At 37.9% G+C, this 72,089-nt stretch overlaps 2 pseudogenes; both read right to left on the reverse strand.

Annotated features, from left to right (window-relative positions):
* Positions 1-10,052: 10,052 nt before the first annotated feature.
* LOC101720483 (rho-related BTB domain-containing protein 3-like) lies at positions 10,053-12,061 on the reverse strand (annotated as a pseudogene).
* A 19,977-nt stretch (positions 12,062-32,038) lies between these two features.
* On the reverse strand, positions 32,039-38,316 carry LOC101720835 (proteasome subunit alpha type-1-like; annotated as a pseudogene).
* Positions 38,317-72,089: the final 33,773 nt, after the last annotated feature.

Below are 72,089 nucleotides of genomic sequence, written 5' to 3' on the forward strand. Positions count from 1 at the left end.
ATTTTTCCACCTGGCTAAATCTTAATAGAGTTGAGCAAAATAGTCTTTTCTAATTCTTTGTTATTTAATGTTATGGCTTGTGTTTGGATGTCTCCCCAAAGCTTCATGCTTTTTTGGAGGTGACTGTGTCTAGTGTGTGATTGATTCATGATGGGGCTAGGCCAAGGGCACTAGGATTAAGGGCATGAGTACCACCCACCCCAATAGCCTGGATGGGACGAAAGGGGCAGAAAGACTAGGTTAAGGTCTCTTGTTGCTTTTACTACCTTCTGGCCACCATGAACTGTTTTTCCTGTGGAAGTCCTGTCTGCTGTGCCACCCTGTCTTGGAGCCAGCTGATTATGGACTGAAACCTCTATGAACTGTGAGCTAATAAACCTCCCCCCTTTAACTATTGGGTCTTCTGTCTCAGCAATGAGAGAAAAGTAATTAACACATTCAATGTGTGTGTTAAACAGTGATTATTTTTAATCTTTATGTTTTTGCTTTCTCAGACTTTATATTTTTTTCTGGTTCATTGTTACTTTCCTCCTAATGAACTAAGATTTTAAATTGATTAATCCTATTGTTTTAAAAAGTTTTCTATTTTATTAATTTAGCTTTGTTAATTTCCTTATTTCCTTCAGTTAATTTGTTATTATATAACTTTTCCAGATGAATGCTTAATTTACATAGGCATTTTCTTAGTAATGCAATTATTTATTAATTTTTCATCCAACTGTTGCTGTGGTCAGATCTCATAAGTTTATACATTTTGATTTTCATAATTTTCCAGTCACTAATTTTTTCTTTTTGATTTATAATTGCTCTAGTTTAAAATTTTTGATGTATAAAATTTTTACATAATTTTGATATTGATTTAAAACTTTATTGCTCTATTACAGATTTTTTTGTGTACTCTTACTTTTGAAATTTATTGAAATTTTCTTGCACTCTAAAATATTATCAAATTTTGTTTTCCATAGGCTGTCGGAGGAAAACGTTTTCTCTTTAAAGTGTATTATGCTAGTTATAAACATACAGCTCTAGATCAATTATTTTGTTACTTAGATCTATACCCTCCTTACCTCTTTACCTATTGATCTAAGAGGAGGTGAATTAAAGTACTTACACATTATCATATTCCTACCTTACTTTCTCCTCCATATTTTCTTTTTAATTTTTACTTTATGAATATGGATATTATGCAATTTGGCTTCTTAGACACATTTATATATTCAGTAATAATTCTTTATAATAATTTTTTTAAAACTACAAGGCATTGAACCCAGACTCTTCACACTTAGACCCATCCCCAGTATTTTTAAAATTTTATTAGGAATGTTTTCTCTGCATTAAGAGGATTATATTGTTCAATCATAAAAAATAATGCTGATTTTTCAGAAGGCTTACAAATGTATTCCCAAAAGAGGGCTTTGGGGGTTCTAGTCCTACATTTTCACCAACAGGACATTGTGAGAAGTTTTAAATGTTAGTCATTGTGTTGAAATGAGATTGTGTCTATTTTCAATCTTAATTTGTTTTTCTGTGATTTTTAATGAGATTAAGCATACTTTTATTTACCATTTCAATGTATATTTTTTGAAATGCTTATCAAATTTTTAAATTGCATTCTACAAAGTTATTTGCATTTTTATGATTGATTTGTAGGAATTCATTTTGTAATCTGAATGTGAGCCCTTCACTAGTTACATAAATATTATCTTTCCCAGTCTTTGGCTTGCCTTTTAATCTAACAGTAGTATCCTCTGAGGTTCAGAAGTATTTTTATTGTTGTTAATGTAAATACAGTCAATATTTGCTACAGTTTTTTTCTATAGTTAAAGATGTCCTCATGTCCTATTTTAAAAACTCATTAGAGACAAATGAAACCCAGAAAAGCAAACTCTAACCAGCCAAATGGTTGGGCTCAATTTCCTGAAAACTAGAGACCACAGGAATAAAGAGAAGACATAATACAAGAAAATCTGGGGAAGGAGGGCATCTCCTGCTCATCAGGCACAGAGGAAAAATTTTGATAATTGAGCACTATAATCTCATGTTGATGGACCATGATGCTCAAAATCAAACTCTATCAGTGGAGAGCCTCCCTGAGTTAGGTACCTGAAACAACAACAACAACAAAACAAAACTTGTACCCAATTTCCTTCTGCCCAACTCATAGGAGGATTATAAGGAGATAGTTTAAGTTAATATATGTCAAAATAATGTAGACAGTGCAGAGCAAAATAAAAATTAAGCTTTGTATTTTTCAAGTCAGCAAGTGACAAAGGAAAAACAGAGACTCTAAAATTAGTGGATGCCATGAGTTAACTCCAGTGGTGATGTCACTGTTGAATTATGTCAGAGGCAAATTAGCATTTGACAGCCCTGTCTGTGAAGCCAGGCAGCTATAACTCCTCCTCCTCAAGAGAAAATACATATATGTCCCTTTCTAAACTGTTAAGCTTTGCATAAATATTTGGTGATTCTGTCAGTTTTCTACATTCATGGTTTTTTTCCTTAAGGCTATAAAATATAAAGATAAATTAGATACACTTTCAAGTGGGTTACAGAATCTGACTAATGTGTATTGGGTGAATATTTCAATCTTATGTATATTCATGAAAACAAGTGAGGAGAAAATTGCTTCCTGCCCAACATATTCCAATTAGAATTTTGATAAGCAGAACAATCATTTAATTGGTACATTTTTATTTCTACTAGTGTCAGGCTGGGACAAGAGGCTCCTTATGCAAATCAGAGGACTGCGGAAATGGATGCTGATTTATGGATTACCCAATGATAATTTAAAATATTTTTGGACCCTGGGAATTCAGCTTAATAAGCAAGGTCAAAGACACCAGCTCCCACATGAGACAGCATAGAAGGGAGTGAGATGAGGCAAAATTGATAATATTCTAACCTATTTATTACTGTTATTCCTTATTATAGCAGAATATACTGCTATGCATTTCTATTGAATGAATATATTTCCCCAAAATTCATATGCTGAAAGCCCTAAGACCCAAAATCCTATTTGGAGATAGAATTTTTAGGCAATAAATAAGATTAATATGGTCTGGGTACTAATTTAATATCATTTGTGGCTTTTATAGAAGAGGAAGAGACTGCTCTCTGTCTCTGTATCTCTCTCTCTCTCTCTCTCCATGTGCAAGCACCAAAGAAAATTCAGGTGAACACCTAGCAAGAAGGCAGCTCTGCAACCAGGAAGCGCATCCTCACTAAAACCTGACCATGTGGGCCCCTGATCTTAGATTTCCAAATTCCACAGCTGTAAGAAAACACATTTCTGTTGTTATAGTCACCCAGTGCAGCTTATTTTTGTTATGGAGACTAAAGCATACATGAATAATACCCTGTTATTCATTTATTTAGCTAACATTTATTTTAGTGAAAATAACCTGTGCAAAACATGTAACATTAATAATTAATGAATTATTAAATAATGTTAATAAAGGTTAATAAACATGATTTTTGCTATCCAGTGGTTCAGAGTCCTATAATATGGAAAAACATGATTAATTACAAATCAGACTTAAAATAGAAGTAAAAGCAAAGAAGTGGGTACATGTAAGAGACCATAGTTTGGTGTTTTTGAAAGTGTGGGAAGATGTTTAAGAGTTGATATTTGAGTTATGACTTGAAGGATGTCTTTTAAGAAAATTAGGGCATTGCACACAGAAGCAAGAGCAAGTGGAAAAACTCTAGGGAAAATAGAAACTTTGAAGAAATCTAAAATAGCTTGTATGTCTGGAGTCCAGGATGGTAAAGGAAGTAGCAGGGGAAAAGACTAGAAATTTAAACATAGAAAAGCATGCCATGAATTATGGAATGTTCTTGGGAGAGGAGTTTGGATTTTTAAGATTCATCCTGAATGTAGAAATGGTCTTAGGTGATTTTTTCTTTATGTATTTTGGAGCTCCACTGTTAGACCAATACATATTTTAATTTTTACATTTTTCTGATAATTTGGCACTTTTGTCATTATAAAATAGCCTTTATTTCTAGTAACAATCTAGGCCTTAAAGCATATTTTGTTTGATATTATTTTAGTAATTTAAGATCTCTTCTGGGACCTATTCCTGAGCTATGTTTCCCCAGCCTATTACCTTCAACCTTCTTGTATCTAAAGTGTGTGTCTTGTAAATAGCATAAAGTTGAATAATGTTTTGGGGTTCTTTTTTTTCATTCTGTCAATTTCTGCACTCTGATGTGTTTAATTAATTTTCATATTCAATTACTGATAAGGTAAGATTTATGCCTGCTATTTTACTATTTGTTTTCTATGTACTATGTCTATTTTGCCTTTCTCTTCCTCAATATTGCCTTATATTTATTAAATAAAAATTTTACTGTGCTACTTTAATTCCTTTTGAAGTATTTCTTTCACTATATTTATTGAGCTATTTTCTTAGTGGTTGCTCTGGAGCTTAAAATTAATACTTTAACAAAGTAATATACTTCAGATTAACACAATTTTTACAATACATAACACTTTGCTCCTATATTACTCTATTTCCTTCTCTCTCTTTTGCGCTATTACTATCATAAAATTCTATTGTTTTACAGCTCAATTCACTTAACACTTTTAGATAATTATTGCTTTGTGCAGTTAACTTTTAAATCAGACAAAAGAGATTGTCCTTCATAATCACATATGAAGTTGCATTTACTGATATTTTTCTTCACCTGATTATAACTACTGTCTACTGTCCTTTTATTTCACTGTGCAAGAGTACCTTTAGTCTTTCTCTTGTAGCAGGTCTTTTAAGGATATATTCTCTAAGTTTTCATTCATTTTGGAATGTCTTTAATGTTCCTTTATTTTTTGAAGGATCGTTTTTCTGGAAATAGAATTTTCAGTTGACCCTTTTCCTCTAGCAAAGTGAGCATGCATCCTATTGTCTTTTGGTTATCATGGATCTTCCTAGCATGGTTTTTAAAAGTTCTTTAAACATATTTAAAATAGATGATTTAAGGTTTTTATCTAGTAAGAAAGTTCCTGAGGCACTCTATTTATTGGGTTTTTGTTTTGCTTTTTAAAAAGTTTGTTACAAAATGTTAAATACTAAAGCTAAAAACATAATTTAAGGTTGGGCTCTATTAAAATATACACATGCCCTTCTTTGTAAATCATTAAAGATAGATCTCTTTGAGGGTATTTTTGTCCAATTAGCTACAGCAATGTAGTGCGGTTTGTGCTTACAGAAATAGCTCCTTCTGGTTTCACCCAGAAGTCAATTGTTTCCACGGGGTGTCAAGTGCAGTCTCCCGAGGAAGACTGTTGCCCAGAGCACTAAGTGGGAACATCGTGTTCATGTGCTCTCCTGGATGGACAAAACCTTGATGTCTCATCTAACCCAGAGATGGGACATGTTTCCCGATCTAAAATGACTTCCCTATCTTTGGCGCTGGCAAGAACGCTCATTTTCTAAGGACTTAACTTAAAGGTTATTAGGAGAAAGACATTGAGTACTTCAGAGATCCTGTCTGACTGACTTTACATCCCACTATAAAGGAGAGTATAAGATTGGCAGGAGAGACTGGAAGTGAGACCAGGAAAGGAGGTCTTTTCTTCTCATGCCCTTGGTGAGTTATTGAGACAACTTGCCCCTGAGTCGTCACTCTCAGCCTGGAATGGCGAGAGTGGGGAATCTCAAGAGCTAAGACTGCCTGCCCACCAGTGGAAGATCAGACCAGAAAGGAAACTGAGGCAGAGAAGGCTCAATATTTTCTCTAGCGTATAGAGAAAGATTAGGCCAGACTGCTCAAGGAAACCTGTCCCCCAAGTCTTAAGAGCAGCTGCCAGCCTAGTGCCTTATTAGTTGACAGCTGGGGTCTCACATTTTATCAATAGGCATGCACATTTTTCAACTATAAGCTAGATTTTACAGAGACCTATTTTTACTACATTTTCTAATTTACTTGTAATTATTGGTAAAGGCCGTTAGATGACAATCTAACATTACTTTTCCTCAACATTGTCTAACAAGTCAATCAAGCAATCAATATAGAACAGAAACATAAAACCTTGTCTAAAAAAGTAAAATAGCCTTTTAAAGAAACATCATCATTTTGTTTGATGATGTATGAGAACTTAAAGTGCAAACCATTTACAAGAGGCACAGACAATGACAAAAAAGAACGACTATTTTGGTTACTTAATATAGTTTAACAATGAATAACAGTAAATTCTTACCTACTATTAATTATTATCTCAGTGGGACCTCCAATAATGTCATGGGAAATATGAAATATGAAATGCTGTATCTCCCAACCTATTAACTGTATGATATGCCAAGTTCTTATTCTCTAGAAATCAAAGAATGGTTGCATAGACTGTGGAAAAAAACTCAAATTTTTTATATTTCAGTGATTCCAAAGAACATTCCAGTTTTTTCTAACTGCAAAAAATTGGTGGTATTTTCACATTCATGGTGTTTCTATCCAATTTCAGTACCCACATTTTGTGAGGAAAAAATGTTTTACCAATGCAGGAGGAATTCTTAAATTAATTGCAATGTTAGACTGGTATTTAGGGTATTTTTAAGGTACCATCAAATCAGGGTTTTTGTTTTTTGTTAAAATTTTTTTAATCAGTATTGTTTTTGGAAGTAATATACTTTGAAACTCTTGAACTAATAGTCTCAAAAACTCCAGAGGACAGTCTGAGAATACGTATTCCTATTGTTTTAAATAAATACATGTTTTTTAATATTAAATTCAATCATGGATTGTTAACTATGTCTTCATCAAAAGTGTTTATTCCTCTCAGGGTCTCTGGTGAAGACCTCTGAGAGTTCAGTTTTTCCTCCCAGAGAATTGGAAGGTAGAATTGTAAATTCATAGACTTATTTTATAATGGTGTACCTCAGCAGCTGCCTTTCAATTTATGCCAAGTCCTTACTGAGTTTATACTTGAATAGTAAATATGTCTTCTGAGTTTTACAGTGTCTTAAACTCAATGCACATTTTTTTTCTTCCTTTACCACTCTTTCTTGTTTGTAGCTCATTAAACTTGTCCTATTGCAAAAAAAAAAAAAAAAAAGAAAGAAAGAAAGAAATCGAAGAATGAGTCCTAGGAAAGACGAAGGTTAAAAGTAGGAGGATATTGGGCCCGGAATTTAACTCAGTGGTTTCGCAGCCTGCCTTGCAAGCACAAGTACCAGAGTTCGATCCCCGGTACCAAAAAAAAAAAAAGTTGGAAGATATTTATCGATAGGAAAGCTCCTGAGAGACAGAAGGGTCCCGAGCGGGCAGCCCAATGTAGTGTAGTTTGTAAAATTATAGTTGGAAAGTTTAGCTACTGTGGAAATAATATCTATCCAATTTTTCTGTCTTTTTCTACTACCCAATGAGAAACCACTGTGCCAGTGTGGATGGGGTGAACTTCAAGTACAACACCACAGGTTCTGTATTACAAATCTAGGCTCCTGTAATAGGAACAAGTTAAACAGCATGAAAACCTGGCCCAGAAAGAAAGGCTTTTAGTTCGGATATACAGTATCTTCTGTAGGTAAAATGACTGGGAAATATATTAAAGCAGAGATCAGCAGAAAGCACACATCCATCTAAAAATAAGTTCTCCACTGAAAAACTCTCCTGGAAACCAGCACTCATTTCTCCAAGATAGTTTATAAGCCTTTACAATTTCTTGTTATTTTAAATTGAGTGAATTCAAAATTTTTAAAGAGTCTATATTCAGTGAGTTGTAAAAACGAATTTGATTATATTTTAAGTAACTCTGGAGGGTTGTGACATCCACCTGAATCACCACATAGGTGGTAAAGAACTTTCAAAATAAAACCCACATAGCCACACCCGGGAGGACCAGCTTCCAAACTCAATTCCCACTCAGGCCAAACAACCAAAGAACTAGCTACTATCCATTTAAATATTAAATAGTATTTTCAGAAAAATATTTTAATTGGTTTTGCAATTTGTATTTTTCCATTTTGTCATTTTAAGTGCTATAAATAATATGGGGATGAGAATGTGCTATGAAGGACAAAATGCTACCATTGCATTTTAGAAGTTCATAAATGGGAAGGCATTTCTAGAAATCTGCTGTATTAGCTAGTCTTTACCATGCTAATCCTAGCCAAATGGGATTAACTCATAGTTGATTACATAGGTGATTAAAATACAAAAAACACAACATGGATTCCAGTAATCTTCATTGACACAGTCCATTTGGAAGCAGGTTTCCTGGAATATATTTATAAAGAATATTTTACTCTTTCTGCTGGCAGTATCGACACATACAAGGCCTATCTGCATAGAATCTGAATACCACAGCATAGGGTTATTTAATTAAACATTTGGAAAGTTGGAAAAATATGTGCATTCTAAAGTCACTGGAATTTAAAAGAAAAACATATCTCAATATTAAATCACAGATGACAATGGTGTGAACAATAAATACTAAGTAATCTGTTTTTTATCTTCAGACTTGTGAGCTTCTAATAATCATTTCTATACACATGAGAGATACTAATTCTGTCCTCTATCCCAGTATCATTTTCTCTGCACCTAACAAGTCTTTGATTTATATCCTTGCTTTAACTTACTGGGTAACCATGAACGATAAGACTTAAGGCACTGCACATTAAATAGCCTTGCAGTCTTCGGAAAGAATTCAAAAACTCAAGCCACTGACACCCTAATCTTAGCAAATACACTTAAAAATGTTATTAACCCTTCATAGAAAATTCCTCAAAAAGCATCTTTTCCTGTGTGCACCTTTATAAGTGTGTATTAGAATCAAGCTAGTGAGTCACTCTTCCCAATATCCTGGGCTTATAGAATGATCAAGAAAGTATTTGCTCATCAGCAACAGAGCCAGGACTGGGTTTTAAAACTAAACCAGCACAAGGCAATTCTCATGTGCCAAGGGCAGTGGCTGCAGAGGCCCTGAGTGGTGCAGACACCCCAAGAGCAGGAACCCCACGATCCTCTCTCCCCTCTGACAAGCTGCCCTAGATCTCCTCGACAACAGTGCCCCACTCCCACTTTGCGAGAGAACGATGTTTAAGCATAAATATGGTATTTTTCCTGCCAAGAAACACACATAATTTTAGGGGCTGAATGCAAAGGGCAAACACAGAGCCCTTCTTCAAACATTATTAAGAATTTCACAACAGCCATACCCAAGTACTGACTGCAGTGAATGTGAAGCCCTTCCAAGTGGGACACAGAAAAAGCCAGTGCTGGGTGGGTCTCTTGCTGGGTCAGAACCCAGGGAGAGGACACGGTGATGTGTCTGGAGCGTCTGGATTAAAGAAGTTCTGTTCATGATGTTGGCTCAAACACTGACACTAGTCTGGAACCAAGAAGCCTGACACTTTCAAAATCTCAGATTTTCATTTCAAAACTTTCACATTGGCCTGGTTAGTCTCTTCCTCTAAATTTCTTATTGGAGAAATAGTTACATCAGGTCCTTCAGTGCCCCTTTTTTTAATACAGCAACTGATCAGACATGATGTATTTCTGTATTAATCTTAATTGATTTTTTTTTTAAAATTTAAGCATTTCTTAACAGGGAGGGGGTGGGCATCACCAAAGCAACAGAATGTCTTAAAGGGAAAACATAGCTGTACAACAGTTTTATATTCTAAAGTAAAGACTTAGTTTTGGTCTGCATAATATTTTGGTCCCTTTTAAGAATACAGTTGTAGGTTTTTCAGAGAACTAATAAACACATTAAGCTAATTTTTTAAAACACCCATCCTGGCATTCAGTCCTAAGAATTTCACTGGAATCCAGCAATATCCCATTCTTCAGAATAATGAAAACCTGTACTTGTGTAAAAGCTCCAGGTTACATTACTTAGCAATGAGGCTTCCGGGAGTGACTATACTTCCTCTATCCAGCAAGTTGCTTCAAGTACAAATTTGATGGCCATCAGTGCTTTTCACCAAAACTGCATTCTTCCACTGAACGATCTTGAAATTTGGGCTCTTGACTGAAGATGAGGGAGTTGGTAGCACTGAAATAAAGTAGCCAGGTTGAAAGGCAATCAGAGTGGAAGCTCAGCCTCCTTGAGCAGGTCAATGATGTTGAGGTTCATGAAGGCTGTGTGATGATGAACAGCTTGCAGATGTGCCACATGACAAGAAAGTCTCTTTGGAAACGCCATAAGCTGGAATTAGAACACTGTGCTTCCGTGTCATTACCATTACACGGGGCTGTGGTCACTTCACAATGAGCCACCAGAATGCCCTGGTGGCTGGCACAGTTGTACCTTGTATTTCAAAGACAACATCAGCAAGCAGGTTTATTTAGGAAAAACTTGAGGGAAGGGTTATAAACCGCAGAGGTATTCTGGCTTGGTAAGTTTTGCAATTGCGCAGGCAATTAATCTTTCCTGGTGTCTTCAAAATACATTTAGCTTCCTCAATTGCATTAGAAACATCTCAGAATCTTTCAACTTCTTCCTGGTCTTCTTCCAATTCTTCCAATTCTTCCCACTGAAAACCACCTGAATAAATGAAGCACAGGATGTCGGGCAGGCAAAGAAGAAGGTGTGTTTAGAGGGTGTTTAGCTGCAGGTTGGCTGGAGAGGCCTGGCCAGCACTTGGCAATGCAGTCGGATCCCTGTTTACAGAGAAGAAGTCCTGGGTGGTCCAGGTGATGCTGGGGTCCTGGGACTCTTTGTGATTAAAACTAGTATGAAAACATGGCATATGGAGCAGAGCACCATCTCGTGGGCCACTGTTACTTCCTGCAAGTCTTCCTGGTACAGCACCGCGTCCTGGCACAGGCGGCAGAACAGCAAGTTATTTCGCTCAGAGTTATAATGCGAGGCTTCTGCCTTTGAGATAGGCATCTTTTCTGTTTGTTCAAGCTGCGGAGGTCTAATTCCATGAAACGAGTGGCTCATTTTCCTTTTCATTTTCTTCCCACTTGTCTTCTGATTTAAGGCTTGAATCATGAAGTATTCCATTTCTTTTTCCTCTTGAACAAATGTCTTTGAAATCTGTCCTTACAAATCAGCGATCTGGTCCCCAGGCTCTAGACAGCTCCAGGTCTGTGATCTCCCCTGCAAGGCTATGCCTTGAAAATGTGTTCCTGTATAGAAGTCATCCAGGCTGTGTGGTTCAAGGTAAGTCGCTCAGTGGGCAGGGTAATTCTCTGAGGAGAGGGTTATTATCTGGGAAAGAGGCCAGAGGGAGTCTTCAGGATCACTGCAAGGGCGGTGTAGACAGCAAAAATGAGCTAAGCTATACTCTAAGATTAAGGAACTTCGTGCGCTTTACTTTGCATTTTGTCTGGTACCAGCTGCAGCCATGAGGATTGGAACTGAATTGAATGCTCTTTTAAATCACCGGAATATAATTAACTTTTACTTTATGGATTGAAAATTGTCCTTTATGCTGTATTTGATCAGTGATGATTAGGTTTCAAGCCAAAGGTCAGGGCGGCGACTGGGAGAAAGGTGGCTCCTGTTGGTCTCTCGGGCCCGCGGGTGGCGTGGGGACCCACGGTCCGCTCATCCCGGCGTGTGCCCGGGTTCGGCCAACCGGTCACCAACGCGGGGGCTTGCGGACCTGGTCATGGGGGGCGAGCAGCTCGGCAGCCAGGAGCAGATTCCACTGACCGAAGCCTGTCTGCTGCTTTCCCTGGTGGGCGGCGTGCTGTATTTTATGCTGAAAATTGTCCACGTTTTCCTTTCATGTCAGTCAATTTTTGTTGAAAACTGTATATCTGAAGTAGTATAACGGTAAATTTGATGATCAAACTGATGTCCTTGAGGTTTGGTATTAATTTAGGTGTTTGTGGTAGTTGCTTTTGCTGTTGCTGTTTGTTTAGTAAATTTCCTGGAGTAATTCTTTAAAGTCTGAATCCTTAGATGTGTCTTGTCCCTGAAATCTCTGCTTGGCCTCCTTTATTATCAGATAATGATAGGAAAAGATAATCTTACAGCCTTATATCAATAAGACAAAAGAATCTCTTGCCCAAGTGCTTTGTGTGGGTCTCTGCACTATGGGCATTGTCCTCACTGCCTGCTTACACGAAGTCCAAAGGTCAGGTAGGGCTGGGTTAGGATCCTGCACATGGTAGCGGCCTGGAATATACCATACCTTTTCAAAAACAATGACATCTCATTTTCCAGATTTTTATTTTATTTTATGTTTTTTTTTTCGGGGGGGCAGTCTTATGTTTGCTCCAGCTGGTTATGCTGCTTCAGACAACTATAGTGCTAAACTATTGTTTCTGATGGCTTGAAGAAAAAACATTCCAAGAGTAGGTTCCTTTTCAGGAGCTCTGAGTCAGGTCAAATGAAGATGAACTCTATACATAAACCTTTTCCAGGTAGATTAAATAGAGACAATTTTCCGGGGATGGGAGTTTTTGGTTCCAACTCAATTTTACCTCCTCCATTGGCCAATAGCTAATAGTGTGTTAGTTTTCGCAGTTTCTGTGATTGCAACCCTAGTAGTTTTTTCAAGGTTATCATGGAGCTGGGAAGAAAGCTGTACTAGTTTGGGTTCTCTAGAGGAACGGAGTGTATGCATCAGAATTTGATGTCCGATTGGTGGTCTTGTCACATAGCCCTAGTATTTAATAAGGATAAGAATGTTAAGTATGTCCTTAGGCAATATTTATTACAGTGAAAACTCTCCTTGAATGGTGAACCATATCTGGACTTGGAGAACTATACATACCTAACTGGCATTCCTAGGCTTCAAAGGTCTCTGAGTTCAGAGCCTGTTTTAAGTGGACACGTCTCTGTCCTAACTTGGAAAGTCAACGTACAGAACCGTTTTATCAGCTCTAATGGAATGTGAAATTTTTACACCAAGGCTCCCATATCTCCTTAATGTGGTTCTTGTCTCCTGGCATCTGGCTCATCATGGGAGGGTATGGAGGAGGTAACTCTCTCACCAAGGAATGAATGCTTCACATTGCACTGTTGGTGAGCTCTGGTTCTTTTCCTACATTTTCCTAAGTGGACCTGTTGCCAGAGTGGCTTAGAGAGGTTTTGTGAGTCTGCCTGTTTAGTGACCCTAACAAGAAACCTGGAAAGCTTGTGACATGCTTTGGTATATTTATACCTTGAACTTGCCTCCTGACCTGGATCTTGCACTGCCATGATACATGTGCACTGTCTTTTGTGGATCACGTGCTTTCCATGCCAACATAACTTACTTTTAGAATAAATGTGAAATAAACAATGTTTTCATTCCCATCTATTCTGGAGGTCAGTAGTAATACAATCCTGTATTTTCATATTAGTAAAATTCATTGAGTTTTTTGATACTCCTGTGTCTTCCAATTGTTGTCACAGTAATGTTACTCTTTTCTAAAAAAAAAAAAAAGAAAGAAAGGAAGGAGAAAAAAGAAAAAAGAAAACAAAGTTGACATCATTGGCCTCATTTCATTCTGGGAAATTTAGATTCTAAAATGCTCAGTAGAATCTGATTTTAAAAGTGGGTAGTAGGATAAGCAGACATTTTTCTTAAGAAGACATACAAATGGCCATAAGTATATAAAAATTCTCTACTTCACTAATTACCAATCAAATGCAAATCTAAACCACAGCAAGATATCATCATACCCCAGTTTGAATTGCTGTTATCAAAAACACAAATAATGACAAGTGCTGGTGATGGTGAGGCTGTGGAGAAAGAAGAACCCTGCATATTGTTTGTGGGAATGTAAATTAGTAAAGCCACTATGGAAAATGAATGACAGTTCCTTAGAAAATTAAACCAGAGCTGTCATATTACCCAACAACGCCATGTTTATTACAGTGCTATTCACAATAGCCAAGAAATGGAAACAAGCTAAATGTCTATTGGCTGATGAATGGATACATATACACAGCATAATAATATTTGAAGCAATAGAATGCATATATAAAGAAAATATGGTATAATACATATATGCAATGAAATGCTGTTAAACCCGGAAAAGTATAAAATCCTGTCATTTGTGACAAATCTGGATGGAACTGGAGATCTTTATATTAAGTGAAATAATTCAGGCAGAGAAAGACAAGGACTACATGATCTCACATGTGGAATATAAACAACAACAAATGATTTGATTTCACGGAAGTAGAGAGTGGAATAGTGGTTAGCAGAGACTAGGGAGAATGGCAGTGGAGTAAGGCTGGGGGTAAAGGTTGATCAATGGGAACTAAATTACAATTAGATAGGAATAAGAAGTTCTGGTGTTTTCCATCAAGGATGACCATAGATAACAATAATGTACTGCACATTCAAGATGCTAAAAGATTTTGAATACTTTCACCATAAAGAATTGATTAATATTTGAGGATATAGAGGTGTTTAACCTGATTTAAACATTGCACAATGCATACAAGTACTAAAACATCATATGGCACACTGCAAATAGAAACAATATTCCCATTTTTATGTATTAGTTAACTATTAATTTAAATTTAAAAATGTTCAATGACTTCCTTGATGAGTCAGGTCACTAAGAGCAATCTGTGGCTTGACCTGTTGTTCTTCATCCTTCAGTTTCGGCATTCTTTCCATTGCCATGTGACACAGAATGTGTCAGCCATGCCTCAGGAGTCCCCGTGCCAAGGAAAGCCAGTCTAAACTGATTTTGTTTTAGGCGGTTGTTAGGAAGTGAGACATTCGCCCACAGAGCAAAGAAGAAATCTTGCCAGATCTTCAACCTTACTGTTGAAAAGGGAAACTCTACTTCCCCATCGCTTAACACTCGTGTCACAGTTTTGGTGAAGGCCTTGTCACAACTGGCAAAATTCTTTTTCAGCTGAAAGCTGCTCATGCATATTCATAAATGCAAATTAGAATGTGTCCCCTTAACTGGAAAGAAGTTAATAACCTGCAATCACTGCCTCTCCAGAGTTCTCATGTCTTCATTAAGTAGTGGCAAGAGAAGGTGATTTCTCATGAAAACTAGTTTTGTTTTTGATGTCTGTGTACTAATTGTATGATGATTTATGTTTGGCAAATAAGACTTCTTTATTGGTCTCTTATTCCTTGTCTGAAATGTAAAAGATAAAAAAATAAACTAAGTGATAAGATTTTAGGGTTCCAAATCATATTTTAAAAATCTTCTCATTTTATTAGCCGAAAGAAACCTGGGCCCAGAGATGTAAAGCTAGTTTTGTAGGTTACCATAGCACAAACTAGAATTCATTAGCTAGCATCATTTGCATCATTTGATTATTCTTTTCTATACTCATTCAGTTGTTTTGTATTTTGTGTCACATAAAGATTTATTTTTAATATTTAAGACAATATTTTGACTATTGATCATAGGCTATTTATTGAGACAGCTCTTCGGAATGCTGAGGCTCACAAGTAGAGAAGGCATAATAATTAAAAGGAGATGTATATATAAGGAAATAAGCACCTATATATTGCATCTTAGAGTCCATGCACTATGATTAACTGATGATACATTTAATCATTTCCAGTTGTTGGACACATATTTTGTACAGTGCAATATGACAAATGCTATAGAAGTAACATGAGTGGAAGAAAGTCCCTGACTACCCAGAATCTGTAATTTAATAAGGCAGCCACCACATGGAGCAAATATGTTAGTGACATGATGTCATCCCACACAAATGTAAATGCAACACATACTCAAAACTAAATGGCCAAGGCCTACATTATTCATATAGCTCCTATTACTCCTTTTCTACTTTATAGGCTCTTTTTCCTATACCAGCCTTCCTGGCTGCTTAACCCTCTCACTGTATCACAGCCAGTTCCCCTCTTCAGTATCCTGGATGAGCGCTTGAAACCACTGTGGCTGGTCTGTACTTCAGATCCACTGCGTTAAACAGGTGGCTTGAGTCAACCTCTTTGTTTCTTTGTCTAAACAATGGACAGATAATATTATCCACTACATGGTCTTTGTGAGGTTTTAGAACTGTTTCTGGCCCGTGATTGGCACTAAATATTAGTATTACTAGTATTACCCCCACGTAGCATTTAATATTTAGCTCAGATGTTATTGTTTCTTGATCCTCATTTTCCTTCTTTCTCATTTCTTTGCTTCTCCTTGCAGATCCTATCTCCTTTCTCTGATTTCCTCTTTCTTCCCCTAATTGAATATGCACTCTGTGATAGATTCCAATCACAATGACAGGACCTGGATGGCCATGTTTCCTGTCCTCATGGTCATTACTGCCAGTCCCTCCCTCGTTCTTTTCCATGTGGAACTTGCCGGATTCTGAGGACTTATTTTGTTTCACCCTGTCTCCTGGATTTTTGTGTGTATTGGTTCCCCAAATTCATGATGATCTTTGTCTCTACAATGCTTGTTGGACAAATAAAGTTTGTAATTTATAGCATACAAATAAATAAACTCCTGACCTCAAAATAAGAGTTTCTTTTAAAATAAGAGGAAGTATGGAAACAAAAAAGTAGTGGGTAAAACTACAACAACAATGGTAGTAAATGTGCCTTGAGTTCATACCATCCTTCAAGCTTTGATTAGGCATTTTTTAATCTTTATTTTTTTCCTTAGATTCTTTTATTGGTACATTTTAGATATACAATACATTTACATTTATCATTGGGTAATTGCACCTTTACATGATGTATCTTGGTTCTCATTTTTTTTCCCCGTTTCCTGTCCTCCCTTCACCCCCTCCATCCCTCTCTATTTACAAAGACTTTGTTTTCATTTTTCCTTTTCTCATACTTTTTCCTTTCCTTCTTTCCTTTCCCCTACCCCTCCCACTTCCCACTTTATTTTTTAACTTTTATTTTTATTAGTACATGTTTGCAGAACATAATGATTGCATTCATCCTGGGGAGTTGGTACATGTATAACAAGACATCTTAATTCTTTTTTCATCTCCTTCTACTCCTCTCCCTTCTCCTCCATCCACCTCTTGGTTCCCTTCCCATTTGCGAAAGATCTATTTCCCCAGTTCCTATCATCTATGTTTTAGTTTGTTCTTTAATTCATGTGATATTTATGGTAATTACTTCTTAAATATTAGATTTTAGGTAGTGCCTATCAACTCATTACAGCTGCCTTAACAAGTAACCACATATTTGGTTATTTAAAATAAGGCAAATTTATTCTTTGAAAGTTCTGGAGGCCAGGAAATTTAACAAAAGTCTCTCTGGGGTGAAATCAAGATTGTGACAGGGCCACTCTTTCTCTAGAGATTTGGGGACAAGCTATATTCTTTCACAACTGTGCCTTTCTCCATTATAAAAACCAACAAAATAGCATCATCAAATGTCTCTCTTCTTTCACCCTGCTGTGAGTGTCTGATCACTATTTGTCTCTCATAAGGACATTTGTGCTGATGATTAGGACTCACGTCAGAAACCCAAGATAGTCCCCTCATCTTAAGATCCTTCACTTAATTATATCCAGAAAACCTTTGCCATGTAAGGTAACATCCACAAGTCATAGCCTTCGGAGAGGGACATATCCTCAATAACTCTTATCAGCCTACCACACATTGGTGCTGTGAAGGGAGAAACACAAAAGGACAGAAATGGCTAGTAGGGGAACAACAGCATGAAATAACTGACCTATGAAGGCCACACAGAAGTCTCATGTCTTTCCTGCCTGAAACCCCTGCCTCCTCCCAGGAGAAGGACCACTAAGGAATGGATAAAAAAACAAGTAGGTAGATGAAAATTTTTAGAGTTTGGAAAATGTGATTTATTTTGTCATGAGCTTTACTTTTTAATGCGCTATCTTCTTATTAATTCATTGAAAAATGAAGCAGAAAAAATTTTGACACAAAAAGCCCCAATCAACCGACCTATCATCCAACCAACTAAAAACTCAAAAAATGCTACTTGCACTTTTTGTACAAAAAATTAATACACTATATCATCATGGAAACACTTTTTCAACCTTAGAGTCAAGTTCTGCTTACATCAGGTGAGATTTGCCTGTGCTTACCACTCAGAATATAAAATTTTACAATCTTGACAATGTACACATATTTCATGATATACAATGGTCAACAGGTATACATAATGCTCAACATCACTATGGAAATTGACATTAAAACCATAATAAGCAATCATCTCACAATTTTAGGATGGTTATTGTCAAAAACACAAGTTATAACAAGGGTTGGCAAGGGTGTGAATAAAAGAGGAGTCTTATACCATTGGTGGAAATGGAAATTGGTAGAACCACTATGGAATACAGTGGGGAAGTTCCTCAAAATATTAAAATAGAAATATCATCTTAAAGGAATTAATGATTTTTTGCCAATCTTCTGAGAAATACAGAAAATATTATCTAGCTATTCCACATGAGGAGAAAGAATGGGTCCACTCAGTCCTATAACTTATGGTCATGTCTTAGAGTCATCTAAATCTGTAATGGGAGAATACTGAATGAGACATATCCTGTTGCACTGGGATTCATGGATGAGATTCTGTGTTAGTAAAAAATGAACTAAGCATCTCACATGTTAAAGAATGTTGAAATGAACTGTAGTCAAATGTTGACAGCTACCACCTCAACAACCCCCTTCACCCCTTCTCAACCCAGCTATGAGCCCTGCGGTGACTCAGTACTGAGTTGCCATTTTGGTGCCAACAGTGCTGTTCATTTCCCTCTCTTCAGAGGCTGTGTTTTACTCCCTGCCTGAAGTCAACCAAGAGTATCCTTCGAGGATATCTCAGGAATAACTCAAGAAAGAGAGATGAACATCTTGTTCCCTGTATGGATATTTGCTACCCTGCAAAAAGCTGTATCTTCACCCAAATGTTCTCATCTATATTTAGCACTGCTCTGTGGCAAACTGAGAATATGAGCACATAAATTACTTAGAGACTGGAGATTTCTGAATGTGGAGTGATACTTGCAGGAGCTGCAGGCACCAGGTGAGTATGAAGGGAACACGATATAATATGCTTGTAAAGCAGTGGAGACAATATATCACTCAGTACCATGTTACTTGGTCATAGATGTCATAGACAGGAACTCGTGGTTCCTCCAAAACCACATGAAGGAAAATGGAAGAGGAGCAAGCGATGAGACTATTGGTAGAGTCCATCTGGCTGTCAAGAAAAAAGGTGTCTCCTTTCATGAAAAGGTGGTTAAATGAGATTTACCAGCCCAGACTAATGAGAAATATTGCCAAAGCAAGGCAGGTACACAATCAAAATGTGTACCATTGGATTGTCAGGCACCAACACGTAGAGTGAAACCGGAACTGATTCCTGGCTATCAACAGCCAGCAATTTTGCTAATGCAATCTCTTATGTACTTTCCATCTTTATCATCTTTCCCTAACACCAGTGCTACTAGATATAGAAGAAAAAAAGAGGGGGAGCAAGTATTTTCCAATCTAATACTCTCTTTCTCTTCTCTCTCTGTCCCAAAGTGGTGAGGCATAGGAAGAACAGAAAGAACAGAACCTGTGTGTCTCTGTCCTCTCCTTGAAGTCCTTTAAACAAAAAACTGGCTAAAGGTAAGATGGAGTGAAGATATCAGACTAATTTGAAGCTGGAGAATTAAAAAATTAACATATAATTGCACACGTGTATGGGATAGTCTGATAATAATCAGGATAATTAATGTTCCCGACTCCTTTAACATTTATCATTTCTTTGTATTGGAAAGGTTTAGGGTCCTCTCTTCTGGTCCTTTAGAAAATATATAATAAATTGCTGTGAACCGTAGTCACATCAGTGTTTGTACTATCAGACATTAGACCTTCTTCTTTGGATTTCACTGCATTTTGAATCCATTATCCATCCCTTTCTCTCCTGTTCCCCATTACCCTTCCAAGGTTCTGGTGATCACTATTCTCTCTACTTCTACTAACCAAAGTTTTTAGTTTCCACATATGACTAAAAAATGCAGTAATTATCTCTCTGTGCCTGATTTATTTCACTTAACACAATGTTTTTTAGTTCTGTCCATGTCACCACAAATGACAGGATTCAATAATTTCTTATGGCTGAACAATATTTTATTTGGTATACAGGCCATGTTTTATTTATTCATTAGCCATTGAAAAGCTAGCTTGATTTCATATCTCAGCTATTGTGAATACGGCTGTAGTAAACATGGGAAAGCGGGTGTCTCTCTGATGCATGGGTGCCATTTCCTCTGAAGATGTATGCAGTAGTGGGACTGCTGGGCCATATGGTAGTCCTGTTTTAGGGTTTTGAGAATCTTCATACTGTTTTCCAGAATGGCTATATTAAATTACATCCTCACTAAGAGTGTACAAGAGTTTCCCTTTCTGAGGATCCTCCCTAACATTTGCTGTTTTCTGTATTGCTGATTAGAGGCAGCCTAACTGGTGTGAGAAGATATCTTATTGAGATGCTTCTTTGCATTTCCCTGATAATTAGTAGTGCTGCAGTTTTCATAGACTTCGTGTACTTCATGTCTTCTTTGAGAAGTGTTTATTCAGATTATTTGCTCATTTTAGTTAGATTATTTGCTTTACTTGTTCCTTCAGGATAAAAGAAATGCTTTCACAAAAGGGAAAACTTACTGTTTTAAAAAATAAACATACATTTGTACATAAAATTTGTTTCTACTCTTTCAAACATCATATGCTTTTATGAACAAAGATGATGTGAGGCATCAAAATGCTGGAAATTGAGTTTCCTTACCTATTAAATATATTGAAATTTAAAAATTATACAGGGTTAGAAATACATTTTGCACAAAAATATCAAAAGGCAACTTCTGATTAAGTCCAATAATAACTGATTGACAATAGAGAGAGAAAAGTTTACTAATTCATTTCAACACAAAATTTTGCATACCCAGAGGATATGTTTTGAAAAAAAGGATTATGACCTTTAATCAAATCTACCATTTGGAAGGTCAACACATTGCTATGAAGAATATATTATGTTAAAATACATAAATGTTAACAAAATGTTTTAGTGGAAGCAAAGTGATTTGGAGTCATTAATACATAAGATGGAATATTTAGTACATATAGATTTTTTTCATGTTTTAAAATTTCCATTTTTTAAAATAGTATTTTCATTAGTGCCTGTTTGCAGTATGTAATGGTTGCATTCATCATGGGGATTTGGTACATGAACAAAATGTTTTATAAGGCAAGTAATTATATAGTAGCACATCTGTATAATGTGTGTGTTAATTTTTTGAGGCTATCTTGTACATCTCTTCTCTTTGGCTGCTTTTGAGTCCCTCCCTTTATGTCTGTCTTTGGGCTGATTATGATGTGTCAGAATACAATTCTCTCTAATTTTACCTCCTTGGGGGTCCTTGAGCTTCTTGGATGAGTAGATTAATTTTTAAATCATATTTAGGAAGTCTTCTGGCACTATTTCTTTAATAACACTTCTCTCTGCAACCACCGCTATGCATTAAGTTGACATATTTGATGGTATTTTCAGCTAAGACTTTTTTCAATTTTATATCTTTTTCTTTTTCTTCCTCCCACTGCATAATCTTAATTGACCTATTTTCAACTTTGTTGACTCTTTCTTCTGCCTTCCTACATCTGCTTTGAGCTTGTTATGTGAGACTTCATTTTAGTTATTGTAATTTTCAACACCATAATTTTAAAGACATATTTTTTACTTCTTCATTGATATTCTTATTACCTCTTAGCTATTGAACATGGTTTCCTGCAGTTCTTTGAACATACTTTAAATAATTATTTAATGATTTTACCTAGTAAGTCCAATATCTGGGTTTCCTCAGACACAGTACGTTTTATGAACAAGATTTAAACTTTATTCTACTGAGTATTTATATGCAGGGAAACAATATACAGTGACTCTTCATACTAGATTACTTTATGAAATTCTCATAAGGTATTAAATTATGAAACACTTACAAAGTATTAAATAGGGAGAAAGTTAACAAACTTTAGATATTTGTAAAACATGAATTATAAAATATTGTTCATTTTCTGAAGTAAGACACACTGCATAACACTATATTATTTCATTTACATAAAGATGGTTCTTTGTGAAAGATACAGTTAGAGGCTGAATCTCTATAGAAAAACCAGTGCACCTGTGGTAATAAAACTCTTACTTTGCCTATTATTGGGAATGTGGGGAAAATGCCACCAGTCGGCTTTTGGAATGCTAGTAATATTTCATCTTTTGATCTGTGTGCATGTTAAATGTTTACTTAATATTGTAAAATAAATTTACATTTTAAAAATTTTATTAGTACATGAAATTTATTTCATTCTGGGGAGTAAATAGATGTACATATGCAATTTGTTTCTTTTTCTCTTAATTCCCTTCCTCTTCTCATCCACCAACCTTTTATCTCTAAATTCTCTTTCCCCATTTTCATTATTATTGTTGTTATCATTATTCTTAGCTCATACTTATGACATATAATGTTTATATTCATTGTGATTATTAGGTTCCTGTACATAGCATATCCTAATTCTTTTTACTTTCCTTCCACTCTCCCTCTACCTTTGGTCTCTGGACACCTTCCTATTTGCAAGAGACCTCTCTCTTTGTTTCCTTCTATCCAGTCTTTATTTTGCTCTTGTTTGTACTTTGCTTTACTCAAATGATAGATAACATATGGTGTTTAGCTTGCGTGCCTGATTTATTTCACTTAGCATTATACTTCCTAGATGCATTCATCTTCCTACAAATGTCTCAAATTTGTTCTTCTTTATGGTTGGACAGTATTCCATTATGTATGGACACCACAAGTGAAAGATCTCTACAGATAATACTGCTGTACTCTGAGAAAGGAGGTTGGGGAGCACATCAGAAAATGGAAAGACATGCCCTGCTTCTGGACAGACAGAACCAATTCAGTAATACCTCAGTTCATGAACACTGTTGTTTGAAAGCAATATGGTTCACAAACAACAGCATTTGCCAAAATTTTGCTTCCTTTAACAAATTCTGCATCAAGGGACACACATAAGCGCAGGCATTTTACTCACACAAATACAAATGCAGCTATCTTCCCCCAAATCATAAAATAAAGTAAGTTCATAAAGTGAGGTACCACTGTATTGTGAAAATGACCATACTCAGAAAGCTTTTATACAGATTCAATGCAATCTCAATCAAAATACCAACAGCATTCTTCCTGGAGCTGGAGAAAACAGTCCTAAAATTTATATGGAACCAGAAGAGATCCAGAATAGCAAAAGCAATCTTAGGCAAGAAACACATGATGAAAATGGCATGGTACTTTCACAAAAACAGACATGTGGATCAATGGAACAGAATAAAGGATACAGAAATAACCTCAGACACCTTCAGGTATTTGATCTTTAACAAAGGGGCTGAAAACCTACACTGATGAAAAGATTGCCTATTCAACCAATGGTACTGGGAAAATTGGCTTTTTGCAGAAGACAGAAGCTGGACCCATCTCTCTTATCAGGTTCTAAACTAAAATCAAAATTGATCAAATATACAAACATTAAAACAGAAACATTGAACCTAATGGAAGATAAAATAGGTAAAACACTTGACATCATAGGTGTACAAAAGAACTTTCAAAACAGAACTCCAACTGTACAAGAAAGAACAGCAAGAATCAGCAAATGGGATATGTTGAATTCAAAAGCTTTTGCACAGCAATGCAATCAACCAGTAGAGTGAAGAGACAACCTGCAGAATAAGAAAAAATTATTTTTCTATTTCTCAGACAAAGGACTAATATCTAGAAAATATAAAGAACTCAGAACAATTAGATCACCTAAAATAAAAGACCCAATCAAGAAATGGGCAAGTAAAATGAACAGACACTTCTCAGAAGAGGAAATACAAATGGCCAACAAACATGAGAAAATGTTGAACATCTCTGTTCACTAGAGAAGTGCAAATTAAAACAATGTTAAGATTTCATGTTACATCAGAAAGAATGGCAAATATCTAGAAACCAAATAACAACAAATGCTGGCATAGCTGTGATGAAAAAGGAACCTTCCTACATTGTTTGTGTGAATGTAAACTAGTACAACCATTATGTAATCAGTGTGGAGGTTTCTCAAAGAACTAAAATTAGAAATTCCATATGACCCAGATATCTCTTTCTAGGTATCTTCTCCTAGCCAAAGACACCATATTACAGTGGTACATGCATTCCAATATTTATAGCAGTACTGTTCATAATAGCTAAATCCTAGAATCAGCCTGTATGCCAGCATCACAGCCAAGTGTTACCAAAACAGTGTGCACCAGTTCATCTCAATTGCCCACTTGACTAGATTAATAGAGTCCTGGAGAGGTGATGGACCATAGGGGCATGGAACCCCCCTGTGGATTAATTCACTGATGTTCATAGCTGAATGAAATGTTAGGAGGTGTGGCACAGTTAGAGGAAGTAGGTCACTGGGAATGTGACTTTGGGTGATATAGCTCTCCCTGGCACTTTTGTCCTGTTTTCTGCTGCCTGGCTGAATGCTTCACCTTTCCCTTCCACCATGATGTTCCTGCCTTGGAGCCAGATAGATAACCAAAACACAGTGTAATGATGCAACTCTGAATTTCAGACTTACCCATCTCCTCAGTATTTATTGTTTTTGCAGTTTGTGTGTTTTAGTAACCCTGCCTATTCTATTCTATTCTATTCTATTCTATTCTATTCTATTCTATTCTATTCTATTCTATTCTAGTCTAGTCTAGTCTATTCTATTCCTTCCTCCCTCCCTTCTTTTTTTTCGCTTTGGTGCTGGGGATTGAACCCAGGCCTTCACACTGAGCTATGTTCCGAGCCTTTTTCACTTTTTATTTTGACAGGGCATCAAGTTGCCCAGACTGGGCTCAAACTTGTAACCTTCTTACCTCAGACTCCCAGAGTGCTAGGATTACAGAAATATACCACGAAGTCCGGGTATAATTTCTCTTTCCCAATTCTGTAAAGTCTATGTTCTTTGTCATATGTAACCATTGAAGTCCGTGTTCAGACAGATTAGCTGTCACCTTATTATTAGGTAGAAATATTTCTTTAGGTTCCTAGAACTGAATTTTCCTTTCTTTACAGATAGATCCTGGGTATTTGTTAGAGTGTGTCTTCAGTACTCAGCCAAGAACTTTACAAATTCACTTTACAAATGCTCTGTCCTGTTTATATAGGGTCTCAAGGTTAATCATAGTCAGTATCTTAGCGATTTCCAAAATCTCTTCTGAACACATGAATTCCTGGGAACTTTTAAGCCCCCCAAATTCACATGCACTTCCAGAGCCCTAAAAATTTATTGAAGCTATTCAAAGTTATATACACACATAGCTTCTCCCTTGAAGGTTTTGACCATTGTCTCACCTGCAGTGTCAAACAATTGACTCTGGCTGTTTCCAGAAATAAAAAAACCACTGAGAAAAACAGATGTTCTCATCAGCCTCTGAGTCAGGTTCAATAAAGAGAGGTTGAGATTTGAATCTTCAAAGACAAGGCAAATAGGGCTACTTCTCTACAGCTGGGACTTTGAAAGAATACTAACCCTATGCTGCCCTCTCAGGCAGCTGCCAGGCTGCTGATTTTCACTGTAATGAAGATATCATACAAGGGATGAGAAAGAGGCAAGTTTAAATACCACAAAACTCACTGAAATTATTTATATCCAGCATTTCTTGTGAATAAATACTTCCCTGATTGCTGTAAGTCTTTGATTAGTTTCCAGAATATTGAAAATAAAAAATTGATTGACCCTGACAGTTTTTGTTAGAGTTCAGTCATTGCTTTTACTAGGAATACAATTGTCAGAAGCCCTAACTGGGCCATTTTCACCCATATCATCCTGCCAATCCATGTGTTTTGCACTCAACCCTTATTATTTTCCTTTAAGGCTTTTAAGATATATGGACCAAATTCCCTCCTCAAAAGTTGTGCCAGTTTCTATTTCCATTGGCCACCATGAGAATGCCCAAATCACAGTACATTCAGACTATGGTGATTCCTTGCAAAAAATCTTTTATTTAGTTGTGAGTATTAAATTGTATAACAAGCTGAGGCGAAAGCAACCCGACAGACTGAACTTGAAGCCAGTTAACCCTTTTCCTAAGTAACTGGCTTGCTGAAGTAATGTTTCTATATGTACAGAAAGCCTCTCTATGCATATTTTTCATTAAAAGAGCTGGAATTAGGGAGAGTAAACTTACTTATATTGATTAAAGCATCCACTACTTGTCACATGATACAAGTACACAAATGAGTCCAGTGCCTTGTGAATGTTATAGCTAATTAAATTGGAAATTGGAATATTGTGTCATTTGTGTTATTTTGGATGTGTGGATTAAATACATACAAAATTTATTGAGCATTTATTATGGTAATACATTTTATGTTCAGTAGACCACTGAGTCTTCACGATAATCCTGTGAGAGGAGTGTGCGTTTTCTCTCTGGTCTGAAGATAGATGGGTTCAATTACTCCTCTTTGTGCTATAGGGTGTGTGACATTTGGAAAATTTATCATCTCTGAATCTCATTATCCTCTACTGGGAAATGATAATGAAAATATCCACCTCATAGGGTTGCTTAGGAGAACAAATGAGGGTACCCATATAAATCTTTGCCCCAAGCAGGAGCTCTATAAATACTATTGTTAATATTGTTAGTAATTATTTTTCTTTATAATTCAAAGATGGGTTACATTAAGCTCCTATAAATAAAATAACTTATTCAAGATAGTTAGACTCCACAAATAAGTGGTAGAATGATTTTGAGTTTAGGTTTATTTTCAATAACTGTTCCACTATTTGAGTTTGGTAGGGGAAAATCATTTAACATTTTAAAATTTATGCTTAAGATAATCTCAGAGGAAGCATCTAGCTGGAAATGTGTTTTCATCTCAAATCTGGTAATGTTTCTTGAGCATCTCCTCAATAGTAGGCCCTGTATAGTAACTGATATCGGAGATCAGTTGATATTAGAGGCCGACCATTACAGCAGATTTGGTGGAGAGAAAGAGAAAAGGGTGGGAGAGTGAGCCAATTTGTGTGCTGACTATGATGGTGATGGTGAAGATAAAATGTACAGATGAGATAAAATTGCATGCATACATAGAAATGTATGCACGAATACATAGATACACAGATATCGAGTGCTTATAAAACTGGTAAAATCTGAATAAAGTTGATAGAGTGTATAAATATTAGTTTCCTAACTGTGATAGTAAACTACGTCTGTGTTGATATTGGAGGAGACTGGCTTGAGAGTAGGTAGATCTTGGTTATTTCTTTTTTTTTTTTTGTATTAAATTCTTTTATTGGTACATTGTAGGTATACAACACAATTACATTTCTCATTGGGAATTGTACCGTTACATAATGCATCTTGGTTCTTATTTTTTCCCCATTCCTAGCCCTCCTTTCACCCCCTCCACCCTTCCCTATTTACAAAGACTTTATTTCCATTTTTTCCATTTCTCATCTTATTTCCTTTCCCTTCTTTCCTTTCCCCCGTGCCTCCCACTACCCCTACCCCTTTGGACCTTTTCTTCCTATTTTACATTATCGATTATTCATTCTAATCATTGGTACATTTTAGGTATACAATATAATGACATTCATCATTGGAAATTTGTACCTTTACATAGTCTCTCTTGGTTCTTGTTTTTCACCCTTGCCCAGCCCTCCCTTCAACCCCTCCAGCCCTCCCTATTTACAAAAATTTTGTTTCTATTTTTCCATTTTCTCATATTAATCCCATTCCCTTCTATCCTTTCCCCTAGCCCTCCCACTTCCTTCCCCTTTGCCCCTTTTCTTCCTATTTCACATTACCTATTATACATTTAGTCCTTATTTACACTTTCAGTTTCTCACACCAGAGAAACTATTCGGTATTGGTTGGCCTTTCTTGGCCTAAGTGCTTACTATTGTGAAATACCTTAAAGGTATCTTCTTCCTTGTGGAAAGCAGTCTTTATTTGTAATAAGAAAATATGAATGTCTTGGTGGGATGTCAATATATTTATAGGAACTGAAAAGGAAGGCAAAGTGTATGGGTATAAAGGCAGTTGGGCTGTGGATGAGACAGGATAGAACAAAGACGTTTATCTTTCCTTGTTTTTGTTTCTTCAGAAAAAAGCAAGCAAAGTTATAAGATGAGGTTGAGTATGTGGGAGAACTTCCAAATGTGAAAATGAAAACAATGGGCAAAGGAAACATCTAAAGGGAAAAGAAATAGGATTGCTCTTACAGCCAGGAGCCCATTTGCAGAGAACAACCACAGATTTTCTAAACTGATTTTTGAATATCTTAGTTATGTGCTTTTCTCTGGCCATTCTCATTTGGTTCAGAAACCAAACAAATAAAGTCTCATTTGTGCAAGGTGCTATTTTTCCAAAAGAGTGTAACAAAGAAGCAGAGAGGCAAAGGACTTGGGTATATACTGCTAATGATTTTAATGATGGAATCTAAGCTAGGAACGATGGAAATGAGGAGAGGAAGAGAAGAAAGAGGAGGAAAAGTGAAAAGCACTATGTGTTGTGGGTCTTTATAGAGTCAAAGTGTTGCTGGAGCTGTGGGACTGGAGGAATGATTTGCAAATTGATTTATGGAAAAGATAAATATTTCAGGGATGAAAGACATGAATGATTGTAATAGGGACAGTCAAGAAAGCAGGGAAAATGGCAGGGGAAGTATTATACCAGTGGATGGTCAAATCACCAAGGGGAGAGGGATGGTGGGGAGAGAGACACTGACCCAGGATTGCCATTTCCCATTGCCTCGAAACACCATCCTCACAAGGCCATGATTCTTGGTCTCCAAGGTCTTCTTGGCCTTCATGTGCAGAGGACGTAAGTGGGGCCCATAGACACTAGGACAATTATCTCAGCTCCTTACCCAAATATAGCAGACAATCAGAGCATCAGGGGATATTATTTTTTAAAGAAAACACTTGGAGTATGTTGGACATTATCAGTTTAGCAAAGGCCAAATTTGATAACTGTGAGCCCTGGGCAGCAAGGTGCAGCATTAAAACCGAACTTTCAGCCTTCACAGTCATGATCAGAGATCTGTTCCACAACTACATATGCTGTGAGGGTTCGGGCTTATTTTACCTTAAGAATCAGAGTAGCTGGTCTAAGTGGCTGGGGGAGGAGACTGACACATGGGTTATCCACTCCATTAGTCGTCAGATGGTAGGCTCATCTGCTGGAAGTTGGTCATTTTTTAGGCGTCTGTTCCATTAGAGTCAAGCAGAGAGCACTTAATTCCCCAAGAGGAGATGGCGACCTGCTTGAGTCTGACCCAGAGATAGAGGGCCAAGGAGTAGGTGTGACAAGAAAGTACTCTTCTGGGAAACTTTGTTCCGGGGTGGTACTTTCTGCAGGAGCTTTATATAATCTCAGCCTTAATCTAAAACTGGAGCAAAGTTTTCTAGACTCTCTTTCCAATGAAATCAAGGTAAATTACTAAATCATAAGCAAAATAATAACTGAAATTAAATAAATTTCACTATGCCTTCACCCCTAAATCTACCAAATTATTTCCAAAGGAAGAGAAATTACTTATCATTTAAAAGTTTATTACTAATAATATAATTAAACTTAAAAAGTGTATGCAAACATACATATGGATAAAGGAATGGACACTGTAGGCAGACAAAACTGGATCCACCTTCTGTCCTGCCACTCCCTTGAGGGCAGACTTTCAGTAGTTATATACTGTATGTATATTTCACTGTTTTAAAAATTCTTTATTTTTTATTTTATTTGTGCATAGTAGTTTAGAGATAGTTGTTTTATTTGGCACATTTCTACATGCATATAATATACTTTGATTGTTTTAATTCTCTTTACCCTCCTTCCCTTTCTTCTTCCCTCCCCTTGATCCCCTTCCTTTTCTCTGTAGGTCTCCCTCCTACATTTCTGGAGTCTCTCTGTTGCCACCCATGACTGGCCACTTACAGTCCTGGCCAATAACAGTCACTGCCCTCACGCCAGTTAGTGAAAGGTAGATGAGCAGAGCTGCCTATGTTCAAAAAATTGCTTTTCTCTGTGACTCAAAGCCCTTTGGATATGACCCTCATGGTAAGATGAATTAATGTACTTATTAAATTCCGGAAAGATAATGAGGAGCAAAAAGACAGTATGTTTGTTGAATTTAAGTCAGTGTTTAACTGCAGTGTTGAAATGCACAGTGGAAAGGGAGATGCAGTTTCAAATGGAGCCTTTATCAAAGGGAAATATGCTTCCAGGAGATTCACCATCAAGTGGAACAAAAACGAACACAACTCAAATAGGTCACCCTGAGCATTTTAAGGGAAATAATGTTTTGAGGAAGAAAGTGACTTTCAGGATAGGAAGGTGCTGGAGACAGACCCCTATGTATTTCACAAGGCAGAGCTGATATATATCATTCTTTTGTAAGCTGATACCACCATGTCATCACAAATATTTCTGGAATTTTAATTTATAGTATAATTTTGTAAAATAATACAATCTTGATACAATTTATATTAATAATGATGATGTTTAACTGTTAAGAATAGGCATGGTAAATGGGATTCTATACTGTTTCAGAAGATGGAAACAAATGTAGTATGTTCAAGATATATTTTTCTGTTTAACTTATATATCAAATATCTCTGTTACACACTGAGAGTACAGCAGTGATTTAAAGATCCAAGTTCCTACATCTAATCCACTCTTTTTATCAGATTCTCAGCTAACTGAAGTTCCCCAAACCTGTATCACATGGACCTCAGTTGGCAGAGCAGCTCTGAGAAAGCCTTGAGCAGGTCAATGGGGAATGTTGGAGCAAAAGCCTTCTTTGTTTTGTTTTTGTTTATTTGTTTTTCTTGTTTGAGGAGTTTTCTTTTTGGAGGAATCCATTTCCAGTTAGAAATCACCCAGAGCTAGTACCTCTGCCATGCTCAAACTTTAGCTGGGAACAGTTAGTTTGGAGAAGTGTGGTGATGGGAATGAGGTGGGAGACCAGTTACCTCACCCGTATGTGAGTCATTACCTTCTGGTTTATATGAGTGTCTAAGAAAGGTGACAGTCATGACAACCACTCCATATTATGACTATTATTAAAACACTAGGCCAGGCCCAATTATAGGTCCTTTGCCTATATATGGTCATTAGCCGATAAGGTTAATTCAATTTTACAGGTGATAAAATTGAAGCATAGACAGATTAAGTGAAGAGGCAGAGCCAGGTCTTGAATTCATGCATGCTACCTCTGGAGTCATATTCTGACCCACTAAATCCTGTTTTAGCTGCTTTGTAAATACCACCTCTCATTTAATTTTCACAGCAACTCTATGGATTTCAATTTCTAAGAGATTCAGAGACTTTTGGTAAATTCAGTTTGCACAGTCAGTGAATAGAGAAAATAAACATTGAACTAAGATCTGACGCTGATCTTCACGTTTCCCTAATGCAGCTCTGTCTTCAAAAGGAAAGAAGGAAGAAAGGGAGAAAAAAGAGAGGGAAGAGGAAAAGAAAGAAAGAAGGGCTGCAATTCATCTGAGTGCACATGCTGATTATCTTGTTGGTTGAAAAAACACCAAATGGGAGACCTTTGCTGAGTAGAGCTTCCCCTCTCCTTTTCGGGGAACACAGGCTAAGGGCTAAAATGGATTCATCACCATGTCCTGGAGTCCTTTACTCCTGGCCTCATTTCCAGTTAGCAGGTGCATTAAATTAAAGCTATTCACATGAGCCATCAATTTCCACCAGGAACCCTAACTTATATACAGGTCTTTCCCAGAGATCTTTAAAAAGTTGAAAAGAAAGAAAGAGGTAATATTAATAACAAAAACCACAGCAGCAGCAGCAGTTACAATGATAATATATTACCTGAAATTTCACACTTTAGAATATGTTCTTTCAATTTGTTTCTTTTTCTTTTTTGAAGTGAAACACTTTTATTTTACAGTTGTCTTTAAAACAGCAAAGACACTATTTTCTTCATATAAAAACAATGGCACACCTATACTTTTTAGAAAATGGTTATACAGGCCCCTTAAAGAAAAATTATAGGGTTTCAGAGAGGTTGGTTGGAAAAAACACATCTGCGCTGATTCCTAAGACACACCATTCAACACTGCAACTTTTGGTTCATGGTATAGATTACTGTCATCAGTACGTGTTCCTGCATTGTTACATGTTTGATGATACACATAGAGACTGGTTTATTAATGTTCCATTGGTTCATCAACTTTTTCTGCAGGTTCATCAGCAGGTTGTGCAGGTTGTGCCTTTTGCTGTGGTCTTTCTTCAAGATCTTCCAGGAAAGGAGACACATCATCATCATCATCGACTGTGAACTCCAGCTCTTTACCAACAATTCCAATGGAAACATTCTTGGTAGTCAGGTCTTGCTCTGCAGGAAGTGTCTTTCTTAAGGCAACCAGACCATGCCTAACCAGTTCATTTAAACTGCACTCCATAAATTCAGACATATGTCTCTCCAAGTAAGTATGGCTGATTGAGAACAGGCTCCAGTAGACATAGCTCTGCAGTCAAAATAGTTAGCAGACGGACAGGTCTGGAAAATGTGAGGGCCCATTATCATCATAATCAGGAATAAGCAACCCAAAACCATATGGCCTCCGGCCATACCGCTGTGTTGGTATCTGGGTCTTGCTTCCAATTAGAGAAACAAGACAAGACACAGGAAGTGGTCTGTCAAATACAAATCTGGAACCCAAACGCTCCTGTCACATAAAACTACATAAGAGTCTAGCATCAGCAGTAAGTCTGGCAATAGAGACATCAAAATGGTTGTCAACATGGAGGATATTTTTCGGGTGAGCTGCAAGCTCTGACTGTGCCCTCTTCAATGTAACCAACACTGCATGAGTTTTTGATTTCAGACCAACTGTGGCAGGACCTTGATTTTTATATATATATTATTTTATTGGTAAATTTTAGGTATACAATATAATGACATTCATCATTGGAAATTTGCACCTTTTCATAATCTCTCTTGATTCTTATTTTTCCCCCTTCCCCTGCCCTCCCTTCAACCCTTCCATCCCTCCCTATTTACAAAGACTTTGTTTCCATTTTTTCACTTTCTCATATTAATTCCATTCCCTTCTTTCCTTTCCCCTACCCCTCCTACCTTCCCTTTCACTCTGCCCATTTTCTTCCTATTTCACATTATCTATTATATCTTTTAGTCCTTATTTACACTCTTGGTTTCTCACACTAGAGAAACTATTCAGTATTGACACATGTCCTGTTTATTTCATTTAAGAGTATCACCTCAGTGTGCATCCATTTAGCTATAATTGTCTCTAATTTCTCATTTTTTATGGCTGAGTAGTACTCCATTTTATTAAAAAAAACACATTTTCTTTATCCAGTCTCCAGTTGATGGGCCTTTGGGCTGCTTCCAAGTTCTAGCTATTACAAATTGTGCTGCTATGAACAAGGGTGCGCATATATCACTGTGGTATGATTTTTTAATTATTTGGAGAAGATCCCCAGTAGTGGAATAGCGGGGTCAAATGGGACTTCCAGTCCTAGTTCTTTGAGGTATCTCCATACTGATTTCCACAGTGGTTGCACCAGTCTACACTCCCACCAGCAGTGAAGCAGGGTTCCTCTTTCCCCACAGCCCCACCAGCATTTGTTATTGGTTGATTTCATAATAGCAGCCATTCTTTCTGGAGTGAGGTAGAATTTCAGCATTGTTTTCATTTGCATCTCTCAAATGACCAGTGAGGTTGAACATTTTTTCATATGTTCATTTGCTGTTTCTACTTCCTTGTCTGAGAAATGTCTGTTCATTTCAGATGCCCATTTTTGGATTGGGTCTTTAAATTTGAGAGGTCTGATTTTTTAAAGATTTTTATAGATTTGAGATAGTAGACCTTTGTCTGAGGAAGAGCAGGTGAAGATTTTGTCCCACATTGTGAGTTGTCTCTTCACACTGTAGGTGGTTTCTCTTGCTGTGCAGAAGCTTTTTAACAAGAAGAGATCCCACTTGTTGATTGTTTGTGCTAGTTCACAGGCAACTGAGGTTTTGTTCATAAAATCTTTTCCTACACCAATGTCTTCAAGAGTTCTACCTAACCTCTGTTCCAGCTGATTCAGCGTTTCTACTTTAATGTTTAGATCTTTAATCCATTTCTATTTTAGTTTAGCGCATGGTGAGGGATATGTCTAGTTTGAATATTCAGCAAGTTGAAACCCAATTTTTCCAGCACCATTTATTAAAGAGGCTATCTTTCCTCCAGTGAGGGTCCTAGGCTCCTTTATCGAAGATGAGGTGGCTGAGTGCATCTGGAGTTGTTTCTGCATCTTCTAATCTATTTCACTAGTCCTCAGGTCTGTTTCTTTGCCAGTACCATGTTGTTTTTATCACAGTAGCTTTGTAGTATAGTTTCAAGTTGGGGAATGTGATCCCCCCTGCCATGTCTCTGTTGCCTAGAATTGCTTTTGCTATTCTGGGTCTCTTCTTGTTTCAGTTGAATTTTTGGATTGTTTTCTAAAGGTCTGTGAAGTATGCTGCTGGAATTTCAATTGGGATTGCGTTGGATCTATATAGCAGTTTTGAAAGTATGGTCATTTTCATTATATTGATCCTTCCTACTCAGGATCAGGGGATGTCTTTCCATTTTCTGATATCATCTTTGATCTCTCTTTTCAGAGTGTTATAGTTTTCAGAGAAGAGGTCTTTGATTTCCTTCATTAGGTTGATTCATAGGTGCTTCAGTTTTTTGGATGCTATTGTGAAAAGAATTGTTTGGCCTATTACTGTCTCAGTGAGTCTGTCATTGGTGTAGAGGAAAGGTATTGATTTTTGTGTGTTGACCTTTTATCCAGCTACTTGACTGAATTTGGTTATTAAGTCTAGAAGACTTTTGGTGGAGTTCTTGGGGACGTCTATATACAGTATCATGTCATCAGCAAATAATGACAATTTGACTTCTTCATTTCCTATCTTTATTCCTTTTATTTCTTTCTCTTGTCTAATTGCCCTGTCTAATGTTTCCAAAACTATATTGAACAAGAGCAGTGATAATGGACATCCTTGTCTTGTTCCTGACTTTAGTGTGAAGGATTTCAAGTTTTGACCATTTAGTATGATAATGGTTGGTGGTTTTCCATAGATGGCTTTTACAGATTGAGTTAGGGACCACCTATTCCAATTTTTGGTAGGGTTTTTATCATAAATCCATGTTGGATTTTGTCAAATGCTTTTCCTGTATCTATTGAGATGATCGAATGGTTTTTGTCCTTGGCTCCATTAATATAATGTATTACATTGATTGATTTGTGTATGTTGAACCATTCCTGCATCCCTGGGATGAATCCCACTTGGTCAGGGTGTATGATCTTCTTGATGAAACTTCTGTATTCTATTTGCCAGTATCTTATTAAGGATTTTTGCATCTATGTTCATTAGTGAGATTGGCCTATAGTTCTCCTTTTCGGTTGGGTCTTTCTCTGCTTTGGGGATCAAGGTGATGCTTGCTTCCAGGAATGAATTTGGGAGCATTGCTTCCCTTTCAATTTCATTGAAAAGTTTAAACAGTAGTGGCAGTAGTTACTCTCTAAATGCCATAGAATTCAGCAGTGAAGCCATCAGGATCTGGGCTTTTCTTGGTTGCTAAGCTTTAATTACATTTTTAATTTCATTGATGGATATTGGGTTGTTTAGAATTTTTAAGTCTTCTTCATTCAACTTTGGTAATTCATATATATCTAGGAATCTGTCAATTTCTTCTGTGTTTTCCATCTTATATTCGTATGGGTTCTCGATGTGTAGGTATTGATAATGCTCTGGATTTCTGCTGGGTCTGTTGTAATTTCACCCCTTTCATTCCTAATTGCTTGAATTTGGGCCTTTTCTTTCCTATTTCTGATAAGTTAGACTAAGAGTTTGTAAATTTGGTTTATTCTTTTGAAGAACCAACTCTTGGCTTCATTGATTTTTTGTATTGTTCTCTTAGTCTCCAGTGATTTAATTTCTGCTCTGATCTTTATAATTTCCCCCCTTGTTTGAGCTTTGGGTCGGTCCTGCTCTTCTTTTTCTAGAAGCCTGAGGTTCAGCATCAGGTTGTTTAATTGGGATCGCTCTGTTTTCCTAATATGTGTATTCACTACTATGAATTTCCCTCATTAGACTGCTTTCATTGTGTCCCATAGATTCCGCTATGTTGTATTGTCATGGTTAATTAATTGAAGGAACTGTCTGATTTCTTCTTTAATTTCCTCTGTGACTCATTGGTTATTCAGAAGTATGTTGTTCAATTTCCATGTGTTTGTGAAATTTTTGTGGTTTCTTTTTCCTTGATCTCCAAATTCATCACACTGTCCTTTGATAATATACAAGGGATAACTTCAATTCCTTTGTACTTACCTAAACATGTTGTATGAGTGAGTATGTGGTCTATTTTGGAGAATGACCCATGTGCAGCTGAAAAGAATGTGTGATTTTGTGTGGTGGAACACTCCGTAAACATCTGTTAAGTTCATTTGTTGAAGAGTTCGATTGAGTTCTAGTATTTCATTTCTTATTTTTTGTCTAGTTGATCTATCTATTTGTGACAGTGGGGTGTTGAGGTCCCCCACTACTATTGTATTAATGCATATATGACTTTTCATGTTTCTTAGTATTTGTTTTATATAGTTGGGTGCACTAGTGTTTGGTGCATAGATATTTATGGTTATCATCTCTTCCTGTTGGATCATTCCCTTTACAAGGATGTATTATCCTTCTTTGTCTCTCTTAATCAGTGTTGGTTTGAAATCCACTTGATCTGCTAAGAGGATGGCTACTCCTGCTTTATGGGGGGTTCCTGTGGCATGCAGTATTGTTTTCCACCCTTTAACTTTCAGTCTATGAGTTTCTTTTTGAATTAAGTGTGTTTCTTGTATGTAGCATACTGTTGGGTTTTGCTTCTTGACCTATTCTTCCTGTCTATTTCTTTTGATTGGTGAATTTAGAACAGTAACTTTAATGGTTATAACTGATACACATTGAATTATCATTGTCATGAATTTTTCTTTTTGTTGAATTATCCCCCTTTACATTTAAGGTCTTGTTGCTCCCAATGGATTCATTCTGCTGTGCTTCCTGGGGTTATGATCCTCATTGTCTGCACATCCAGTAATATCTAAAATTTTTTGGAGTGCTGGCTTGGTATTCATGAAGTTCCTAAGGTGCTCTTTGTCATGAAAGTATCTTATTTCTCCATCCATTTTGAAAGATAGTTTTGCAGGGTACATCAGTCTGGGTTGGAGGCTGTTTTCCTTTATGGCTTGGAATACATCACTCCAAGCTCTTCTTGCCTTGAGGGTTTGCAGTGAGATGTCTGCTGTGATTCTGATGGGCTTTCCTTTGTATGTGATGTGTTTCTTTTCTCTAACTGCTTGTAGAACTTTGTTTTTCTGTTGGCATTCTGGAATCTTAACCATTATATGCCTCTGTGTAGTTTGTTTTGATCAAGGCTATTTATATGCCTCACTTATCTGTATGTCAAGTTCTTTTCCCCTGCTTGGGAAGTTTTCTGCCTTCACTTCTGTGAACAGTTTTTTTTATGTCATCTGCACTCTCTCCTGTTTCTTCATTGACTCCAATAAGTCTTATGTTATTCTTCTTTGCATCCTGTAGCAGCTGCTGGATTAATGTCTCATGGTCCCTTACAATTCTGAAGCAATTTTTCTTTTTCTGGTCACTAACTGCAATCTTATCTTCTATATCTGAAATTCTGTCCTCACATTGGCTCATTCTGCTGTGTAGACTTTCAGTGGACTTTTTAATCTCCTAGAAATCTGTTTGTATCTGTCTTATGGATTCCATTTGTTTCCTAAGTTGAGATTCCAACATGTTCCTCAACTCCTCTATTTTCTCATCTTTGTCCTCTCTAGATTTATTGATCATGTCTTGCACTATGGGTACAATCTCCGCTGTTCTCTGAGGAATTATTTCTGATTTCATTTTTTCCAGATCCTCTTTTGTTGCCAATTCAGGGAGTCCAGGTGGTTGAGTATCAGAAAGTTCCATCTCGTTTCCCTTTGGGGTTGCTGTAGATGATCTGGAAGTCAGGTTTTGAGAAGTGTTTACGTTTCTTCTCATTTTGACACATTGTCCTATTGGCACCTGTGCTTCTCACCTCTGGGCTGGGAGCGGTGGAGTGGCAGCTCAGAAGCCCCTTCTTCCTGGCTGGGAGTTGTGGAACTGAGGCCTGGAACCCCCTTTCTCCTGTCTGGGAGTGGTGGAACAGCAGCCTGGAAGCCCCTTCCTCTGGGCTTGGAGCAGTGGAACAGTGGCCTGGAAGCCCCTTCCTCCTAGTTGGGAGTGGTGGAATGGTGGCTGGGGAGTCTCTACCTCTGGGATGGGAGAGGTGGAATGGGCAGAACCTTGTTTAACAGCTTCCATTACATATTCAATTCAATGAATCCTGCCCTGAGGGCTCCAAACAGTGACATCATTGTCATACTGGTTCCAAAACATACTTTGGGCAGGAACAAGCTAAGAGGCTCCTGCACAGCAGCGAATCCAGGCAAGCTTCAATTTGTTTCTCTATATTTTCAACTTAATTTAGTGAGGATTATTTTCATTCTACAGAAGATGAATTAAACTTAGTGATTTTAAGCTGCTTGCTAGTAGGTCAAGGAGTTAAAAATCAAGCCAGATGTGCTGGATTCTAAAGCTGAGATAGTAGCAGAGTAATATTGTTGTGCCCAGATCGCAAAGTTCCCAAAGACCACCAAGGAGCCCTTTGTGATATAAACACACGAGGATCATTTATTCAAGCTCAAGCAGGGGCACTCAACCGTCACCAACACAACAGATCAGGATTGAGAGCCCCGAATTCCAAATCAGCAGGGTTTTTATTGTGGCTACCGCAAGGTTTGGGGATGTTCCATTTAGCAGTTACATGATTGGTTGATATTTAGCAAGCATGGGGGGTTGAGGGGTGGCTACATGTAGAGTTTATGGGAAAAAGGAACAATCAGCACATTGACAGAATGTTCTATAGATAATGGGCCCAGGAGCATCTGTTTTCTGGGCAGACAGAGAATTGAGTTAGGACCTGTGTCTCTTTTTTTATCTATTGTCCCACAGCAAGGACATTTTATCATTAGTTTATGGGCACAAAGGAAACTAGGGGAATAGTTGACTTCAGTGAAGTGGAATTTATGTCAAGGCCACTTTACTGTCTTATATTTAAGATGGGGTCAAACTTTAAAATGGAGTTAGTTAGGTCTCACATTATCAGCAGTGGGGGATGGGGATAATAATAGAAGAAGAGGAACAAGAGAGGAGACAAAAGGATGGAATTTTCATATAATAAATTATAAGAACAGAGGATGGTTTTGGGGGTTGAGGAATGACAGGGAGGCAAGAGGGAACACTGAGAGAGGTGTAGAAAATGGGTTTACACTGGACTCCATGAAAATAACTCTGATATGTCATGACTACTTCTTTAGAGCTGAACAGAATGTCTTTCTATGGTGGGTGCTTAGTGTAGGTTAAGCAAGAATGAGAATGAGACAGACAAAGCATCACACTCTGAAGGTCCTCAAACGATGAGAGGGTCTTGGACCATCCCATTACTGGAAATTTGCTCAGCCCAGACAGTATTTCTATCCTGGATGTTCCATACCTACATATCTTCAAAGGAATAAGGGAGCCCTTTCATTTATTGTACAAGCTGGTATTCTTTTGAAAGTAAAAGGGAACATTATTAATAACTTCACTGGACAACAGAAGTAAATTCCGACCAAACAAGGATGACATATAGTCGCCTTATTCTTTAAATGTCAGCATGCACCCCTGTGAAGGGCTGGGGAAGTGGAGAGAGGTCTGTGACTCCTTCCCAAAAGAATAGTGTCCAAAGCCCACAGGTAGACTAGTGGCAGGAGCCACTGATCCACTAAGGTATCTAGGTTAGTGAAGGAAATTGGTGAAGGTCACTGCAGCATGCTAAAACTGAATGAGCCCTCTATGTCTTTGGTTTCTCCCTCACACACTCCACCTGGTTGGTATTTCGGCACATGACAGCATATAACAGAAGGACAGGGAGCCAGTGTGTTGATGGATGGATATCACTTATTGTTAGAATGAAGCAGGTTCAACTGGATTTTACTTCAATTTTTAATTTTTTCATTGCTGATAATTCTGAGGAATGTTAATACTTAGAGAAGAATGAAAAGAGACTTGTTGTGGCAATGTCAGACAATTCTTTGAACTGGCTTTAAGATATATGACACAAGTATGAGTGATGATCTGTAATAAATATATTTTTAAACAATGTATCAAGTGACAACTCACTTAAGTCTTCCTCTGGTTTTGTTGGCAGTGCTGGATTAGAAAACACCTAATTTACAAAAGGCTTTGATATCTAGACATTAGAGACACTCACTTTCTTAATTTCTGGTAATTTATCATGATTTTTTATCAATAGTATTAAATGCCCAAAATTATACCTTTTATTTTTAATTTAGATTATTATAAGCACATTTTTACAGTAACAGCTATGCTATTCAATCTGGCTAGGTGAATGACTAAAAATAAAAATTAATCTCTATGCTGTTTATAATTAATTAAGAATAGTAGAATTTAAAATAGAAATTGTAGACAGGCTGAGCAACAAAAGGACAATTAGATAAGATTATATACAAATTGAAAAATATTTCAAATAAAGTCATTAGACATAGCAATCATACTATTAAAGTGTAATTAGTCTAGTGGTATTGATTTTACTTTTTATGAGAAGACAGAAAATATCAAACATTCTGTAAGTTACAATAAAATTCAGCTGACTTATTTATTTATTTATTTATTTATTTATTCCCATTAAGTTTATTAGTTCATTTTAGGTATAAAATACAGTTGCATTTATCATTGGGACCTTGTACAATTACATGAGTATCTTGGTTCTTATTTTTTTCCCTTTCCCCTGCCCTCCCTTCACCCTCTCCAGCCTTCCCTATTTGCAAAGACTATGTTTCCATTTTTTTCCTTTTGTCATATTTTTTTCTTTTGTCATATTTTTTCTTTTCCTTTCTTTCCTTTCCCCTTCCCCTCCCACTTCCCCTGCTCCTTTAGACCTTTTCTTCCTATTACACAATATCAATTATATACTTTTAAAATTACAATATCAAGATCTAGGAGACATTACCACAGATTTTACAGAATTTAAAAGGATATAGAAAGCATATTACAAAAATCTGTTTTGAAATAAATTTGACAACTTCTACGAAGTACCTTGAAAGACAAATTAATGAAACTAACTCTAGAGGAAATATAAAATTTGAATAGCACCTACTAAAGAAAGTATGTTCCTAGCTTGAAAACCTACCTATATGCCAACAACAGGCTCATATACATTTTAACTGATAAATTATATCAAACAATTAAAGCAGAAAAAAGAAGGAACACTTCTCCCATCATTTTAGGAAATCAACATTGTGCTAATCCTAAAACTGGATGAAGATAATAGAAGAAAAAAGTATGAACATAGATAGGAATTTGTCTAATAAAACCAACTATTAGAAGTCAGATCTGGCCATATGTAGAAAGTGGTTTTATTATAGGGATGGCAGTGTTGGTTCAGCATTGGAAGATTCACCCCCAAAAGTCATCATTTTAACAGAAGAAAGGAAAAGGCCATATGATCCTCTCAGTAGTTGGAGAAAAAGTATTGGACTAAATTCTACAGCTGTTCATGGCAAAAGCTATCAGGAGACTAGAAGTAGAACAGAAACTTCTCAACAGATCAAAGACATGTACTCCATACTTCCAGCAAAAACCCCTTTTATGAATGGAGAAGATACAATGCTTTCTCCCTATGGTGGGGAACAAGGGCATGTATCCCTCCTCTTCATCTGTCCATTAAACTTTAAAACATAGGACCAAACCAAAATAGTCTGGCAATAAAAATAAAATAGCATAGGATTGGCAAGGTAGAAGTAAAATTTTTATACGTAGATGCAATGATAATCTACAGAGAAAATACTAAGAAATCTCTAGGAGTCTGTAGCACTTGTTTCTGAATTTAGCAGGATTAGAAAACACAAAGTATATACAAAAATTCAGGTCTATGTATACTTGCTATAAATGAAGAATTTGATATTGAAATTTCAAAGTTATGTAGGAGTACAAAGGACATAGAAAAGTAAAAAGAAACAAAACAGTGTTGGAAGACATTTAGGACCTAATTTTAAGACTTCCTCTAAAGCTACAGTAATCAAGGCAGTGTTGGTGCAAGGAAAGACGTATAGATCATTGGCATAAAACAGAGAACCTAGAAACAGAACCACATGTAGATCATCCACTGAGTTTTGAAATATTATTTAACTTTAACATTTTATAGAATATGAACTCAATTCAAGACCAGAGGAAAAGATAGTGTTTTCAGCAAATGGCAATAGCAAACCTGATATCTGTATATAAAAAATTAACCTCAGCCTTTTATTTCGATACATAAGTATAACTTGAAAGGATCTATGAAGGTAAATATGAAAGACTAAAACTATAAAACTTTAAGAAGAAAGTATAAGGGAAAATGTTTATGAATTTAGGGTAAGCAAGAATTTCCTAGGATATAAAAAACATGATGTATAAAAAAATTGATAAATGAGAATCCATCAAAATTTAGAACTTTAAATAACATCATTAAGAAAATGAAAAGTAGTCCTTAAACAGACCATGTTTATAATGTATATAACCCATGATCAGAATATATGAAGAATTCTTACAGCTCATTAATAGACAACCCAATTAAAAAGTAGACACAAAAAGATGATAAATAGCCAGTACAGCACAAGGAAAGGTGTGCATCATGAGAATAAGAAAAATACTAATCAGTACAATAACAAGATTGAATTATACACTCATCAGGGAGTTGAAGTTAAAAATTTTAAAAAGAACAAATGTCAGCTTAGGTGTGAACCAGTTCAAACTTTCTAATACAGCTAATGTGAATGTAAAATGATAAAACCATTTTGAAAAACAATATAGAAATTTCTTGCATTACTGTTAAGAACCAACCATCCTGTTCTTAAGGTTTTACTTGAGAGGAATGAAAACACACGTTCACAATAGATTTCTGCATACAAGTTGAGTATCCCTTATCTGAAATTCTTGGGACCAGAGTTTCAGATTTTCATTTGAAATCCACTTGATCTGCAAAGAAGATAGCTATTCCTGCTTTTTTTTTTTATCAGATTCCTGTCACATGGAGTATTGTTTTACACCCTTTAACTTTCAGACTATGAGTTTCTTTTTGAATTAAATGCGTTTCTTGTATGCAGCATATTGTTGGATTTTGCTTCTTGACCCATTATGCCAGTCTATTTCTTTTGATTGGTGAATTGTTACCATTAACATTGATGTTTATAACTGATAAATATTGACTTATCATTTTCATGACTTTTTCTTTTTGTTGGATTCTCCCCCTTTGTGTTTAATTTCTTGTCACACCTGATAGATTCATTCTTCTGGGCTTACTGGGGTTGTGATCCTCATTGTCTTTTTCTAGGATATTGTCTAAAATGTTTTGGAGTGCTGGTTTGGTGTTCATGAAGTTCCTAAGGTTCTCTTTGTCATGAAAGTATCTTATTCCTCCATCAATTTTGAAAAATAATTTTGCAGGGTACATCAATCTGGGTTGGAGGCTGTTTTCTTTGGGGGCTTGGAATATGTCACTCCAAGCTCTTCTTGCCTTGATGGTTTGTGTTGAGAAGTCTGCTGTGATTCTGATGGGCTTTTCTTTGTATGTGATTTGTTTCTTTTCTCTAACTGCTTGTAGAACTTTTTTGTTCTGTTGAGTTTCTGGAATCTTAACAATTATATGCCTATGTATGGATTTTTTTTGATCAAGACTACTTGGAGTCCTGTATGTCTCACTTGTCTGTATGTCAAGTTCTATTCCCCTGCTTGGGAAGTTTTCTGCCATCACTTCTGTGAACAGTTTTTTTATGTCATCTGCACTCTCTCCTGTTTCTTCATTGACTCCAATCAGTCTTATGTTATTCTTCTTTGCATTGCCTAGCAGCTGCTGGATTGATTTCTCATGTTCTCTTACAATTTTAAAGCATTTTTTCTTTTTCTGGTACTAATTGCAATCTTATCTCCTATATCTGAAATTCTGTCCTCACATTGGTTCATTCTACTGCGTAGACTTTCAATGGGTTTTTTTTCTCCTGGAAATCTGTTTGCATCTGATTTATGGATTCCATATGTTTCTTATGTTGGGATTCCACATGTTCCTGATCTCTCTAGTTTTATTAATCATGTTTTGCACTATGAGCACAATCTCTGCTGTTATCTGAGAAATTATTTCTGATTTCATTTTTTCCAGATCCTCTACTGCTACCAGTTCAGGGAGTCCAGATGGTTGAGTATCAGAGTGTTCCATCTTGTTTCTCTTTGGGGTTGCTGTAGGTGATCTAGAAGTCTGATTTTGAGACTTGTGTACGTGTCTTCTCATTTCAATGGGAGGGTTGCTGCTGGCACCTGTGCGACTCACCTCCTGTGTACTGGTGGGGGTGGTATGGCAGCCTGAAAGCCTCCTCTTGTGTGCTGGGAGTGGCTCACCTCCTGTATCCTGTGGGGTTCTTACTTTATTATTTAATCTCTGAGATGGGCATAATAATGTTGTACTGTCACAGAGTATAAGATTGAGTTAAAAATTCGGCCACATCAGTGCTCAATTTGTCATGATTTAATCTAATTTTAATCATGGTCATTGAGGCTGAAAGGTATAGGAATTAGTGAACAAGTCGTCTTTAAGATTTGTATTTTTTCTTTCCTGGGGTTCACTCACAGAATTTTATCAGCTTTAAGGCCAATGGTTTGCAACATAGATGCAAGTCAGTGCTTCTGTAAGGTTGGACAAGGTGGTGCTGAAAGTGAAAAGTTGGAAGAGGTGGGAGATGTGTGCCAATGGGGAGACAGACTTGAAGAGCCAGTGTTATTATTCCTGGAGGTACCATTGAGAGGAAAGTTTGTAAATTGTGAAGGGCAGGATATTCCAAAAATTGACACTGAGCAAATGAGGAAAAGAACAACATTGCACTTCTGAACCTGTTGATCAATAGTACAGGACAGGGCAGTCTGTAGGACATTCATTGCTTTTTTCTGTTTTAGCAAAAGGCACAGTGTGACTCAATAGAACCCACCATGACTCAGTTAAAGACATATTAATTCAACTCTTGAATACTGAGATTTAAAATGCCATATATTGAGCTGGGTTTCATGGATGGAACAGTTTTTAACTTTTTCAAGAAAAAATCAGAAGATAACCATATAGTATAAAAGATACACAACAGAGATAAGTTCTGGACTTAGGAAACATACAATGAGTACAGTAAACATTTCCGATCCTGTGGGACACATCCGTTGGAAGAAAGCTGTCCTAAGAAGGAAGGTTATAGCTGTGAATGCCAACATGAAAAAACTTAGTGAGACCAATAAATGACCTAATGATGCACCTCAAAGTCCTTGAAAAATCAAAAGTACATCTAAGTTTAAAGCTTGTAGAAGAAAGAAAATTATAAAGATAAGGGCAAAAATTAATGAAATTGAGATAAAATATAAAGACTCAATTAATTGAAAAGCTGGAAAAGTAGACAAACCCTTAGCCAAGTTTACAAAAAAGACACAAATTAATGCAATTAGAAATGAAAAATGCAAAATCACAATGGACACTCCTGAAACCCAGACAATTATTAGTAACTACTTCCAAAACTGTACTCCAATAAATTGGAGGATCCAGATTAAATGATAGATTCCTAGGTACATAAAAATCATCAAAACTGAACCAAGAAAATATACAAACTCTATATAACAAAATAACAATGAAATTGAAGCATAACAAACACACCCCTCCCTCATTTGGAACCAGAAGAGACCTAGAATAGCAAAATCAATTCTAGGCAACAAAGACAAGGTACTGAAAGTGTAAATGAGGACCAAAATGTATAATAGATAATGTGAAATAGGAAGAAAACGTCCAAAGTGGATGGGAAAGAAAAAAACGTATGAGAAAAGAAGGAAAAAATGGAAACAATGTCTTTGTAAATAGGAATGGATGGAGGGGTTGAAGGGAGGGCAGGGGAATAGGGAAAAAATGACAACCAAGATATATTGTGTACAGGTACAAATTCCCTATGATGAATGTCATCATAATGTATACCTAAAAATATACTAATAAACTTAATGTATATAAAAAAGAATGGCTTGCAATTTATAATTTATAAATTATTGCTGGGGTTTTTCACTTAATATTTTCAGACCGTGCTCAGTCACAGGTCACTGAAACTATGGAGAGAGAAACAGCAGATAAGGGGGAGAGGGATTGCTGTATTAAGGTGGGAATACTTTAATGCTAATAGCCATTTTAGCCCAATAATAAATTCAACAACATACAAGACATCTCATCTTTTACCCCCACACATTTTATGCTACAGATGTCACACTTCATATCTTTTATATTGTGTATCCATTAGCAAATTGTCATAGTTATTTTTCATACTTTTCAATTAAGTTGTTATGCTAGAGCTGAAAGTGATTTATGCATTGTAGTATTAGAATATTCTAAACTGACTATATATTTATTTTTACTACTGAGGTTTACATTTCCATATTTTTCCATTTATTTAGTGTTCTTTCATTTCAGACTTGAAGAACTCTCTTTAGCACTTCCTGGCAGCAGATCTGGTGCAGCCTTCCTTCCACTTCTGTCTGGAATTGTTTCCATTTTCTTTCATTTCTGAAGGACATGTTTGGTAGTAGTTCTTTTTTTTCCACACTTGGACTGTTCAGTGGCCATGAATCCTGCCTAGTCATGGGCAGCTGGAACTGTGTCCAAAACCAGGTTAAAAGGCTGACACTAGGACAGCAGCACACAGATGTGAGATCAGATGTGTGAATGAGTGTGGCTCCCCTTGGGCCCTAGGAAAGCTCCTGCCAGGTTGGGGGGGGGCGGTCTCCAGCTGGGCTAGGCTTTCCTCCGGCCACAGCTGCGAAGCATTGCAACTAAGTCACGGGATGCTTCGCAATCCACACTTGTACCAACACCGGCAGTCTAGAGTGGAAAGCATGGACTTGTGTGGCGTCTGCAGGTTCCCGGTGGGCAGAACTGCTCTTTGACTGCAGCTAAGAGGGGTCAGAGCTGTCACAGAACTGCTGAGTGACCCTTCGTGGCTACTGAGGATGGTAGGTCTGTCAGCTGAAGAAGGGGAGAGCATGGGAGGAGAGTGGCTCTTCCTGGGGCCCTTGATGGTGATGACGTGGGATTTTGCAAAGTCCATAGGAGGATATGGCTGTAGCCAAGTCTGTAGTCAGGACCACAGCTGGTGAGCCTGACTCATGGGCATGACCCTGCCTTCTCAAAAGGTCTCACAGGTGGTCTCTACCTGGGCTTTTCAATCTCCTACACAGTTCCCAACACTCCCACAAAGCTACTTTTGTCTGCGGATAGATGCCAAGTTATTGTTGTTGAATGGGAGGATGAGCAGGGGCACTCCTGTTCCATTATCTTTCTGATTTTACTCTGAGAATATCATTCTGGATTGATGAGTAAGAGTTTGAAGGAAGAAGAAAATGGGCATAATATTTCCTGCAATAGTGATTTAAAGGAGCACTGAGCATTTGCAGCAACTTCAGGTAGTTCAAAGGAGTTGTAGGTTTTGATCTTTAAGGATGGAGCAGGAAGAAAAGAAGTGAAGAGTTCAGGCATAAAAAATACAGGATTTCAGATTCCCATTATGAAAAATAATATTATTGAATCAATTTTAATAGCAGCAGATTTAAAAGGAACATAGAGGCATATATTTTACACTACCCAGAGCTGCTAAGAAGCACTGCATGCTGGGTAAAGGAATTGATATTTAAAAACTCTTGACAGACTGCAAATAATTTTCAAGCTCAACAATAAGGATAATAAGGATAAATAAAAAGTCTCACAAAAGTAGAATCTAAACAACCAATTGCAGCAAAAATGGTAGCAAGGGGCCAGGGATTTAGCTCTGGTTCTGCCACCTGCCTTGCAAACACAAAGACCTGAGTTCAATCCCTGGTACCAAAAGAAAAAAAAAAAAGTAGTGAGGTCCTGGTCCTGGTGTGTGTGTGCGGGTGCATGTGCATGCATGCAGGAAACCCGATGTCATATGGATAAAAACTAAAAGGAGGCAGAAATGAGGCATGGCTGCTGAGAAAGCTAATGCCATGCTAGGCTGCACAGATAGATGGTGGCCAAATCCATGGGTGCAGCAATGTAAAGGAAGCACAATTTTAAGAATCAAAAGGACCTTGTCTCTTCATGTATGGCTCTGTGCTCATAAATACAGTGTGCAGCCTCGGTTTAATCATCTGTAAACACAGCTGCTGCATCTACTCACTCCCTTAGTGATTAAATCTGAACATGGACAAAGTGACTAATACAGTGCCTGACACATAAGTGATTATGAAATTAATTTTCTTCTTGGCATCAATTCTGTTCCTGAATTGAGACTGAGAGAATTCAATCAGGACATCAACAAACAAACTAGGAACTACCCAGAGGGAAAAGATTTAGATCTCAAGGGTCTAGAAATGGCATGTTCTCTTTATTTTGTTAAAGGGAAAACAAGAAAACATGGCTATGAAAAATGTATATATTATTTGATGACTTTTACATATAAGGGAAAGATAATTCATTTATAGCAGTTTTAGAAGACAGAACAAGAATCCCCCTTTGAACTTCATAACCCTGCTTATCCTTCAGATCTTAGGTCAGTGTCCTTTCTCCTAAATAGAGTTCTTTTAACTCCTATATTTTAAAAAAGCATTCCTACCCCCTGATTACTGCCTTTGTCTGATGAAGTGTAAGTTCCATAAGGGCTGGGACCAGGCTTAGTTTCAACCATTACACCCTCAGCCCTTGGCACAAGACCAGATGCATGGAAGGCTCAAATATTTGTTGAATATCGCTCCTGCTCTCAAGATTTACAGGGCTATGAATAGGACTTCTCAAGAAATACAGATACTGTTAAGGTCCTGTATCTTCATGATAGGTAAAAAGAAAACAGCCCCAACCCAACACAGCCCAATTAGTTACTTTTAGCAGCAGCAGCCTGTGGATTTATCTAGTTATTTATTGCTGCCTCCTGTTCAAGGGATCCAGCTTCTCATTTCCAATTCTGAGTACTTAATAGAGCTTACATCTAAACACATGGCCATATTCTTGAGAGTTAATGGAGAGAAATAACTTTGCCCATCAAAGGACATTTTCAAAGTTAATGAAGTAGAAAATACCAGAACAGAACAAGGTCACACAAGGCAAGGGCTTTCAGCAGTTAGCCACAGCAGGCACCTGAGGACAAGGGCAGTCATCTGATTGGGAGGGCATCATGTTCATGCAAATTAATGGAAAGGAAGTAAGAGGGCTTTACCTTGGTGATGAACAATGATGACAGGGACTGGAGATGTGCCAAAGGAGGAAATGCTGAGTTATGTCAGCTTGCAGTGATTCATAAATAACAGCAAGAGGTCTGCAAAGGCAGATTGAAAGCAACCAGGATGTTATGTAATAATGCCCCACTGGTGCATGAAGGCATTTGAGAATTCTAATACAGTCTGACATACCTCCACTGTCAAAGAAGCATGGGGTTCTGTGGCCCTGGAGACTCAGTTTGCATGGCTACATAAAGATTTCAGAAGGATGATTTTTTTGTAGCACTTTGATCCAATTTTGCTTGACTCTCTTAAATACCTCCAGAAGCTATTCACATTTACATTGATGCTCTCTCATCCATTTATCTATGCATTTTATTTATTTAAGAAATAATGCCTAGCTGTGCCTGCCTGTGGTCCACGAGTATGTTACTTCCTACGGCCACTACACGTTCAGCTCTTCCTAAGAGATGACTGCCAGTCTTGCGTTGATCCTCCTGCCTCCAGCCTTGCTCTTTTCTAATCCTTTCTTCAATCTTCAGCCAGAAGGATTGTTCGCATTTGCAACACAGAAAGACATACCATGACATGTATTCCTTATACCTTATGTAAACAGCATCAACCTACCTGTACCTCTGCCTCCTCCACATTTTTTATAATGGGCATCTTAAGAACTATTCATAAATTGCCTTTTTCAGTCTGATTCCATTGACCAGACAAGAGATGGGCTTATGACATGTCTGGGCCAATCAGAGAGTCTTCCTTTGTCCTGGCTGCAGTGATTGGTTAGATTTAGGCATGTAGCATATCTACATGTTGGCCAATCTGAGTAGTTCTTCCTGAGAGCTCGCTAGAGGTAGGGTTGTGTCAGGATTGGAAAGGCGAAGGCTCTTTGTTAGTTTTCTATTGCTGCTAACAAATTATCACGAACAGTGCTTAAAACAAGAACTTGCTAGCTCACATGTAGGTAGGTGAGAAGTCTGTTAGAGGATGGCTGAATTTCCTGCTCAGGCTACTACAAGTCTGAAATTAATGCTTGCCAATCTGAGTTCTTTCTGGAGACTCTAGCGACAAATTGACTTCCAAGCTCATCCTTGGCAGAATCCATTTCTTTGCTGTTGGAGGACTGAGATACGATTTCCTTGTTGTTTGTCCACTGAAGGCCATCTCACCAGCTAGATGTTGCCTCAAGTCCTCGCCAGGAGCCACATTCTGCCCTGAAACCAAGAGCAGAACATCAGATCTGTCTCTGGTTTTGAATGTCTGAATTCCTCTTCTGCCAACAGCTAGGGAAGTTTCTGCTTTTAAAGAGTTCATGCAGTCAGATCAGGCTCACTTTTTATTTCCCTATCTTAAGCTCAATTGTGTGATACAGCATAACCTAATAAAGTCTTTGAATTTTACCTACCTCATTCTCCTCCTTCTTCTTATAACTATTTATAACCCTGATGGTGGAGCCATAGTGTGCTTGTCTCTATCATGTGAAAAAAAAATGTGTCTACAAAGGAAGAGGGAAACCAACAGATAAAAAGGCAGAGGAGACAAGTAGAAATGCATATGCATGTAGTGAGTTTGATTCCAGTTAGACTGTCTATTCATCTGATCTTCCTGTTTGTGAGAAAATGCTTTCTACTATCTGTCTGCAGTTAGGTTATTGATATTTGAAAAACCAAGCCAAAATAAAAAAGCAAAAAATTCTTACAAATAATTGTGCTGAAAAACCCAAAATTCTTCTCTATTCTTCTTACACACACACACACACACACACACACACACACACACACACCCCTGAACTGTAATCACACTGACTAACACAGACTTCCTTGGGTGTGCCATACTTTCTCCTTCTTAGTGTTAGTTAGCTTTGGCCTGAAGATGTCTTCCAAGCTCATTCCACCAAAGTATCTAACATTTAACACTTGGCTCTCACTGCAGAGATCAGTTCCTCTGAGAAACTTTCCCTGACTGCTCAAGAGAAGTCATAGTGCTATAGCACCAAATATTTTCTCATATAATTTCATAGCCCATTTCACACTGCCTTGCAATTGCAATTCTCTTTGCTGTTCTCATGACAGATTTGAAGTTGCATGAAGGAAGGATGCAGTCACATGTACAGCTGCTATCTCTTGAATTCCTCTCAGTGCCTAGAATTGTGATCGCTTAATAAACATTTGCAGTGCAGAAGAATAAGTTGGGTGTCATGTACAGACCATCTAATGAAACATTAAAATCTTATTACTTAAGAACATTTGAATTTTTACCCTGAACTTCCTTACTGGGCCTTACCTTTGGACTTCTCTCCTAAACTTTTCTCCTGTCCTTAATCTTCTGCCTGGAGTCATGACTATGGGTTTAGAAAGTCTTTTGGATCAAACAACCAATGCTCTTCTTTATTTACTAACTTTGATATTCCCCTCTCCCTTGCTTTTGTCTTTTGGTTGTGATGAGCCTTGGCTTCTGTGGTAATCCCCTAGCAACAGCTGTTCTCTCTGTAAAGTTTCAACACTGAGCTGCTTCATATAACTTCCAATCTGCCACATTTGACTTGGCTCTGGCAATGGAGAACCAGGAATCAGCTGCTGCCCTTATCATCTCTGGCCCTTTCAACTACAGTCAATAATTTCTCCCTTCTGCATGGATGTTTCCAAAGAATTTCTGGTCAGTTCTCTCCAGAACAGCAGTGCATTAGCTTATGTCCATCTACAGGTAAGTCCGTCTACAGGTAAAGCTGGAATTACCATCACTGCTAAAAGCCCGGTGTCCACTGAGTTTGTGGTGAATCAAGTGCATGTTAAAGTAGAAATTTTCAATACCCAGTTGTTATTAATGACATTCTTACAAAGAAATGTAGTTCGTCATAGCCCTTTTATATCTTATCACTGATATATGTCAACTTACATTTCTTTCTTTCCAGGTCTCTGAATTATCCTGTGTTTATTGCTAGACCATTTTTATACCTCAGAGCAGTTGGATCCAAGTCTATTCACTATGACCGTGTTTCTGATTAGATCTTGCAAACACAGATCTATGCACTGTTAACTTCCTAAGTCCATTGGAAATTAACAACAAATTATAGAAATCTTGGTTCACCAGGTCTCTCTAGGCATCATATTAGGCCTCTTCCCTCACTCTCTACCCAAGGACTCATCCCTCTGAAGGATGACTATCTTCCTTCCTGCATCAAACCTCTTTCATCTATTTTTCTAGTGGGAACGTAGCTAAGGATGCAAAACATCTCCCATGTAAACTCAAATTGGTTGTGATATCAATTCTATTATTACTATTGCTCAAGTGACTTTCTATGGATGTCATTTTTATTGGTAAGAATTTTTACTAGTAAAAATGATGTGTCTAAACCCAGGATTCTCTCATGATCCCATTGGAGTCTAATTCCTAACTTCTACCTACATTTCGTCTCCATTTTTCTTAGGTTTTGTCATCCAGTTTCTGCTTTTTTCATTAGACTGCTTTGTTTCCAAATTCATTGTTATTCTCATAAACAATTTTTTACTCAAATGACTGAGCACTATTTCTGCCTCACCTCATCCAATTCAATATGTACTGCACTAATAGTCTTGCCTTTTCAAGTAGTCTCTAATTTGAGATTTTATTTCCCTGTTAACCAATGGCTTAATTGGAAACATTTGTGCATGTGCGGTAACTTATTAAGGAAAACAATAGAGGAAATCAAACTAAAACTTGGTTCTTTGAAAAGATCCATAAAATTGATAAATTTATAGCCACTCTCATCAAGGAAAAAAAAGAGAGGAAAGCAACAAATTGCTAACATCAAAATTAAAGTGAGTACCATCAGTACTGATGCTATGGACATTGAAAAGATAATGAAGGCACAATGTGAAAAAAATCATGCCCACAAATTTGATATCATAGACCACAAATTTGATATCATTTGGTATCATAGAAGGGACCAATTCTCTGAAAGTTACAACTACCAAAACTCACAGAAGAAAAAATATGTAATCTGGATAGGTTTATGGCAATTAAGCAATTTAAAACAATAATTAACATTCAAAAAAACCCCTCTAGGCCAGTGATTTCACTAATGAATTGTACCAAATATAGAAAGAAGTGCTGCCAACTAACTACCAAACTAACCATAACCCCTTTTAGAAAATAGAGGAAGAACATCATTCTTGGCTTACATCATTCTCTGAGGCCAGACTTACAATATCAAAACCAGACAAAGACTTTTGCAAGAAAGGAAAACAACAGACCAACATCTCTCATATCATAGATGTGGAATCTCAATAAAACAAAGAAATTCTCAAAAATAGCAGCAAATAAAATCCAATAGCATATGTAAACCAAGTGTACTATGAGGTGAGAGTGCGAAAGTACTGACTCACTACTGACTTGAGAAATGAATAGACTCTAACACCAAAGTCAACAAGAATGAGGTATGATTGAAAAATACAGTGAATGTTAAAATTTTATGAAAACTGTATTGCGGTAAAAGACACATCATCATTAATCTTTCTCAAAATATGCCCCTCACTTTAAACATACTTAACCCATCTTTCTTGCCACTTTCTGAAGCCACTTTCTGAAGTCTTTCTTGAGCGTACAATATTTAGTTACACTGTTGTATGCCATTGTAGCTTCCTGGATGTCTTGAAGTGATTTAAAAGATTTACTTTTCATGGCCATTTTAGCTTTGGGGAAAAAGCAGAAGTTGCATAGTGTCTCACTTTGATTACACCTATGGTCACACCTTGAAAAGAAATCAAAGAGGACCTCCAGAACTGCTCTCAGAAAGTGGCAAGAATGATGGAGTAAGTGTATTTGAAGTGTGTGTGTGAGGGGTGTGTGTGTTTTTTTGATGGAGATTAATGACTTTTACTGTATTAAATTTTAAAAATCTAAACATTCATTGTATATTTTGATGGTAATTCATAAACTGTACCCCCACTGAAAAAAATGTTTCCTATAAGAGTTTTGGTAAACAATTCTGATACACAGGAATTAAATGATTCAGAAGCCATATATTGGGTTTTCTCATGGTTAGAGATAGTTTTCTCATGGTTAGAGTGGAAATTTACAGATAAAGCAAGGGGAAAAGGCTAGAATGACCTAAATGCTAATGGGATAGATTTAAAACCACATGTATCACATATGTTTCTTTGTTCTGTCAGTTGAGAGGTTTAGAAGCAATGACTCCCCCAAAATAGCTCACGCATCAAAGGTAGAAACTTAATCTGACTTTGGTATTTAGATGTGGGACTTATAAGAAAAGCAAGACCAGAAGGGATTCACATACATCTGCCCTGTCTCTTGCTATGTGACAGCCTACACTCCCTCAGCAAGGTCATCATCGGATGAGGTCATTCAAACTTGGACCTCCAGAACCAAGAGCCAAAGTAGATCTCTTCTCTTTAGGATTTACCCAGTCTGTGGTACAGTTTTATTAGAAATAGAAAAGGGACTAATATAGGATGGAAATAAATTAGATGAGCCTGGAACATCTTCTAATGCTAGAAGTTGGGAAAGTGATTCTTTTAAAAGCCTATGTTGATGGGCCATATTAAAGGAGACCAAGACCAACTAAAAGAACTCCTAATGACCAACAGTGGAAAGATTTGAGCAAGCAAGAAATAAAAGTGTTGAATAATAGACCAAAGTATAAAATAACCATGAGTCATAAATAAATGATAGAGTGAATGAATGAATAGGGGAGAAAAAACAAATCTCCCATGTAGAATTCCAAATGACTTATATAAATATTTCATCCTAAAGAAGGAGAATCATCATTTCCCACTCCTTAAGTGTGGGGCTGCATAGAGTGAGTTCTTCCCATAGAGTGCAATGTGGGGAAAATGCTATCTTTATAGTAAAAATACTTGATAAACACTACCTCATCTAGGTAGCTAGGGGTAACATCAAAAGTGATAAATAGTATTGGTAAATTCTACTAGTGATATAAGATGAAAACGGACTTTACCTCTGTGATCTCCCCCCCACCAAACCCATAGCTCCAGTCTAACTATGAGAAAAATATCAAACAAATCTCAGTAGGTCACCCTACAAAATGTCTGCCCAGTACTCTCCCAAACTATCAAGCTCAACAAAGAGAAGGAAAGTCTGAGAAACTGTCACAACATGGAGAAGCCTAAGGAGACATGGTGACTAAATGTGATGTGGTGTCCAGGAGGAGGCCCTTGGAGATGAAAAAACTAAGAAGAGCTGAAGAAAGGACTTTGGTTAATGTTAACTCATCAGTATCACTTCATTAAATGTGACAAAAGTGTCATAGTCAGATAAGATGTTACAGAGGTAGTAAGGGAAACTGACCATGTAGCATAGGAACTCTCCGTACTTTCTCATTTTTTCTGCAAATCTAAAATTATTCTAAAAATAAGGTCTGTTTGGGAAAAGTATACTTATTTTAACATGTTATTCTTTTGGTCCTAATTTCTGGGTTTATAATATTGTAGTCAGAATGTGTCCTAGGTAAATCTACTTTTGGGAACTTGCTATATTTTCTTTTCACTCCAATGGATGAATACTTGTGAAAATTTACACATGAATGGAGATAATATTCTTGTTAACTGTTAAGAGTTTACCCCACATGCTCGACACGTTGCTCTGTGAGGTCTGAGGGTTCTTAAAGAATTAGGAGAGTAAGCAGAAAGCATTCTTGGATGTGGGTGTCCATGAAGGCAGGAAAGAAGGGTGGTGAATTTCTGTTCTCTTGGCAATATTTTCTTTTAAAATAATTAACTTTAATTATAATTATTAGCACTTAATAATTGTACAAAACTGTGTGTTTCATTGTGATATTTCCATACATGTATATAGTGTGCTTTGATTGTATCCACTCTCCCTGTTACCCTCTCTTTCCCTTCTCCGTTCCTCTCAGTCCCTTACCCCTTCCCTTATAGTCCTCCTTCTCCTTTCATGTCATCTTTTATTTCCTAGAATGCAAGCATGAGAGAAAGCATGTGATATTGTCTTTCTGAGTCTGGCTTATTTCACTTAATATGATTTTCCAGTTTCATCAATTTCCCCTAAATGACATGATTTCATTCTTCTTTATGACCTAAAAACACTCCACTGTGTGTGTTTATGACCTTTCCTTTATCTTCTCATCCACTGATAGACATCTAGATGGATTCCAGGACTTGGCTATTGCCAATAGTGCTGCAATAAACGTGGATACATAGATAACACTGTCATAAGTTGACTTTGATTCCTTTACGTATTGTATACAGGAGTGAGTGATGTAGTTGGATCATATGGTTCTATTTTTAGTTTTTGAATGAACCCCCATACTGATTTCCATAGTGGCTGTACTAATTTACATTCCCATCAACAGTATATAAAGGTTCTTTTTAACTTTTGGCATTGCTGGCATTTATTATTTTTGTTGTCTGGATAATAGCCATTCTGACTGGTGTGAGATAGAATCTCAGTGGAATTTTGATTTGCATTTCCTTAATCCTTGCCACTACATCCACAGCCTCTTTTCTGCTCTGTGTAAAATCTAGTGGTGAGCCACGTTTTGAAAATGATGTTTCCCATAGCTCTGGCTTTTGGTAGCTCTTTCTGGCTACTCCTTTTAAATGTTTGTGATATACCTGGAGATAACAAACCTGAGGATCAGTTAAAACCACTGTCTTACTAATAATGCACAGATAACTTACAAAGAAAAGGGACTTTTGTTTTCCAATTTTTATTTTTTGATTAGTACATGGTAGTAGTACCTACTGGGGAGTTGGTACATACGCATTACACATCTTAATGCTTCTGTCTTCTCCTTCTCCCCTCCATCTCCTTGACCCCTTTTTTTTTCACTAACAGAGCTAAATTTTATTTCCATGTTTATTACATGTTTGTCTTTGATGTTGAGTACATATTAGGACTGATTTAACATACAGCTTGGGAGAAGATTTGACATTCTCCACTGAATGGTTTAAAAAGGAATGTGAAACTACAAAATACTAGTTTAAACATGAGTTCTAAATTATGGTAAACAGAACAATAAATACCTTGCTATTTTTCCTCTAATTAACCAAGATGAATTTCATTATAAAATTTTTCATAATAATTTATTTCAAGAAAGGAAATAAGGGATAATCATAAAACCATTTAAGTACAGGGTACAAATAAATTAAGAATTGTAACACACAACTTCTATCTTCTATTTAAAATTAAAATTTGAGAGGGATTAATTACTTTCAACTATAGATCTAATGACTTAAACCCACTTGCTTTTGTCAGAAAGAGTTAGGCTGACTTAAAGGTGACAATAAACAGTTCTATTTGGCATTCATGTTTTACCATTTGGTGCTCAGAATGAGGATGGCCAAATACTAAGTGTGTGTTCAGAAATTCAGAATTAATCAATGTCAAGTGGCTCAGACCTAACAGAATTAATCATTCTACCTCCTGATCTGTAGTTATGTAAAAATGTATAGGTTTTACCATTCGCTGAAAGTTTCAAGACAAAATTCCTCTAGATATTCTGAGCTGCTAAAATTCACAGAACACTAAGAATATTAAGAATTATACTGTAGTATAATTCCAATGTTTGAACATGGACAAAATAATGATGTACATCAAAGTTGGTATTGGTGTAGTTTCTTTCTATTCATTATATGCCCCTTAGCATTATGTGCACTAAAAAGGAACTTAAAATTATTTTCTATCATGGATTATAGAATGAAGACTCTTATAGTTTCTAAGTATTTAGAATAATCTGCAAAAACCTATATTCTTTCTAATGCCACTTCAACACTGATTAATTCATCTATCTTAACATTATCCCAGTGATAAAACATTTCCTTATGTAACTGTTCAAGAGAGATGATTTATGGCTTTTCAGTTTTTAAAATTGCATATTCAGTATCATATAAAGGTTTTCTAAACCTGTGTTCTAGTGTTAGCTCCTTAAGAAAGGACAAAAGATAATGTCACATCACATTTTAGGTTCCTCCCTTCCCTGAAAACCAACATTTTTCTTAATGGCTCACCCCTTTTCTTATAGCATAGGGCCAGTCCTCTTGTGTAATTTTGTGTAAAGGGATGTATTATAAACATTTCAGGCTTCCCATGTCATATGGGCTCTGTTGAAACTTCTGTTGTTGTATGAGAAAGTAGCCACAGTCACTATGTATGTATAAAAAGAAAGGAACAGGAGGTCCCCAGGCCTGCAGAATAAGCCAAATCAGCCCACTGCAGACAGGCAGGTCTGCACATGCCCTACCGAGGTCCCGAGTCATGCAGAACAAGCTGAATCATCCTCCTGCAGAAACGCAGCCACCTGGTTCCACACTACAAAGATGCAGAGGACACTGGACCACCAGACCATGGTACTGAGTCCCACTGCTCCCAGCCCAGATGTAGGGGCTTCTGAGCCACCGTCCAACTGCTCCTGGTCCTGAGGAAGGGGCTTCCCAGTCACCATTCCTACTGCTGCTCCGAGCCCCTGTCTCACCTCTCCCAGGTCAGAGGAGGTAAACCCTGCAGGTGTTAACAGCCCCCCACCCCAGTCGAAATGAGAAAACACATAAATAAGTCTCAAAACCAGACTTCCAGATCACCTACAGCAACCCCAAAGGGAAATGAGATGGAACACTCTCATACTTAACCACTTGGACCCACTGAACTGGCAACAAAAGGGGATCTGGAAAAAATGAAATCAGAAATAATTTCTCAGATAACAGGAGAAATTGTGCTCCTAGTGCAAGACATGATTCATAAATCTAGAGAGGAGCTCAGGAAAATGATGCAATCCTGACATAGGAAACAAATGGAATCCATAAAACAGATGCAAATAGATTTCCAGGAGATGAAAAACTCCACTGAAAGTCTACACAGCAGAATGAGCCAATGTGAGGACAGAATTTCAGATATAGAAGATAAGATTGCAATTAGTGACCAGGAAAAGAAAATTGCTTCAAAATTATAAGGGAACATGAGAAAGCAATCCAGCAGCTGCTAGATGATGCAAAGAAGAATAACATAAGACCAATTGGGCTCAATGAAGAAAGAGAGAGTGCAGATGAAATAAAAAATTTCTTCACAGAAATAATGGCAGGAAACTTCCCAAACAGGGGAAAAGAGCTTGACATACAGATCAGTGAGGCATATAGGACTCCAAATAGCCTTGATCAAAAAAAGTCTACACATAGGCATATAACTCTTAAGATTCCAGAAACTCAACAGAAGAACAAAGTTCTACAAGCAGTTAGAGAAAAGAAACACATCACATACAAAGGAAAGCCCATCAGAATCACAACAGACTTCTCGACACAAACCATCAAGGCAAGAAGAGCTTGGAGTGACATATTCCAAGTCCCAAAAGAAAACAGCCTCGAACCCAGATTGATGTATCCTGCAAAACTATCCTTCAAAATTGATGGAGAAATAAGATACTTTTATGACAAAGAGCACCTTAGGAACTTCGTGAATACCAAACCAGCACTCCAAAGAATTTGACACAATATCCTAGGAACAGACATTGAGGATCACAACCCCAGGAAGCAAAGCAGAATGAACCCATCTGGTATGACAAGAAATTAAATGTAAAGGGGGAGAACCCAACAAAAAGAAAAACTCATGGCAATGACAAGTCAATAGGTTTCAGTTATAACCATCAATGTTAATGGTCTCAATTCACCAATCAAAAGAAATAGACTGGCAGAATGGGCCAAGAAGCAAAATCTAACAATATTCTGCATACAAGAAACACACTTAATTCAAAAGGAAACTTATAGACGGAAAGTTAAAGGGTGGAAAACAATACTCCATGTGACAGGAAACCGAAAAAAAGCAGGAGTAGCTATCCTCTTTGCAGATCAAGTAGATTTCAAACCAACACTGATAAAGAGAGATGAAAAAGGACACTACATCCTTGTAAAGGGAAGAATCCAAGAGGAAGAGATGACAATCATAAATATCTATGCACCAAACACTAGTGCACCCAACTATATAAAACAAATACTAATGGACATGAAAAGTCATATATGCACTAATACAATTGTAGTGGGGGACCTCAACACCCCACTGTCACAAATAGATCAACTAGACAAAAAATAAGTAATGAAATACTAGAACTCAATCGAACTCTTGAACAAGTGAACTTAACAGATGTTTACAGAGTCTTCCACCCCACAAAATCAGAATACACATTCTTCTCAGCTGCACATGGGTCATTCTCCAAAATAGACCACATACTCACACATAGAACATGTTTAAGTAAGTGCAAAGGAATTGAAGGTATCCCCTGTATAGTGTCAGACCATAGTGCGATGAAATTGGAGATCCATAGCAAAAGAAACTCAAAAAATTTCATAAACACATGGAAATTGAACAACACACTTCTGAATAACCAATGGGTCACAGAGGAATTAAAGAAGAAATCAGACAGTTCCTTCAATTAAATGACAATGACAATACAACATATCGGAATCTATGGGACACAATGAAAGCAGTCTTACGAGGAAAATTCACAGCAGTGAATATGCATATTAGGAAAATAGAATGAGCCCAATTAAACAACCTGATGCTAAATCTCAAGCTTCTAGAAAAAGAAGAGCAGGACAACCCCAAAGCTCATACAAGGGAGCAAATTATAAAGATCAGAGCAGAAATCAATGCAATGGAGACTAAGAGAACAATACAAAAAATCAAAGAAGCCAAGAGTTGGTTCTTTGAAAGAATTAACAAAATTCACAAACCCTTAGCCAATCTTGTCAGAAAAAGGAAAGAAAAGGCCCAAATCCATACAATTAGGAATGAAAAGGGTGAAATGACAACAGACCCACCAGAAATCCAGAGGATCATCAATACCTACTTCCAGAACCTACACGCCAATTAGATGGACAACACAGAAGAAATGGACAGATTCCTAGATACATATGAACTACCAAAGTTGAACGAAAAAGACCTAAACATTCTGAACAACCCAATATCAACCAATGAAATTGAAAATGTAATTAAAATCTTATCAACTAAGAAAAGCCCGGGCCCTGATGGCTTCACTGCTGAATTCTACATGACATTTAGAGAGGAACTACTGCCACTACTGTTTAAACTCTTCAATGAATTTGAAAGGGAAGCAATAGTTCCAAATTCATTCCTGGAAGCAAGCATCACCTTGATCCCCAAAGCAGAGAAAGACCCAACTGAAAAAGAGAACTATAGGCCAATCTCACTAATGAACATAGATGCAAAAATCCTTAATAAGATACTGGCAAACAGAATGCAGAAGATCATCAAGATGATCATACACCCTCATCAAGTGGGATTCATTCCAGGGATGCAGGGATGGTTCAATATATGAAAATCAATCAATGTAATACACTATATCAATACAGCCAAGGACAAAAACCATATGATTATCTCCATAGATGCAGAAAAAGCATTTGACAAAATCCAACATGCATTTATGATAAAAACCCTACAAAAAATTGGAATAGATGGTCTCTACCTCAAACTGATAGAAGCCATCTCTGGAAAACTAACAGCCAATATCATACTAAATGGTCAAAAACTGAAATCCTTCACACTAAAATCAGGAACAAGACAAGTATGTCCACTATCCCCACTCTTGTTCAATATAGTTCTGGAAACATCAGTCACAGCAATTAGACAAGAGAAAGAAATAAAAGGAATAAAGATAGGTAATGAAGAAGTCAAGTTGTTATTATTTGCAGATGACATGATACTCTATATAGAAGACCCCAAGAACTCTACCAAAAGTCTTCTAGACTTAATAACCAAATTTAGTCAAGTAGCTGGTTACAAGGTCAACACACAAAAATCAATAGCTTTCCTTTACACTAATGACAGACTCACTGAGAGAGAAATAGGGCAAATAATTCCTTTCACAATAGCACCCAAAAAACTGAAATACCTAGGAATCAACCCAGTGAAAGAAATCAAAGACCTCTTCTTTGAAAACTAAGGCACACTGAAAAGAGAGATTGAAGATGATATCAGAAAATGGACAGATATCCCCTGCTCCTGGGTAGGAAGGATTAATATAGTGAAAATGGCCATACTTCCAAAACTGCTATATAGATTCAATGCAATTCCTATTGATATCCCAGCAGCATACTTCATGGACCTCGAGAAAACAATCCAAAACTTCATTTGGAACAAGAAGAGACCCAGAATAGCAAAAGCAATTCTAGGTAACAGAGACATGGCAGGGGGTATCACAATCCCCAACCTGCAACTCTAAAACAAAGCTACTGTGATAAAAACAGCATAGTACTGGCAAAGAAACAGACCTGAGGACCAGTGGAACAGATTAGAAGATGCAGAAACAACGCCAGACACACTCAGCCATCTCATCTTTGATAAAGGAGCCAAACACTCTCACTGGAGGAAAGATAGCCTCTTTAATAAATGGTGCTGGAAAAATTGGGCTTCAACTTGCCAAAGAGTAAAACTAGACCTATATCTCTCACCATGCACCAAACTAAAATCAAAATGGATTAAAGATCTAAATATTAAAATAGAAACTCTGAACTAGTTGGAACAGAGGTTAGGTAGAACCCTTGAAGACATTGGTGTAGGAAAAGATTTTATGAACAAAACCTCAGGTGCCCGTGAACTAGCACAAACAATCAACAAATGGGATCTCTTCTTATTAAAAGGCTTCTGCACAGCAAGAGAAACCACCAGCAGTGTGAAGAGACAACCCACAATGTGGGAAAAAATCTTCACCTGCTCTTCCTCAGACAAAGGTCTACTATCTCGAATCTATAAAGAATTTAAAAAGATCAGACCTCCCAAATTTAAAGACCCAATCCGAAAATTTGCATCTGAAATGAACAGACATTTCTCAGACACAGAAGTAGAAATAGCAAATAAATACATGAAAAAATGTTCAACATCACTGGTCATTCAAGAGATGCAAATGAAAACAACACTGAGATTCCACTTCACTCCAGAAAGAATGGCTGCTATCATGAAATCAACCAATAACAAATGCTGGCTGGGCTGTGGGGAAAGAGGAACCCTGCTCCACTGCTGGTGGGACTGTAGACTGGTGCAAGCACTGTGGAAATCAGTATGGAGATACCTCAAAGAACTAGGACTGGAAGTTCCATTTGACCCTGCTATTCCACTGCTGGGGATCTTCCCCAAAGAATTAAAAGAATCATACCACAGTGATATATGTGCACCCATGTTCATAGCAGCACAGTTTGTAATAGCTAAAACTTGGAAACAGCCCAAATGCCCATCAACTGGAGACTGGATAAAGAAAATATGGCTTTTTTAATAAAATGGAGTACTACTCAGCCATAAAAAGTGAGAAATTAAAGACATTTATAGCTAAATGGATGCACATTGAGGTGATACTCTTAAGTGAAATAAATAAGACATGCATGTACAAATACCGAATAGTTTCTCTGGTGTGAGAAAGTGAAAGTGTAAATAAGGACTACATGTATAATAGGTAATGTGAAATAGGAAGAAAAGGGGCAAAGGGGAAGGAAGTAGGAGGGCTAGGGGAAAGGATAGAAGGGAATGGGATTAATAGGAGAAAATGGAAAAATAGGAACAAAATCTTTGTAAATAGGGAGAAATAGAGGGGTTGAAAAGAGGGCTGGGCAAAGCTGAAAAATAAGAACCAAGAGAGGCTATGTAAAGGTTCAAATTTCCAATGATGGATGTCATTATATTGTATACCTAAAATGTACCAATGATTAGAATGAATAATTGATAATGTAAAATAGGAAGAAAAGGTCCAAAGGCCTAGCGGTAGTGGGAGGGGCAGGGGAAAGGAAAGAAGGGAAAGGAAAAATGCTGAGAAATGGAAAAAATGGAAATAAAGTCTTTGTAAATAGGGAAGGGTGGAGGGGTTGAAGGGAGGGCTAGGAATGGGGAAAAAATAAGAACCAAGATACATTATGTAAAGGTAGATTTCCCAATGAGAAATGTAATTGTGTTGTATACCTACAATGTACCAATAAAAGAATTTAATTAAAAAAATAAAAAGGAACAGCCTACCAATTCTGGCCTGTGGGGCAGCATGCGTGGTCAGTCCCTACTGAAGATGAACAGGCTAAATATATGAGAGCAGTTTGGAAGAAACTGGTCCTAGTCAGAACCTAGCAGTTAATCTCTCTAACACCCTGAGGTTGAACACTTTGAATTTATTTATCTTCTTTTAGTTAAGATTCTTCTATTAAAACTCACTACATCATCGTATCGGGAATAATTTCTCCTCATTTAAGAACTTGCTTGAGTATTGTTATTGAAATTCAACTTTAAAGTTAATAAAGACTATCCATACAGTTTAATACCCAATTTAATTTTTTAAAATGTTAATGAAAAATATAACAATCAAAATATTTAAGATAATTACACTCACTACCCACTCCAGTTAATTCATTTCTGTTATACCAACTATAGAATATGAAAAATAAATTCAGAAGTATAATTACTTTAAAATATACTACTTCCACTTTTGTCAGTATTTTACATTTGTGTATATATTCTGTAGTGGAAGCAGAATTTCTCTCTAAAAACATTATCTCCTTAAAATCTTGAGGTGCATATTAGAGCCACAGGCAATATCTGACACATAAAACTGTAGTACAGTGTGGGGGGCCTTGCCCCCCCGCTAGAACTCTTGAGTGCCTTTTACGGACATATCCGGGCCTGTTGCAAATCTACCCGGCAACAAGGAAGTAGCCCCAGTACCCTCCTCTTGCTCCTCCCCTCTAGCCCTATGGTATATATGTTGTAGCAGCTTCTGCAATAAACGAGACTTGATCAGAAACCTGTCTTGTCTCCATCTCTCGTGTCCCCTGTCCTTTGTCATTCTCATCCCCCCTCTAGGGTCTCCGTTGACTTACCCGCGGGCCGGGACAAGTGGCGCCCAACGTGGGGCCAGAGAACGGGGGGATCCAGTGAAGAACGCTGCTCGGGGGCCCAATAAAATAAAATAGAAAAAAGAGGATTGCGTCTGACGTGAACCTGCCGTCTTTCCTGCACCTCGGTGAGTTGAGCAGCGATTATGGGACAGGGCATTAGCCAGCATGAGTTATTTGTACAAGGTCTTAAAGAAACTTTACAGGCACGAGGGGTAAAGGTTACAGTCAAACAGTTGTTAAAATTTTTTGATTATATTAGAGATCTCAGCCCTTGGTTTCCCGCCGAGGGTACTATTGATGAGAGGAGATGGAAAAGAGTAGGGGAGGCCCTTAAGGATTACTATGCTACTTGCGGACCAGGAAAGGTCCCGATCACTGCATTTTCTTATTGGAATCTTATTAATGACATTATCTCTCAAAAAAACAAAGATCCGGTGGTGGCTCAAGCCATCCAGGTCGGGGAGATAGCTCTCCGATCGGAGGAAGGGTCGATCACTCTCCCTCGGAGTGAGGAGTTTGTAAATACCCTGCAGGATGCCAAGATGGCGCCGAGGCCCGAGCCCCTGTGGGATGCCAAGATGGCGCCGAGGCCCGAGCCCCTGCGGGACGGGACTCCCTCAAAGGATGAAGGAGAAGACTTGATGTCTTTTGATAGCGATGATGACTTAGACAAGAAAAAACAAAATGTTCTTGATGAGGGCTTACAGGCGGGCTCTGCCTCTTCCAAGCCTTTTAAAGAAAAGCTTCGGCGCTCCTCAGCTTCCGCCTCCGCTCTTTCAGCCCCTGCCTCTGACCCCGCCCCACCTGTTAAGGAGGTACCAGCCTTGTATCCTTCCCTCCGACATTTCAGAAACCCCCCCTTTTCACAGAACGGTCCGGGGGAGGCTGACTGGGCCAACCTCGAGGAGGAGGCAACCAGATATCGCAATCCTGATTGGCCACCCGTAGTTCAATGTCCACCTCCTTATCTTCCAGAACCCAACACTCCCATTGCGCCCACTCTAGCATGCCCTGTTGTTGATCCCCAAAAGGAACTCTGGGACAAAATAGAATTTCTAAAAGAACAGATAAGGTTAGAAAAGGAACATCAAGACCTTATTACCCAGTTTGAAGGCTTAAGAACAGGCAAAGCCCATGAAAATGTCTGTAGAGAAGACACCCTTAAGCCACGACCCCCCATTAGAGGGGCGACCCCCAGGGTGCCATCTGGATCAAGGGTACCCCTAGAACTTGAAACTGTGGAAGTCTTTCCTGTAACTGAGACTGCTGACGCACAGGGACAGGCGTGGAGACACCATAGTGGTTTTGATTTCAAGGTTATTAAAGAACTTAAAACTGCCGCAGCTCAATACGGGGCCACTGCACCTTACACCATGGCTATTTTAGAATCGGTGGCAGAAAATTGGCTCACCCCAATTGATTGGCAGACTCTGGCCCGTGCCACCCTTACAGGAGGTGATTATTTATTATGGAAATCTGAATATGTTGAAAATTGCCGAGATACTGCTAGACGCAATGCTCAGGCGGGTAATGGTTGGATACTTGATATGCTTCTAGGGGATGGGGCCTATGCTACCAGCAATCAGCAGATGCAATTTGATGCGGGGTTACATGCCCAGATTCAGACCGCAGCCACTAGAGCCTGGAGAAAGCTCCCTTCTAAAGGGGATGTGAGTGCTTCTCTCACGAATATCCAACAGGGGCCTGATGAGCCCTTCGCGGATTTTGTTCACCGCCTGCTCACAGCAGCGGGTCGGTTTTTTGGGAGCACAGAAACCAGGACAGATTTTGTTAAACAGCTTGCTTTTGAAAATGCAAATGCTGCTTGCCAGGCCGCCATCCACCCTTATAAAAAGAAAACTGATCTCTCAGGTTACATTCACCTTTGCTCAGAAATTGGGACCGCCTACCAACAGGGACTTGCTATGGCTGCTGCCATGCAGGGTTACACGGTCAAACAGTTTTTGTCGCGCCGCCCAGGCAACAAGTGTTTCCGGTGCAGGACAACGGGTCATTTTGCCAAGGAATGTCAGGCCCCTAGGGCGTTGGCCCCTGGGGCCTCACTTCCGGGGCCTTGCCCTCGATGCAATAGAGGAAGACATTGGGCGAGAGAATGTAGGTCCAAGACGGACGCTCAGGGCCGCCCCTCCCACTTGTCCATAACCCGGATCAGGGAAACGGGAGAGGGGGCCAGCCCCAGGCCCCCGCACCCAAACAAATTTACGGGATGCTCAATTTTGCTCCAGCAAGCAACAATCCATTTCAGACCTCTTCAGAGCAACAACGGGAAGTGCCGGACTGGACCTCAGTTCCACCGCCCACACAGTATTGACTCCAGAAATGGGGGTACAGGCCCTTTCGACAGGGGTCTTTGGGCCTCTGCCTAAGGAGACCTTTGGGCTTGTAATAGGCAGAAGCAGCAGCACTATGGATGGGCTGCTGATCTACCCGGGGGTGATTGATAGTGATTATTCCGGAGAGATTAAAGTTATGGTTTCTTCCCCCAAAGTCATTAACACCATTCAATCAGGCCAGAGATTTGCTCAATTGTTACTCCTTCCCCTTCTCCCTACCTCTAATAAGGCTCTTAACAATGCCCGAGGCAGCCAGGGATTCGGCTCATCCGATGTCTACTGGTCGGAGATGCTTTCAGCACAGAAGCCTCTCATGACCTTATGGTTAGATGGGAGACAGTTTTCTGGATTGGTAGACACTGGTGCTGATGTAACTATCATCAAAGGAGAAGATTGGCCTCGGGCGTGGCCATTAAAGGACACCCTCACCCATCTCAGAGGTATAGGTCAGAGTCAAAATCCTAAACAAAGTGCCAAAGATCTGACCTGGAGAGACCAAGATGGTAATCAGGGCACCATTCAACCTTATATCATCTCAGGGTTACCCATTAATCTATGGGGGAGAGACCTATTATCACAAATGGGGATGATTATTTCTAGCCCTAATGAAATTGTCACTATGCAGATGTTTAAAAATGGGTACATTCCAGGAAAAGGGCTAGGTAAAAACTCTACAGGCATTATACACCCCATTGAGCCAGTCCTTCGGCCTCCCCGAGCAGGGTTAGGCCATTTTCCATAAGGGTCATTGACACTCCTGCGGTCCATACTGAAAAGATCACCTGGCTCTCAGATGATCCGGTATGGGTCGATCAATGGCCCCTTTCCAAAAGTAAGTTATTAGCGGCTCAGCAGCTGGTGCAGGAACAGCTTCATGCTGGCCATATCATCCCCAGTAATTCCCCATGGAATACTCCCATCTTTGTCATTAAAAAAAGGTCAGGAAAATGGAGACTCTTACAAGATCTTAGAGCAGTCAATAAGACCATGGTACTTATGGGAGCTTTACAACCCGGTCTTCCCTCACCGGTAGCCATCCCCCTTGGATACTATAAGGTTATTATTGATTTAAAAGACTGTTTTCTCACCATTCCCTTACACCCTGCTGATCAAAAACGCTTTGCATTTAGCCTTCCAGCGACCAATTTCTGTGCCCCAATGCAGCGCTTTCAATGGCTAGTGCTGCCCCAAGGCATGGCCAATAGTCCCACCCTATGCCAGTCATTTGTGGCCACAGCCCTCCAATCCACCCGAGACAATTGGCCTCAAATGTACATTGTCCATTATATGGATGATGTCCTAGTGGCGGGACAGCTAGGAAGTGAGGTTTTAGCCTGTTATGCTGACCTCCGGCAGGCCCTTGAATCTCGTGGCCTCCAGATTGCCCCTGATAAGGTTCAGCTAAAAGACCCCTACACTTACCTCGGATTTCAGATGAAGGGACATAACATTTCCTCTCAAAAGCTTACCTTACGGCTGGACAATCTTAAAACCTTAAATGACTTCCAAAAATTGCTCGGAGATATAAATTGGCTCATGCCATATTTAAAACTTACTAAACATGACCTAAAACCTCTCTATGATACCCTACAAGGTGATAGCCACCCCACTTCACCTCGGGAGCTCACTGCCGAGGGGCGCAAAGCCATTAGCACGGTAGAACAAGCCATCCAAAATCAAACAATTACCTTTATAGATTATAACTCTCCTTTACAGTATGTTATCTGCAAAACCTCTCTCTCTCCCACTGCTGTTTTCTGGCAAACCGCTCCCCTTATGTGGGTTCATCTCCCGGTTTCCCCTAAACGGGTCTTCTATCCCTATTATGTTGCAGTTGCAGACCTGGTTATCTTAGGCAGAGACCATGGAAAAATGTATTTTGGAAAAGAACCTGATATCATTATCCAACCCTACCCTAAAGATCAAATCGATTGGCTTATGCAGACTACCGATTCCTGGCCAATTGCTCTCGCTTCTTATTCAGGGTTAATAGACAATCACTATCCTCCAAACAAACTTATTGACTTTGCCAATAGACATGAATTCATCTTCCCGAAAGTCACTTCCTGCTCTCCTCTACCAGAAGCCCTATTAGTTTTTACAGATGGTTCTTCCACCGGGATAGCTGCCTATGTGTGGGACAATAACATTGTCCAATTCCAAACCAGCCGTTCTTCAGCCCAAATAACCGAGCTACATGCAGTTATAGCGGTCTTTTCTGCATTCCCTGAACAAGCCTTTAATCTCTTTACTGACAGTGCTTACATTGCTCAATCTGTTCCCCTATTAGAGACATGTGGATTGATAAAACAAGCTTCTCAAACTGGTGGTCTTTTTATTCAACTACAAGATCGAATCAGAAAAAGATCCAAGCCTTTTTTATTGGGCACCTTCGTGCCCACCCTAACCTACCTGGCCCACTTACAGAAGGCAACCGGTTAGCAGATCTGGCCACAAGACCTCAGGCTTTTGCCTACTCACTAAGTATTGATGCCTCCATTCAGATTGACCAGGCACAAAAGGCACACCATTTACATCACCTTAATGCTCGCATGCTTCGCCTTATGTATAAACTTACTAGGGAACAAGCTAGACAAATTGTTAAAACCTGCCCTGCGTGCACTCTTCATCTTCCCACACCTCATCTGGGAGTTAATCCTCGTGGCTTGATTCCAAATGCCCTATGGCAAATGGACATCACACATTACCCTGAATTTGGAAATCTTAAATATATACATGTCAACATTGATACATATAGAGGATTTATATTTGCCACCCTACAGTCCGGGGAAGCTACTAAACATGTAATTGCCCACCTTCTAGTTGCCTTCTCAGTACTTGGATGTCCACAGCAAATTAAGACAGACAATGGTCCAGGCTATGCCAGTTCTGGCTTCTCAAAGTTTTGCAAGCAATTAGAAATAACACATATAACGGGAATCCCATATAATCCACAGGGACAAGGCATTATAGAAAGAGCAAACCTCACACTCAAAATTACATTAGATAAGATAAAAAGAGGGGAATGGTACCCTATCAAGGGGTCACCTAGAAACCTGATATCACATGCACTATTTATTCTTAACTTCTTAAATTTGGATGCCAAAGGTTTATCTGCAGCCAACCGTTTCTGGCAACCAGAGACGCAAAAACAATTTGCCTCTGTGATGTGGAGAGACCCCCTGGACCACTCATGGCATGGGCCTGATCCCGTACTCGTCTGGGGCCGAGGGTCAGTGTGTATTTACTCCAAGGAAATGAAGTCAGCCAGGTGGCTTCCAGAACGCTTAGTAAAACAAGTTGATAAGCGTGTTGATGATGCCGATGATCCAACATTGTCCAATTTCAACCAGTTAACAATGGTGTCTACAATTACAATCTAATAATCATAAAGAGAATAGTATAATTCAATTTGACTAGTTATATTTGGGTGCACCCTAATTTATACACTGTATCATATGTTTGTCTATTGTCTGTTGTTTGTGTTCGTACAGTTGAGCTCAATGTTTCCCTTCCTCTTCAAAGGATATTCGCCTATTGTTAAATTGACTTATAGATAATATTATTAAACTAAAGACATGCTTTTCTTCCCAGGTTGTTAATTGATCAAAGTACCACTGAAATTTATTTTATGAAAGTGACGTGCATTGTCACCCACATGCAACAATCAAATTGCAATTAACAGTTACAAAATAAAAAGATATATATTCTTAATTGTTTGTCAAAACGATTATAGATGGGAACTCCCTTTGATGAATATAGAAGTGGCCACCCAGAAAATGATTATTCTGGTCTTAATTCATTAAAGGGACCCCCTAGTAAATTTTATATTATATAATCTTATGGGAGACATATCACAATGAATATTATCTAAATATGTTATAAATTGATTGTATTGGTTGTCCTTGATATTTAAGCACTGAATATGTTGTTACAAAATGTTTACATTGGTTAAGTTCTGAATATGTTATTGTAATATGTCCACATTGGTTATCTTCAAAAGCTTAATCAGGTTAGCCTAACTCTCTTATCTACAGCCCAGCCTTGTTTACATCGCAGGACAAAATTTTGCTTACAGGTTAAGAAGATGACATCCCTGATTCCGTTGCATGGTCTGTTGCTGTTCCTGGCATCGACAACAAAAAGTGGATTTCAACCAGTTAACAAAGAACAATTGCTCATTGCCCTGTATGGTAACCCCTGTGACTGTGCTGGGGGTTCTGGCAGGGCTGCACCCACAAGTCACACTCGTAGTACTGATTGCGGTGACAAGATTGCCTACTTAGTTTATGAGGCCGCATTAGTGGGAGGATATAACCAAAAATGGAAATGTGTCACTAAGCCTAAAATCATACCAACTGTCAATGGCAAACCAGGGCCATGCCCTGCCAGTTGTGTCATGGCCTCAGAGATGCATTCTACCTGTTACACTGAAGCCCAACAATGTACATATTCCAATGGAAAAATATATTTAATTGCTGTTCTACACAGAACTTACAGGGGCTCCGTCGGAGGTGACTGGGATTTTCCCAGCCCCACTGGATATTCTAAATTTGGCCAAGCCTCTTGCAATGGCGGTCTCGGCAAAGATGTCTGCTGGCCGCCACAGGCCCCAATCCATATATCTGATGGT

Source organism: Heterocephalus glaber, unplaced genomic scaffold (genome assembly GCF_053883595.1).
Source record: "Heterocephalus glaber isolate CG9 unplaced genomic scaffold, H.glaber_assembly_v1.0 deba00000281, whole genome shotgun sequence".
Lineage (NCBI taxonomy): Eukaryota > Metazoa > Chordata > Mammalia > Rodentia > Bathyergidae > Heterocephalus > Heterocephalus glaber.